Source organism: Erythrolamprus reginae, chromosome 10 (assembly GCF_031021105.1).
Source record: "Erythrolamprus reginae isolate rEryReg1 chromosome 10, rEryReg1.hap1, whole genome shotgun sequence".
Taxonomy (NCBI): Eukaryota; Metazoa; Chordata; class Lepidosauria; order Squamata; family Dipsadidae; genus Erythrolamprus; species Erythrolamprus reginae.
The window spans coordinates 26,338,808-26,410,896 of NC_091959.1; the positions used below are offsets into that span (position 1 = coordinate 26,338,808).

The 72,089-nt window shown below is 42.1% G+C and overlaps 1 pseudogene; it reads right to left on the reverse strand.

The window, feature by feature from the left end:
* Positions 1–5,013: 5,013 nt before the first annotated feature.
* On the reverse strand, positions 5,014–35,020 carry LOC139173213 (uncharacterized; annotated as a pseudogene).
* Between the last annotated feature and the right edge of the window lie 37,069 nt (positions 35,021–72,089).

Below are 72,089 nucleotides of genomic sequence, written 5' to 3' on the forward strand. Positions count from 1 at the left end.
TAAGATAGTAATATGAATATACCTAGAAAAATCTAAGTATAAATATGGATATAGAAAAAATATAAACTTAAGAATAGCACAGTTAATTAAGTGAAGTTAATAATAATAATAATAACAGAGTTTGAAGGGACCTTGGAGGTCTTCTAGTCCAACCCCCTGCTTAGGCAGGAAACCTTACACTGCTTTAGACAGATGGTTATCCAACATCTTCTTAAAAACTTCTAGTGTTGGAGCATTTACAACTTCTGGAGGCAAGCTGTTCCACTGATTAATTGTTCTAACTGTCAGGAAATTTCCCCTTAGTTCTAAGTTACTTTGCTCCTTGTTTAGTTTCCAACCATTGCTATTTGTTCTACCCTCAAGTGCTTTAGAGAATAGCCTGACTCCCTCTTCTTTGTGGCAGCCCCTGAGATATTGGAATTCTGCTACCATGTCTCCCCTAGTCCTTCTTTTCAATAAACCAGACATACCCAGTTCCTGCAATTATTCTTCATATGTTTTAGCCTCCAGTCCCCTAATCATCATTGTTGCTCTTCTCTGTACTCCTTCTAGAGTCTCAACATCCTTTTTGCATCATGGCAACCAAAACCGAATGCAGTATTCCAAGTGTGGCCGTACCAAGGCCTTATAAAATGGTATTAACACTTCACGTGGTCTTGATTCTATCCCTCTGTTAATGCAGCCTAGAATTGTGTTAGGGAGATGAGTTACCTGTCTGTTAACCAAAAGATGGATTATGAATAGATTCACTCAAGGGAGAGATAAGAGAGAGAAAGAGGAAGTGGAGAAGACAAAGAGAAAAGGAACATTGTAGATAGAAGAAGAGGGGGAGGTTATAAGGATGGAAAGGGGAGAAGAAGAGGAGGGAAGTAGGAAAGAGGGAAAGGAGAAAGAAGGTAGAGGGAAGAAAGGGAGACAGAGGGAGGGGAGTGACATGAAATATTAGGGGAGAACAGAATGGCAACAAAAGCATAAAAGGCGCAAGGTTAAGATGTTTGTTTCTTGCTTATTGGATTATAATGTATAACTATATAATTTTTGATATGATTTATGGTATAAGTATTAATGTGTATTTGGAGAATATTAAAAAAATTAAAAACTTTTAAAAAAAGATATTACAGAATTAACAATCCATTATAAGGGTATTCCCGAACGTTACAAGCAATTTCTAAAGGAGGGAGAAATAAGGATGGCCAGACGCCTCTGGAATTCATTCTCAGACACCAAACACCACTGAGTGGATTTTATATGATCTTCGTAACACTGTCAATTTAGATTGATATTGTTTCTGGCCAGCTTCTCAGTATAGTACAGTTTATCTATCTTAACTGCCTTGAAATTCATTAACCTGTGGCCAAAAATATAAGAAAGACAGAGGGAGAGAGGAGAAGGAATAATGTGAGTTATAAGTTCTATTCTTTTTCACTTTTTATCAGTAATCAGGGTTTTTCCTATCTTCAGATAAAATGTGCCATGTTTACCTTTGACTAAGTTGCTCTTGTCACTTGGCTGAAAAGACAGAATAATGATTACTATGAAAAGGAGCCGAACTTCTGAAGGCAAACTGTTCCATTGGTTAATTGTCCTCACCACCAGAAAGGTCTCATTAGTTCTAGGTTTCTTCTTTCCTTGACTGTTTTCTACCCTTTGCTTCCAGTCCTACTCTCAGGTGCTTTGGAGAATAGATTGCCCTCCTCTTCTTTGTGGCAACCCCTGAGATACTGAAGACTGCTATCATCTCACCCCTAGTCCTTCTTTTCACTAGATTAGATTTATCCAGTTTTGATAAAGGAAATGGAGCCCCTCCCTTATGATACCAGGTTGCAATGCTTTGGTCTCTTCAGCCTTGAAAGACGGTGTTGAAGGGGTGACTTGATCGAAGTGTATAAAATCATGCATGGGATAGAAAAGGTGGATAGAGAAAAATTCTTTTCTCTATCACACAGGTAAGAAAGCGAGGACAAATCAAGGGAAATATTTCTTCACCCAGAGGGACCTTGGTTTATGGAATTCACTTCCAGAAGAGGCCGTGACGGCTGTCAGCCTTGATAGCTTCAAGGCAGGATTAGACAGATTCATGGATGCCAAGTGTATCGGTGGTTATTGAAACGGATGTCCATGTGCCGCCTCTATGTTGGTTGAGGCAGGTAGTGTTCGCTTGGGTCCCATTTGTTGGGGGTCAGGGGAAAGGGAGGGTCTTGCCTTCTCTTTCTGCTCAAGATCCCCATGGACAATTGGTGGGCCACTGTGTGACACAGAATGCTGGACTCAATGGGCTTTGGCCTGATTCAGCAGGGCTCTTCTGATGGTCTTATGTGCATTACTGGAGGTTTTCAAGAAGAGATCAGACTGCCATCTGTCAGAAATGGTGCAGGGACTCCTGCTTGAGCAAGGTGGGGTTTGGTCCCTTCCAACTCTATTAATCTGTATCCATTTGGGCTCAATGGTGGTCATAAGTTGAGGACTACTTGGCTTTCACACAGCTGGAAGACAGAGATACGGATGAAGCTATTGGATAACAGATACAGATGGAGATGGAACATGTAAATATATTCCTAAACCACCAAGGAAGCACTAAAATGACTAAGGAATCCCTTAACAGGAAACTTCAACCAGAATCAAAACAAATAACAGGTGCTGAAGAGATTACAATGACATTTCATGAGAACATTTGAATGGCATTGATGCTTATTTCCAAAGCCAGGCTTGCAGCATCCAAGTGAGTGGATAGATTTGTTCCTCCTGCCATCAAAATCATCCATTCTTTTCTATTTTTAAAAATCTTTTCAAAATGGCACAGAGACACCAAAAGCAACCAAACAACAACAACAACAAAAGAATACAAAAATGAATCAGACCAACGGAGAAAAGAAGAAATGCATTAAATCTGTTCATGGATGTTGTAGGGCCAAATAATTTTTTCATTTTCCAAACATTAAGGGTGCTCAAAAGTTGTGACATGCCCTGTGGTTTGTAAAGGTATTTTGGTTACTTTAATATAATGTAGACGTGCTTGTTAAGTAACTACATAAATATCGTATTTTTTTAACACTTTGTTTTTGTTTCATTTATTATGCAACCTCTCTGCACTTTAAAAATATAACATTAAGCCATGATTTCACGTAATAATACTATCTTGGTCAGTTTTTCTATTAGATCAGAAGTGGGGCAGATCATAAGCCGAGAACAAAGTTATCAAACTGTTGTGGTTAGCTCTGGCCCAGCTCCTGCCCCAAGGAATGTGCAGGTGAATGTGGGGGAGACATCCACATGCTGCAGGCCTGTTTTGCTCCCAGTGGAATCTGTCGACGAAGCCTCCTCTGACCAAGCAGGCATGAGTGACAGGGAGGAGGAGAGTTTGGCAGACAGCCCAGGAGGAGATCATTCATCTGTATCATCTCTGGATTCTGAACAAGAATTAATGACACATCCACGCATGCTTAGGAAGCAACAACTAAAGGATTATTACAAGAGAAAATGAGGCCACCTGTGGTTGAGTGGGACTGCTGTAATTAGTGCTGCTGCTATAAATAGTAGCATGTGGGTTTGGCCTTTGTAGAGAATTATCTGATCATTGTGTTTCATGAATGTCTTGCTGACTCCGGCATTTGTTTGTTGACTTTTCACCACTTTGAAACCAAAGCAGAGCAAAGTGTGTTTCACTTCGTGAAAGAAGAAGGGCTGTGACTTTCTTTACAGCTGCAAGCTAAGTACTTACGAACTAATAAGGGACTTATACAAACTACCAGGTTGTTTTGGGATGAGTGCTCTTTGCAATACAAAAAGAGTGCTTAGTTTATTTTGAATGTTGTGATAAAGAACATTGTTTTGAATTTTCAAACGTGTGTGTGTCTGAAATTTGTACCTTTGAATTTTTGGGAGGTTCCTACCAGAGAGTCCGGCAGAACCTGAAATTTGTACCTTTGAATTTTTGGGAGGTTCCTACCAGAGAGTCCGGCAGAACACAAACCATGAACATAAGACTAAAATGATGCCATCCTTCCAAAATAATCTATTGGTTTGGGGACAAGTGGATTTGGCTTCCTGGTCCTCCTGGTAGAAGTTGCCTCGGCTAGCTATACTTTCCTTAGTCCCCTTGGTAAGAGTTTTCTCCGGGTTAACTAATAAAGCAGAATCTGCTTTATTTCAGGTACACTTCTATTCAAAGTCCAGGAAAGAAAAACCCCAACTCCAGGTTGATAGAAATGAATATTTTTACTATACAAGAACTGATAGTGACAAAAGGAAAGCAAGTTCTGAAGCAAAAGGTGCGCAATTGCACATACAAGGAATCCCACAACATTCCCTCCTGGGCAATTCACCCAATCCCAATAATAATAATAATAATAATAATAATAATAATAATAATAATAATAATAATAATAATAATAATAATAATTATTATTATTATTATTATTATTATTATTATTATTATTATTATTATTATTATTTAGATTTGTATGCGGCCCTTCTCCAGAGACTCGGGGTGGCTCAAACAATAATAATAACAATGTGCAATGTAACAAATCTAATATTTAAAAGAAAGTATCTAAAAATCCATCATTTAAAACCATACAACACAAGCATACCATACATAAAACTATATAAGCCTGGGGGAGATGTCTCAATTCCCCCATGCCTGGCGATACAGGTGGGTCTTAAGTAATTTGCGAAAGACAAGGAGGGTGGGGGCAGTTCTGATCTCTGGGGGGGAGTTGATTCCAGAGGGCCGGGGCCGCCATAGAGAAGGCTCTTCCCCTGTGGCCTGCCAGACGACATTGTTTAGTTGATGGGACCTGGAGAAGGCCAGCTCTGTGGGACCTAACCGGTCGCTGGGATTCGTGCGGCAGAAGATGGTTCCGGAGGTATTCTGGTCCGATGCCACATAAGGCTTTAAAGGTCATGACCAACATTTTGAATTGCAAACAGAAACTGATCGGCAGCCAGTGCAAGCCACGGAATGTTGGAGAGAGGTGGGTGAATCTAGGTAACCCTATGATAGCTCTCGCAGTCTCATGATGATGTCAGGTAGGTGCACCACATCTGGGCTTCCAAATCTGCTCTGTCACAGCCATTGACCTTGAGCAGGCTGTAAACATGTCCATGTAGTGTGACAATGTGATGAGAACTTTCCTCCATAATCTCCCAATCAAAGACAAGAAGAGACATCTATTTATATCTCTGTCATCTGCACCTCTATAAATGCCTGGTTCAATTCTGCAACCCAACAAGACCGACACAGACTTCAGAGGAGAATCAGAACTGCAAAAAAAAAAAAAATTGCTGCCAACCTGCCTTCCATTGAGGACCTATATACTGCACAAGTCAAAAAGAGGGGGGTGAAAATATCTACTGACCCCTCGCATCCTGGACACAAACTGTTTCAACTCCTACCCTCAAAAAGTCACTACAGAGCACTGCACACCAAGACAACTAGACACAAGAACAGTTTTGTTCCTGAATGCCCTCTGCTAAGCAAATAATTCCCTCAACACTGTCAGACTTTTTTTTTTTTTACTAAATCTGCACTTCTATTTCTACTAGTTTTTTTTCTCATCATTCCTATCATCCTTTTCCTCCCACTTAGGACTGTATGACTGTATCTTGTTGCTTGTATCCTTAAATTTTTTATTAATATTGATTGTTTCTTCATTGCTTATTTGACCCCTATGACAATCATTAACTGTTGTACCTCATGATTCTTGACAAATGTGTCTTTACTTTTACGTACACTGAGAGTATTTGCACCAATGACAAATTCCTTGTGTGTCCAATCACACTTAGCCAATAAAGAAATATGCTCTGCTCTACTCTACTCTATTCTATCTCCAGCACACTTCCCCCCTCCCCCCTCCCAAGTACCTAACCATCCCCCCCACCTCCTGTTTCTATGGCAGCAGAAGCAAGCAAGCATTGTGGAGGCTGACACTCACATTTAATTTTTTTATGATAAATCTGTATGATTTTAATATTACCCCCTATAGAGATAAAGTCTTGGGAGACTTCAACTGTGTAAGGAGTTGTATTAAAATCATGGAACAACCCATTAATACTTGAATGAATGGGATTCAAAATTTGTTGGCAAATAGCCCATGGGGTTGTCCCTACACCATCTTAGGTTGGAAATGGATCATCTCTTGATAACCCCACCATGTTAAGGGTGACATCATTGTTTCTAGATGAAGACGGTTGATTATTTTGGATTGAAGATGCCAATCAGGGGTGGGTTTCTCCCAGTTCAGACCAGATCACCCAAACCATTAGCGACCTGCTGGTGACAATTTGGGCATCATGGATCGGGTTCTGTTTATGCCAGTCTGTGCGTGCCACCATTTTTTTGGAATTTTCGGTTGATTTTTTTTTCATTGTTTGTATGGTTTCTCCTCATACTCTGCTCACCCCCAGGTTAATACTGACCTTTGTTTCTTCATCCAAAGCACAGGTGAACCGCTCCTTAGCTGTGCTTCGGCCTGAAACCATCTTCTGAGCTTGCACAGAAGTAAAATTACAGGAAGGGATGTGCGCAAGAGAGAGTGGAGAGAGCATGTAGATGCAAAATGTGTAAGTGGAACCTACCCCTGGTGCTCATAATTGCATCCTGTTGATATTTGCAAATGAAACCAGAGAGCCAGGTGGTAGGCTAGGAGTAAAGAGACCAAGCTCTACTCCAACTTCAGCCACAGAAGCTCATGGAGAATTTTGAGCTCATTATTATTCTCTCAGTCCAAGAACTTCAGCTGGATTTTGTGGAGAAAAATAAAAGTAGACTTATGGAGAGCAAGCTGTTTTGAACTCCTGAAGGGAAAGCTCTATTTCATTATATGCTCTATTTTCTCCCATGTTTACAATATACTGTATTTTTAAAATTAAGATGAGCAACTACATGAAAATAGCATTCATCTTCTGCAAGGCTGCAACCTGAACTCTCAGCCGCTCATCCTATGTCGCTGTCAGACTCGGTGCCAGGGATGCAGGCCTTGGGTACCAGGCCACCACTGTCTCTTGATCCTCGGGATCCATGACCAGCTGCGTGAGACAGGCCACAACGCATTCATTCTAGAAATGTAATAATAAGGTCAAGAGTTTGCTCATTCTACTTGCAATTGGCTTTTACTCCAAGAGCTACATGGCTAGGTACTTCTTTTCTCCTTGCAAGATCCTCATGAACTAGATCAGTGATGGTGAACCTTTTTCTCCTTGGGTGCTGAAAGAGCCTGGGCGTGCGCTATGGCACAAGCATGAGTGCTTACACCCATTATTCAATGCCTGGGGAGGGCGAAAACAGCTTCCCTAGCCCCCACAGAGGTCCTCTGGAGGCCGGAAAAGGCCTGTTTCCCAACTTCTGGTGGGCCCAGCAGGTTTGTATTTTGACCTCCCAAGGCTCCAAAGGCTTCCCTGGATCCGGGGAAGGGTAAAAATGTCCTCCCCCATCCCACCAGGGACTCTCTAGAAGCAAAAAAATCCCCTCTCAGAGCTTCTGTCCGAGCCAAAAATCAGCTGGCCAACACACACATGCAGGTTGGAGCTAAGCTAGGGCAATAGATTGTGTGCCAGCAGATATGGCTCCACCTGTGGCCCCTGTGCCATAGATTCACCATCACTGAACTAGATGAACTAGAGAGACAGCCTAACCATCAAGTAAGGATCACATATTTGCTCTTCCTAGCATAGTTCCCTCTAAGCTGAGCAGTGAGCAATCGCTCACTTAAAAATCATCATCAACTCAGAGTTTTCCAAACCTGCCCAGAAGCCGAGAGGGAAAGAGTGAGAGAGAGGAAGAGAGGAAGAGAGAGAAACAGATAGAAAAAAGAGAGGAAGGAAAAGAGAAAGAAAAAGAATGGGAGTAAGGAAGAGAGAAAGAAAATCAAAATCTAGTTTGAAACTAGCTCAACTATTTAAGTGGCATTTTGATATTGATAGAGTTGCCCTATTATGAGCTCACTGTTATAGACACACAGTACAGTATTTTATTTTGAAATTCTCTGAGGCAAAACAGGGTGGGTTTTTTATTTATTTATTTATTTGTTTGTTTGTTTGTTTATTTAATATTTCTGTGCCGCCCAGTCCCAAAGGGACTGCCGCTCAGACACTATACTTTTCTGCCCACCCCCCAAAAAAATTAGAGGGAACACTGCTTCCTAGTCCCAGCTTTACAGTTCAAGATTAAACATGCAAGTATCCAGGTTGAGAAGATTATTTCTGATGGATGAAATGGGCCAAAGCAACATTAACCTAATTGGCCCAAACTTAACCTTTAAGATTGTATGAAGAAGCTGTAAACAGGATTTGTTGTTACTTGTTTGTTTTCATTTTATATGTTTTTTAAAAAAAAATTAATATGTCGTTTTTAAAGGAAAAAAGCTTAATAAAGATTAATTTTAAAAAAGATTGCGTGGTTCTTAGCATCAAACCGAACCTGTTCTACCTTTTGGAGTGGGAACATATCTGTATTTTAAATCTGAAATGACTGGTCCAGTTTTTAGCTAAGGGCACCAGGCAAGAGCAAAAATTTCATCCCTCGGCAAACATAAGAATTTCATTAACTGAAACGTGTATTTGGCTGAGATGCTTTTGCAAAATTGCTAAGAACATCAGAGAGAAGGCAGAGAGGTTGAACGAAGAACTTGATTGACAATAAGGTAGATTTTTAAAAAAAATCTTTCTCTGAGGTTGCTAATGTGCTTCTCTATTTTTTTTTTTAAGTAAGTGAAAGTCTATTATCAAAGGAACAGATGAGAACAGAGTGCTCAGAAATCTGGGGGAGATCCAAACAAATTTTCATCATGGGAAGCTAGAAGAAAACTAAGTAATGTTATGTCGGGCCCTTCACTAATAGTCCCCAGTGAGTTTGTAATGCAATTCAAACACACACATACCATCACAGAAGAAATGAAAGTAATTTATCAAAACAGATTTGTGAGCACACACACTAAAAAAAGAGCCAAATTTCTCTCACCCAGATAACAGTCCTGGAATGGGGCAAAAGACAAAATAAATGAGCAATTAAGGCAGCTGTGAATCTTCACCGCCACCCCCTTCAATGAGTCCATAAGAGTTAGTTAACTGTGAAGTGTCCAAAAGTCCGTAGAAGTCCTGGAACAATCCAAACAGTAGTAATTGTCTTTCTCCAAGGAATAAACACCCCCACACACATTCCCCAGCGCCGGTAATTTATCCCCAAACACATTAACATAATTGCCTCTGACACAGGTGTTTTCCCTTATCTGCGTAGACACCTGCGCAGCTGTTCCCTTCTTGTCACAAGCCTGCGCATATGGGCATCCACAAGCAGATCCTCCTCTGACTCTGACGTCTCACTAATGAGAGCATTAACTGATGGGCTGGCTGCACCCATCTCTCAGTCTGATTCCTCTCCCCCATTGTCTGTCCTTGGCTGTGAATCTTCACTATCAGAATCTGCTGGCAATAACACAAGCCTCTGTGAGCCTGAGAATTCCCCTGAAGTAATGTCCAAATTCCCCATTGCAGGAGCTGGTCCAGAGACAACCACAACAAGTAGGTTCTGAAGGATCTCCAGAATAAAGTTTCTATGGTCTTAGTTTAGGGAGCTAAAGCAGGGGTGGCTTCAAAAATTTAGGCGTGGCCAAGGTGGGTGTGGGCTAGTCAGCCTCCTGCACTACATCGGGGGTGGGTGGGAGGTTGTCTTCTCAGGGCTCTGGAGGCTTTCTTTCAGCCTCTTGGAGGGCAAAAAGGGCCCCCACAGGCTCCAGAGGCTCTCTGGGGGCCAAAAACAGGCCCATTTCTGGCCTTCCCAAACTTCCGGTAGGGTCGTTTTTCACCCTCCACGAGCCTTCCCATGTGTCCTGCACTTACCTGCATCCTGTGAGGGGCAGGGCAGGATAGGATGGGTGGGGCCAGCCAGGAGTGGGATTTGGGGGTTCTCTGAACTGCACAGAATCTTAGCTAGAGGTTCTCCCGAACCCCTGCAGACCACAAGCAGCCCACCACTGAAGGCTTGAACCTATGAAGGACAGTTGCAGGAATTGGCTATGTCTCTAATCTAAAGAAAAGAAGGAGTAGGAATGACATTATAGCACTCTTCCAGCATTTGAGGGGCTGCCAGAAAGAAGAGGGGGGGGGGCAGTGGTCAACCTATTCTACATAGCACCAGAAGGCCAGAGGAGGTTTTTTAATTAGGTTAAATCAGCACCTTCATTGTGACCACTATCACAAATGTTATATTGAAATATGATCTAAAGAGATCAGTGCTGCCAACTCTTTCTTGCTGGCTAGCTGTTCAGAAACTTTGGAGAATTTAGAATACAATATCTACTCTAAGATAGACATGATGCCAAGAAGGGGACTCCATTTAGATTAGGGGTCTCCAAAATTGGCAGTTTTAAGACTTAAGAACTTCAACTCCCAGAGTTCCCCAACTAGCCATCCTGGCTGGGGAATTCTGGGAGTTGAAATCCACAAGTCTTAAAACTGCCAATTTTGGAGACCCCTGATCTAGATGGAGTCTAGACATAGAATTATTTATTCTTTATTGGCCAAGTGTGATTGGACACACAAGGAATTTGTCTTTGGTGCATATGCTCTTGGTATACATAAAAGAAAAGATACATTTGTCAAGAATCATGAGGCATATCACTTTATGATTGTCATAGGGGTCAAATATTAATGAAGAAATAATCAATATTAATAAAAATCTTAAGGATACAAGCAACAAGTTACTGTCATACAGTCATAAGTGGAAGGAAATGGGTGATAGGAAGGATAAGAAAAAACTAGTAGTAATAGTAATAAATAGTTTGACAGTGTTGAGGGAATTATTTGTTTAGCAGAGTGATAATGTTCAGGAAAAACTGTTCTTGTGTCCAGTTGTCTTGGTGTACAGTACTCTATAGTGATGTTTTGAGAGTAGGAATTGAAACACTCCTATCCTCAAGCACAGTTGAAACCACTCGATTACCACCAATTATATCTGTAGAAGAAGAAAGAGGCCAATGGCCTCTACTCGTACAGATATAGTTGGAGGTATGGAATGGTCTGAATGGAGTCCCCTTTTTAAATTGTTAAAAAGACTTGAAGGGAAAACAGATAAAGAACGATGAGTTTCTCTCACCTCCATTCTGCTCTATTGAAGCAAAACCAGAGATGAAGAATTTGGTAAAGAGTTTTCCTGGAGGTTGGGTCCTGTGTCTATGTTTGAACTTGGAAAACAAAAACCACGAGGCCTTATACTAATGACCTTTCATTATTTCAGTAGGAGTTTTGATCAGAGCTGATGGAAGGCTATTTTCACAATGGGGCTAAGCAGCTTTTGACTGGATCTTACAATCATCAATATTGTCAACAGTATCACAGCTCTTTTTCTCCCTTTGAAATTTACTCTGATAAATGTAGCAACAGAAAAGCACATGGAAAAGACAGACTTCTGCTTTGGTGAGACCTTGTTTCTTTGACGGAGTGACTGATGTCATGGAACGTATCAAAATTTAAAACCCACTATTCTGTGATTCATGCAAAGGATTATCAACGTGTATATTCATTGCATACCTGCTAAATCCACACAACATTCTTCTCTAGACATTTTAGATGAAAGGTTGGTTAGCAATAAATGCATTAGCTGTCCTTTATTTGTTTTTTAAATTTGTTTCAATGTTTTTATTGTGCTTTTCAGTTTCACTTGCTAGAGGTCACATCTTGCAACATTCAACAATAGTCAATTCCTTCTTATGTAGCATTCAGAAATGGTTTCTTTAAACTTGGTTCACAAGTGGCTCACAATTTAAGGCATAATCCATGGCATATAAATTCTATTAAGTCCATTTTATTTATACAACACCTTAAACTGTATTATTATTATTATTATTATTATTATTATTATTATTATTATTATTATTATATTTGTCAAACATGTACAAGATGGGTAGCATGGGTATAAACATAAACAAAGTAACTACAGATAAATGAGGACAATAGGACAGGGATGGTAGGCATGCTGATGTGTTTATGCACACCCCATACAGAGCTCTTAGGAATGGGGTGAGGTCACCAGTGGACAGTCTAAGGTTAAAGTTTTGGGGGTTTGGGAAAGAAACCACAGAGTCAGGTAGTGCATTTCAGGCACTGATCACTCTGTTGCTGAAGTCGAATTTTCTGCAGTCAAGTTTGCAGTGGTTTACATTAAGTTTGTATCTATTGTGTGCTCATGTATTGTCTTCGGAGAGGGGCGGCATACAAATCCAAATAATAAATAATAAATAAATAAATAAATTGTTGTGGTTGAAGCTGAAGTAGTCATTGACAAGTAGGACATTGTAGCAGATAATTTTATGAACTACATTTAGATTGGCTCTAAGGTGACGTAGTTCTAAGTTGTCTAAGGGCAAGATTCTGTTGTGAGAGGAGGAGTGGATGACTCTTTTCGTGAAATATTTCCGGACTGTATTAATGTCTGATATGCAACTCAGGTGTCTAAACAATTGTGTTGAAATGAGGACACCTAAAAAAACAACAACAACATGAATAGACTACAATTCTGAAGTCAGACTGGGAAAAGTAAATAGGAAGGATTTTTACTATATTAGTAATTGTCAGCTATAGTGGGTTATGTTCCTTTCTGTTTATGCATTGTCCAAAGACACCTGCATGATCATGTGGCCAGCATGAAGTCACAGAGTGCTGTTTCCTTCACATTGAAGTGATAGCTATTAATCTACTCGCATTTTCATGCCTTTTTATTGCTTGGTTGGTGGGAGCTGAGGCAAGGATGGGAGCTCACACTGTCATGTGGCACTCGGGTATCCAACTTGGGCTGTTGGCTTTCTGGGATGTGCACACATGCAAACTAACCGAAGCTGCGGTGTGCAGCACACCAGTAGCAGTGGTAATAGGAATCAGCCCCTGGGTGGTGGGGCTGGGGAGGGAACCTCCTATAGCCCTCAGAGAGTAAAAATGGAGCCCGTGAGGAACACGTGCAGCTTTCCCAGCTTGGTTTTTGCCAGCACTGGTGCTGTGAGGCTCTCCTTCACTATTTCAAGACCAGATTTAAGTACCCCATGGGCTGGATCTGGCCCGCAGGCCTTGAGTTTGACACCCCTGTTCTATAAAGTTGGGAACTTCAAGGGCAGTTGCAAATCTTTGCTCGTGAAACATTGCTGATGGTAATTTATTGAAGTGCTTAATCTCTCTAGGACCACAGACACGCTGATCTCAAATTCTGAACGCTCAGGAGAGCTCAGGCTGAAAAGCAAATGTTGGACCACAGAATGAAATCCCCCTTTCCAAAGCCCCATTAGTTTTCCTCTGGGCTTATTACCTGACATGGCACCTGATCCTTCAATCATCTCTAGTGCCTCCCGAGTAACTCTAGCTTCCCAATTCAAAGAGCTCCTTGAATACACCCCCTTGATCTTGCAAAAGTGTTTTCTCCCCCCCCCACACACAACAAGCAGTTCCAATTCAGCTCCGTTTTAATAACACTTCACATCTATGCAGGCAAATTTCCTCTTCAAAAAGGCTGTATATAAATGCTGATTAATGTTTCAGAATACACACCGTTACAGGAAAAAATGGGACCTGTTGTTTGTGTGATAAGGGCACTTCACAGCACCACCAAAGGATGGAGAAGTGCTGGGTTCACAACTCTTCAGCCTCTCCCTTCAAGCTTCCATGGGTCCATCAGGCACTGCAGAACAATTCTCGGTCGCCCAGAGAGTCACTGACTTTCTGCGCCTGTTAACTAATCACCATCTAAGGAGAGAGAACAGATTGACAACATGCCATTATAATTTCATAAGAAAACTGTAAAGCTTTTTATTGCTCTTCAACAAGGGGATAAAGTTATTAGCCAGAATTGGATCTCCTTCTGATACGCCATATGTTGAAGAGCTGTGCTTCTAAAGAGTATGTAGAATAATCTCTTTTTCCGACAGCCACACACAGCCTCGCTTGCAACTAACGTCTTCCAAGCCAACGGAATTCTCAGCACAGTGGAAAAGCTGAAGGAATCTGAGAGGAGATCCTGCTGGCTGGAGGCGAAAGGAAGCTTTAGGATTGTCAATGATCCTGTTCTGGATAATGTTGGACTCCATCCTGAAAAAACCAACAACACAAGCCCATAATCCTTGACTCCTGGTTGCCCCTTGTTTGCCTGATGGCAACAACCACAAGGAAACACACTGACACACTGTTATGTTTTGCAGCTGCAGTTGTTCCTCAGTCGGTCATGCCTGATGAGAATTGTAGCAATAGCGCTTAGACTTATATACTGCTTTACAGCCCTCTCTAAGCGGTTTACAGAGTCAGCCCTATTTTCCCCAACAATCTGGGTCCTCATTTTACCCACCTCGGAAGGATGGAAGGCTGAGTCAACCTTGAGCTGGTGGTGAGATTTGAACTGCCGAACTGCAGCTAGCTGTCAGCTTCGGTGGCCTGCAGTGCTGCACTCTAATTTGGCTCTTCCTTTTTATATTAATGTCGCCATAACCAGGGGTGGGCAGCAGGCAGGATGAGGTGGAACGCAGTTTCATCGACAGAAATTAAGATGTGTGCGCAGCTCCAGCTGATGGGCGGCTGTCACTTCCCGGATTACTGGTCTTGGCTCGGCTCTCCTTTTTTTCCGTGCTGCTGCTGCTGCATGTGCACTCCTTGCTTTTTCATTCTTTCCTCCTTCCTGGCCTCGGACTAGCTACCCTCTCTCCTGCCCGGCTGTGCTCCAGCTTCACGCGGCCACCTCCCGCCTGAGGTGCAAGCAGAAGGCGTGGGTGGAAGCAGTGCTGGCAGCATTTATGCTTCTAGCAGCACCCGTTCACCTAGCTACCCAGCCTGAGGTGGGAGGAGACCCAGGAAGGAGAGTGCGGGAAACGCGAAGCAAATTGTCACCCCAGCAAGTGACACTGGTGGGGTTGTAAGTCAAGGACTTAACAGTTCCCTTGAACGATGATGATTGTTCAAGCCACTGCTACCCAGTCACACCCACAAAAGCCACACCCACAAAATAAGCCACACCCCACAGTGTGGCAGAAATTTTTTTGGCTGCCCATTACTGGCCATAACCCAACTGGACTGGAGGGTTGAACATAGAACATAGAAACATGCTGCTGGAAAGGATTCCTGTTGTGGCCTGTGGCAGGAGCGGATTGCTCCCACCGTTGCTACTAGTGTGCACAACTTCAGGTGTCTTCATTAATGTGCATGTGTCACAGCATGTTTTTGTTTCTGCACAGGTGCCGGAAGCAAAATCTTGCGAAGGGTGTGTGATTTCAGCTATTTTTTTTGCTTCCGCGCATGCAGAGAAACAAAAAATTGCCAAAATCTCATGTGCACGCACATTCCTTCACAAGATTTTACTTCCTGCACATGTGCAGAAGCAAAAACATGCTGGGATGCATGTGTGCACATGCACGCAAGACACCCGAAGCTGCTTGCGCGGCTCAACCTTTGCTACCGGTGCAGCATCCTTTACCATTCTGGCTCTTCTAAGAAGACATTGGACAGCAGCCACTTGCTCGTATTGGTTTAGGGCAGTGTTTCTCAACCTTGGCTGTTTGAAGATATGTGGACTTCAACTCCCAGAATTCCCCAGCTTGCGTTGCGGGCTGGGGAATTCTGGGAACTGAAGTCCGCACATCTTCAAACAGCCAAGGTTGAGAAACACTGGTTTAGTGTCTCCTGCTCAGGGGTTGGACTAGAACTGGAGTCCCCAACCTTTGTTCTGTGGACTGGCACCAGTTCTCAGCATGCCAGAAACTGAAGCTCCATGCATGGGATGGAGGCGACTCATGAAACTACACCCCCTCCAGTCTCTCTCCATAGAACTGGTCCCTGGTTGGGACCACTGGACTAGAAGATCTCCCTTCCAACTCTATTATTCTATATTCTGTATAAAATGCTTCAGTAAGATAATAATAATAATAATAATAATAATAATAATAATAATAATAATAATAATAATAATAATAACAACAATAACAACAACAACAACAACAACAACAATAATAATAATAATAATAATAATAATTTATTAGACTTGTATGCCGCCCCTCTCCGAAGACTCGGGGCGGCTCACAACAGCAATAAAACAATAATACAATACAAATCTAATGGTTAAAACTATAACTAAAAACCTGCTATCTTAAAAAACAATAAATACTGTACAGTCATAACCACACATAACTCTTAATGGACAGAGAAGGGGATACATTTGTTACCTCATCCCTGGCGACATAGATAGGTCTTCAGGGTCTTGTGGAAGGGGAGGGGGGCAATTTGAATCTCCGGGGGAGTTGCTTCCAGAGGGCCGGGGCCGCCACAGAGAAAGCTCTTCCCCTAGGCCCCGCCAGACAACATTGTTTAGTCGACGGGATGCAGAGAAGGCCAACTCCATCTTGTTTTGTGTTTCTGCACATGTGCAGAAGCTTCTTTTCATGGTACTGTGTATATGCATGTGCCTGTCCGCGCACTGCATCCCTGACCAAACCAGTAGTAGCAGAAACTGGAAACCACCCCTGAATCAGAGTAGCAGAAGTTGGGTTTTTTTTTAAAAAAAACTCTATTACACTATACCCTCTAATTATATTCCATCCCTCTTCCTCAACCAGACCTCTGACATGCTGGACATGTCTATTCTCTATCCTTTTCAGGCTTTTGTTCAACCATCTTGGAAAGATTGCCTATTTTTTTTAAAAAAAATGAGGCATCCAACAATTGGAGATGTCTTCATTCACCTTGAGCGAAATATGGCAATGGCCATCCCATCTTGGGAGCTGAACAGTATGTCTTTGTTGGATGTTTTTTTCTGGGCTGTCGTGTTCAATTTACACATGACTTTGTAAGCCCAAAATCAGGGCAGAAGTGGTGGAATAAGGGACTGAAAGCTCCTATGATTGCTTTGACAGCTTCAGTCATCTAGAAGTAATGCAGAATGCAATTTATATTTATACTCTTTGACCTTTTGCTCGGAGAGGAAAATTATCTAATGATGGGCCACGGTAGCAAGAAATGAAAGAGGTCTCAGGCATCTGGAATTTGTCTTCTTTCATTCTTGTCCTACTAGCAACACCTTCCTTTTCAACCATTCAAATAACAGTCAAAACCAAAAGAAACATGAAGAGCCGTCGGGTTAGGAGTATTATTTATTTATTTATTTTATTAGATTTGTATGCCGTCCCTTTCCGTAGATTCGGGGCGGCTCACAACACAATAAAACAGTTCATAACAAATCTAATAATTTACAATTTAAAATATTAAAAACCCCATTATTTAAGCAAACATACATACAAGCATACCATACATAAACTGAATTGAATAGGTCCGGGGGAAATGTCTCAGTTCCCCCATGCCTGACGACAAAGGTGGGTTTTAAGGAGTTTATGAAAGGCAAGGAGGGTAGGGGCAGTTCTAATCTCTGGGGGAAGCTGGTTCCAGAGTCGGGGCTGCCACAGAGAAGGCTCTTCCCCTGGGGCCCGCCAACCGACATTGTTTAGTAACAATTGTTTTATCATCAGCAGGCATGGGCTTTGAGCTTAAGATTTCCTCCCCTTTATTTCCCCCAAATAATCAATTTCTTCTTCTTAATAATAATAATAATAATTGCTCTCCCTCAAAGTCTAAAAGATTTGTTTCTTCAAACTAGACAATGGAATCCTGTGATCCCAAACTGGAAATAATGGACAAGGAGAAACTGAACATATCACCACAGTAGTTGTATGATGCTTGTTTTCAAGATATCCTCATCCTTAGCTCAAATTCTGGTGACTGAGGCCATAGCAATAGCAATAGCGCTTAGACTTATAAACCTCTTTACAGTGCTTTTACAGCCCTCTCTATGCAGTTTACAGAATCAGCCTCTTGCCTCTTACAATCTGGGTCCTCATTTTACCCACCTTGGAAGGATGGAGGGCTGAGTCAATCTTAAGTTGAGTGAGATTTGAACTGCCAAATTTCAGGCAGCCAGCAGTCAGCAGAAATAGTCTGCACTACTGCACTCTATTTTTTTTAAAAAAAATATATTTTATTGGATTATTTATATTTTTAAAAACACAAAAAATACAAAACAAAATACAGAAAAATACAGGAAAAAACATTAAACAAACACACTAACAACTATACAGTATAACCTTTAGGGTTGTCTTACAGCAAAGCATATCGATGATTTACATTTATGCATTTTGTATATCTTACATATTTCTCTAGTATTCTTTTTATTCAATAGTATCTTTTTGTTACAACTTAGTCACAACAAATATAGTCTCCTTAACATTGCTATATATTTCATTTATTTCTTATTGTTGTTGTGGTTGGCTCTGGTCCAGGCAGCTCTTGCCCCAAGGAATGTGGAGGTGGAGGTGGGGGAAACATCCACATGCCACAGGCCTGTTTTGCTCCTGATAGAATCTCCCGACTAAGGCTCCTCTGACGAAGGAAGCGTGAGTAGCAGGGAAGAGGGGAGTTTGGCAGACAGCCCAGGAGGAGATCAATCATCCTTATCATCCCTGGATTCTGAACAAGAACGTATGATGGACCCACGCATGCGTAGAGTGATGCATAGGAGAGAACAACTGAAGGATTACAAGAGATAAGTGAGTTCACCTGTGGTTGGGTGGGGCTGCTGTAATTAGTGCTACAGATAAAAAGAGCAGCATGCTGGTTTAGCCTTGTGGAAGTTTATCTGATTCATAGTTTCATCAAGATCGTGGTTTTGCTGCTTCCCTGTTCAAGACTGTGTGTGGCCTTTCTGGACTTTGGAATTGGACTCAATTTCCCAGTTACTGGGTGAGAAATTGGATTGCATTTAACGTGTGCCTTGTATGTACCAAAAAATCCCTTTGACATTTAAAAAGGGAGTTTTTTCCTGCTTTTCTGTTGATAAAGACTTTTGGTTTTCCTTCTATCATGTGGTGTGTGTCTTTTTGGACTAATTACCCTGTAATTATGGGCAGTTGGGACATACTGGCAGAATAATTGTTATATTATATTTTTTTCCTCCTTTCCAACCAATCGTAAAACAAGTTACAAATTTCGTAATAGTCCGAGTACTACACTCTAACCACTATGCCACCGTGGCTCATGTAACAAAGCACTGAGGAAAGGGATGGTTACAGTGTCCCTTTGTGACCCTTTGATAAGGAAAATCAATGGGGGAGCCATATTTACTTAACCACCTGGTTACTAACTTATCAATTGCATTGATTCACTTAACAACTGTGACAAGAAAGGTTGTAAAGTGAGGTAAACTTCATTTAATGAATGTCTTCCAACAGAAATTTCGAGCTCAGTTGAGATTCTAAGACAAGGACTATCTGTGGTATAATATTCCTGCCTATTTTTTTTTCTCAGCAAACATCCCACTCCTATTATTAGCTTTTCAGAGCAGAAGAGAAAACATACCTGCAAAATAGTACGATGTCTCTGGAGGTGGAGAAGTCATTCTTTAACCAGGCTTCAGCATGTTGTTCAGCAAAGTTTGTCAGTGCTGGATAAAATGGGGGAGTTATTTCACGTAGCTGGTTTCACGGAGTATTGCTGATTTGGAGAGAGAGAGAGAAAGAGGGGGAGGGAGGGAGAGTAACAGAGAGGGAGGGGGAGGGAGGGGGAGGGAGGGGGAGGGAGGGGGAGGGAGGGGGAGAGAGAAAAGGGGAGAGAGGGAGGGGAAGAGAGAGAGAGGGAGGGAGAGATGGAGGGGGAGAGGGGGAGGGAGAGGGAGGGAGAGGGGGAGAGAGAGAGATGAGTGAGTGAGAAAGGGAGAGGAGAGAGGGGGAAGGAAGGAAGGGGAGAGAGGGAGGGAGGGAGAGAAGGGGAGAGAAAGGGGGGGAGAGAGGGGAGGGAGGGAGGGAGAGAAGAGACAGAGACGAAACACAGGCAGAGACTCTATCTGTGTCTGTCTAAAGCAGGGGAGAAATTCAGCTTTTCTGTTTCTGACAGGTTCTGGAGAACCGGTAGTGGAAATTTTGAGTCGTTTGGAGAACTGGCAAATACCACCTCTGGCTGGCCCCAGAGTGCAGAGGGAATGGGGATTTTGTAGTATCCTTCCCCCATCCATGCCCAAAGAACCGGTACGGAAGAAAATCTGAATTTCACCAACTAGAATGTTGCTTTTCTCCTTAATCCAGTATTTAAACCACAAACTCACATCCATTCTTTTTCTTCACTTGTGTTATATAGGCAAGAAACTATTTGGAAGCGATGGACAGGGACCCTACGACACAAGAATCAAAATGTAAATGGTTGATAAAATTAAACATATTTTCACGTGTCAGTATTAATTTTAAAAAATGTGGCAAAATGTGATAAATACCCTGCTGTATTTATAGGCCTCAAGGTGCCTGTCAGATTAGTAGGGTCTCCCTATGCAGGTGGGGCCCATCAGGCCCACGTGTTAAGACAGCCTTGCCGACAGACTTCCTGTAGGAAACTAAGTTGGTTGTAACATTAAAGGAAAATATATGTAGCTGGGAGCTGAATGGAGGGGGTGCTCGCTGCTCCCTGAGGTTGGCGGGTTTTCCTTGCAGAAGTTTCATTATCCAAACGAGATAGCGTCATTAATATTTGTAACGTTGGGCTCCTGTCCAAGGAAAGTAGATTTCTGAAGGCAAGTATTGTTCAATTATGCATGCTTACTTGGAGGTAAGTTGTGCTGAATGCAATGGCAGATAATATCAACAGCCGAGATAAGCCATTTTAGGGGCCTCGGAGGGCTTATTCAGTTTGTGGCTTATTATTAGAAACAGCGAAGGGAAGATACAAGATTATGGACAGTCATCATGTTTATTTGCTAATATTTGCTAATAATGCCGATGGAATACAGAGTCATGGCTTAAATTAAACATGAGGCAGGTGCCATGCTTTGTAGCTTCATTATTATTATTGTGGTGGTGGTTAGGCGTGTAGTCAGCCAGATTTTCCCCACTGGCATTTTTATCCCCCTTTGGAGTCCTTCCTAAGAACCAGGGAGAGGTAGATGTTGCTTGATTAAAGTTCTCCTCATGGGATGTAAGCTGTTTCAAGCAAAGCTGCCTTTTGCAATTGACCAATAGTTATTTTGTCAATGTTGATAACAATAGCTTAGATTTTTATACTGCTTCGTACTATTTTATGGCTCGTCTCTAAGAAGTTTACACAGTCAGTATATTATCCCCAAACAACCTGGGTGCTATCTTTCTTTTCTTGTGCCATTGTCTATTTCTATTACTATTGTTGTGGTGATTATTTAATACAAAACTTTAAAAAAAAATAAAACTAGATGGGGAAGAAACATTTAGAGGAATGCTCCTCCTTTGATTGCTTCCCTGATCTAAATGTAAAAGAACACTATATAAAAGTTAAAACAACTAAAACTTAGAACATTTGAACTGACAGTTAGAACAGTTAACCAGTGGAACAACTTGCCTCCAGAAGTTGTGAATGCTCCAATACTGGAAGTTTTTAAGAAGACGTTGGATAACCATCTGTCTGAAGTGGTGTAGGGCAGTGATGGCGAATCATTTTTTTTTTTGCTCCAGTGCCAAAAGGGTGCATGCCCACACCCATAATGCAATGCCCTGCCCCACGCATGCGTTCACAACCCCTCCATGCTGCTCCCCCATGCATGCGTGCAGACTCACTGAAGCCTCTGGACTTCTGGGAGGCCCGTTGAGCATTGGGGGGGGGGCTTTTTGCCCTCCCTAAGGTTCAGGGATGCCTCCAGAGCCTGTGGATGGCAAAAAACGGACCCAACGGGCCGACCAGAAGTTCAGAAACAAACTTCTGGTTGGGCCATTGGGCCATTTTTTGCCCAACCCACAGGTTCTGGAGGCTTTCCTGAAGCTTGGGGAGGGCAAAAATGGTCTCCAGCACCTCGTAGTGGGGCGCTCCTAGAATGATCGGCATTGCTGTTCTGGCAGCAGAAATGCCGATGCACACGCACCCCATGTGAGATTGGACCTCTGTGCATATGCAGAAGCAAAATCTCATGCAAGGAGATTTTGTGCACATGTGCAGAAGCAAAGAAATTGTGAAAATCGGCAAAATCTCGCTTGTGTGATTTTGTTTCTGGGTGCACGCACAGAACCCAAATCTTGTTACCCCCACCCTCCCAGAATGCCCAAAGTAATCTGGTCAGTGAGCACAAGCGCACTGGAGCTGACATGGGGCAATGCTGACCTCACATATAGCTTGGCGTGCCACCTGTGGCTCATGTACCACTGGTTTCCCATCCCGGGTATAGGGATTCCTGCCTAGGCTGGGGGTTGGATTAGAAGACCTCCACCATCTCCCTTCCAACTCTGTTACTCTAAATTCTAACACACACACACACATCAGTGTGTGATACACGCTGTCACACAAAGAGAAGAATAATCAAATGAAAAACCCTTCATGAAATAGCAGTCAACAATAGGTCGATGGGCCAATTTCTTTCCTCCCCCTTTGCACACATAGTGGTTTCCTGCTGATGGACGTTATGATAATAACGATGATGATTACAGTCACTGCCTTTATTATCACCATGATGCCCCTTTGATGCCCCCTCCTCCCATCTCCCTCCTGTCTCTCAACGCGTTTTAGGGCACTCTTCTTCACTTTTACATTCATAGGCGAGACTAAATAGCTGTTCCATGGGTGTGCCTGCCTGGCCAAGCTAAGCAATGAATTGGAATTTCACCGGGATTAATCTACCCCTTTCCCACTGCCAGCTGCCCTGAAAATCTTTGGCCACATGCTTGCAACATCATCTAAAGCAGTGTTTCCCAACCTTGGCAACTTGAAGATATCTGAACTTCAACTCCCAGAATTCCCCAGCCAGTGAATGCTGGCTGGGGACTTCTGGGAGTTGAAGTCCAGATATCTTCAAGTTGCCAAGGTTGGGAAACACTGATCTAACGCACGCTGAGTTCCGAGTTCCTGCTAGCCATAAACTGTCATTAAAGTGCTGCCAGGGGGAATTAAAAATGACAGAGGAACTCCGGTGGCTCCCACCACTGACCCAAGGTATTATTAGACTGCCCTCCCCCTTTTTTGGTATGACCGTCGGAAGGGAGGGGAGAAAAAGGCCTCGTTTGGTAGCATTGCTGTGCAAAGGCTGAGACTGAATTGGAGGCAAAGGCGGCTGGGAGAAAGAAACAATCAGGAAAGCAGAGCAGAATTTATGCAAAACCAAACGGGTTTCTAATATTTAAGGAGGAGGTAGGACCTTTGGGGTTCAGCCTTTGAAAAGGGAAGGGAAAAAAATAATAATGTGGGACATGGAGATGCATTGAGCAATGACAAATATATTTTTAAAATTTATTATTTTATTTATTTATTATTTATTATTCAGGGAGGCTTCCAGCATGAAAAGAATACAAAAATAGACAGTTATAAAATCCTACCTTCAAAACTACATTTGAAATCCAAATATTTAAAACCTAATCTTAAAAAAAACCCAAATCTTTAAAGCCATTCAGCCGACATTCATCTCATCCCAGTCATAGTATGAGGATAAATGATTCCTTTCTCCTGAGCCATGGAGAAGAGCAGGGCCTACAGTTTGGAAGCAACCCCCAGGCTTTCACTCTGATATGAAAATGTCGCCTCGCTTCTCCCCCCCCCCAAAAAAAATCCACATCGCTGTGTTTTGTGGCACAGAACTGATAAAAGGCACAACAGATGGGATTCTGCAGCTAATACGGCTGGCACAGAGGTGCCACACTGAACCGACATAGGTTGAAGCCAACACTAAAATCTGCATTTCACTAAAAACCATGTATTTCTAAAGTTTTTGAGTGGGTTTTTTTTTTTTTGCATTTAGAATGGAGAGTTTCCTGTAATCCTGGACACCGTTGACATAAAAATTCTTAACTAAAAGTTGATTCCATGTATTTTCCACCTGTTGGTTCTGGACATATTCCTTAGATTAAAGGAGACATTAAATAGCTCAATCAGATATCCATTTGGAATGGAGAGTTTCCTGCAATCCTGGACTCCGTTGACATAAAAATTGTTGTTGTTGTTTTTACAAAAACTCAGTTTAATTTAAAAAAGGAGGTCACAAATTTCATGTTAAGTGGGGTAAAAGCATAAAGTGGAATATTTAATTTGAATTGTTTAAAAGCAGTCAGGGTGGTTCCTTACTTTTATTGTTGTTGCTGTTTTAATTTATTACAACAGTTTGGTTTTTGGCTTATTATAGTGTTTTAAAAAGTTGTCTAGAAAAGTTATCAATTGATCGATGGATAGATGGCTGACTGGATAGAAGGACAGATGGATAGATGGATGGATGGATGGATGGATGGATAGATAGATAGATAGATAGATAGATAGATAGATAGATAGATAGATAGATATGGAGATGGATGGATGGATCTATGAATTGATCGATGGGTAGATGGCTGACTGGACAGATGGACAGATGGATAGATAGATAGATAGATAGATAGATAGATAGATAGATAGATAGATAGATAGACAGACAGACAGACAGACAGACAGACAGACAGACAGTCAGACAGACAGACAGACAGACAGGTAGGTAGGTAGGCAGGCAGGCAGGTAGGTAGATAGATAGATTAGATAGATAGATATGGAGATGGATGGATGGATCTTTGATGGCTGACTGGATAGATGGACAGATGGACAGATGGACAGATGGACAGATGGACAGATGGACAGATGGACAGATGGACAGATGGACAGATGGACAGATGGACAGATGGACAGATGGACAGATGGACAGATGGACAGATGGACAGATGGACAGATGGACAGATGGACAGATGGACAGATGGACAGATGGACAGATGGACAGATAGACAGATATGGAGATGGATGGATGGATCAATCAATTGATCGATGAATAGATGGCTGACTGGATAGATGGACAGATGGATAGATAGATGATAGATAGATAGATAGATAGATAGATAGATAGATAGATAGATAGATACCATGTTTTTCAAAAACTAAGACCCTGCCTTATATTTTTTGAACCCTGAAATAAGCGCTTGGCCTTATTGCCATGCATGCAAAAGCCCAATTGGGCTTATTTTTAAGGGATGTCTTATTTTTGCGGAAACATGATAGAAGATAAATGGATGGATGATAGATAGATAGATAGATAGATAGATAGATAGATAGATAGATAGATAGATATGGAGATGGATGGATCGATGAATTGAGCGATGGATAGATGGCTGACTGGATAGATGGACAGATGGCTAGCTAGCTAGATAGATAGACAGACAGACAGATAGACAGACAGATAGACAGATATGGAGATGGATGGATGGTTCGATGGATGGATGGTTCGATGGATGGGTGGTTCAATGGATAGATGGCTGACTGGCTGACTAATAGATAGATAGATAGATAGATAGATAGATAGATAGATAGATAGATAGATAGATAGATAGATAGATAGACAGACAGACAGACAGACAGACAGACAGACAGACAGACAGACAGATAGACAGATATGGAGATGGATGGATGGTTCGATGGATGGATGGTTCGATGGATGGGTGGTTCAATGGATAGATGGCTGACTGGCTGACTGATAGATAGATAGATAGACAGACAGACAGACAGACAGACAGACAGACAGACAGACAGACAGACAGACAGATATGGAGATGGATGGATGGTTCGATGGATGGATGGTTTAATGGATAGATGGCTGACTGGCTGACTGATAGATAGATAGATAGATAGATAGATAGATAGATAGATAGATAGATAGATAGATAGATAGATAGATAGATGATAGATAGATAGATACCATGTTTTTCAAAAAATAAGACCTGCCTTATATTTTTTGAACCCTGAAATAAGCTCTTGGCCTTATTGCCATGCACGCAAAAGCCCAATTGCGCTTATTATTAAGGGATGTCTTATTTTGGGGAAAACAGGGTAGTAAAGCACATACATACATATTCAATAATATATATCTGAAATATCCATATTTCAGAGCAGATAATATATGTCTTAAGTCTCTGATTCCTGATTGAGCTATTTAATGTATAATATTCTAAGGAATATGTCCAGAACCAACAAGTGGAAAATACATGGAATCAACTTTTAGTTAACTGTGTGTGAAAACCTCTTCTTCAATAGTGTAACAGGACTTCTTGCCACCTATTAAAATTTCCCCAAAATAAACAGAAGTCTCCAAATTCAAGATCTTCCCAGCTCTTAACTTGCAGGCTCTTTCATTGTTACTGTCTGCAAAGAATGTTTTCCAAGCCCAAAGTCTGTGCAGGCTTTTTTTCATTGCTCTACTTTCTCCAAATGTTTCTTTCCAGCCCTAGCGAGGTGCTAATGATGTTCCCAGCTCTTACCGGCCTGCAAGCTCTTTCATTGTTGCTCTCTCCAAATAAGGTTTTTTTCAACCTTTACCAGGGGATAAAATAATGTGCTGAAGCTGACCAGACTAAGGATGCTAGCCAGATGAATACCTGGCTGATCCCTCGCCATCCTCCCCCCAAAAAAGTTAAGATGTGTCTTGTACTCTGGTGCATCTTATACTCTGAAAAATACTCTATTCTATTCTATTCTATTCTATTCTATGGAAGGAGAATGCCAAGGACACCCTTCAGATAATAAAGTCATTAATTGTTTTGCAAAGAAATGGGCATAAGAATATATTTTTAAAAAATAAATGCAATTTATTTATTTATTTATCTCTTAGTTTTTTTATCCCGCCTTTATTACTTTTTAAGTAGTGCAAGGCTGCTGACATACTTACTATTACTTCCTCTTACTACTTTTTGTGCATTAATTCTGTTGCAGAACTAACTTGTTTTGTTTTTGGTCAGCTTTGGTCAGCTTTGTTACTACAGGACACGAGGATCAACTATTATTATTTATTATATTTGTATTCTGCCCCTCTCCGCAGACTCGGGATGGCTATGGATCTGTTATCTTAACCTGGAAATAAGGAAGAACTTCCTGATGGTCATAACGATCAACCAGTGGAACAGCCTGCCAGAGGCTGTTCCATCCCAGATTGGACTGCTATCTGGCTGGGGAGGTGCAGGATTTCCTGCTTAGGCAGGGGGTTGGACTTGATGCCCTGCAGGGTCCCTTTCAACACTAATAAAATGAATGAATGAACGAATGAACAAACAAACAAACAAGCAAACAAAGTGTTTGTGCTATTAGTGAAGACACAATAATCTGAAGATTACAGTCTAGGAAGAACCTTAGTAAGTCTTATTGCAAAGGTAGTCGTTGCTTATTTATTTTTATTTATTTATTTATTTATTTATTTTGTCCAATGCACAATACATATTGAAGAGGATAGACATGAGTTATTATATATAAAGAAAGGATATAAAAGTCCAATACACAATGAGGGTTTTAGTGGGTATATATCAATATACACATAGTAAAATACATGATGAAGGTTATAGAGGAGATACTCATAGTAAAATATATCTAAGAAATAATAGAAAAGAAGATATAGGAATAGAATATATCAATGAAAGAATAGAAGAAGAGATATAGGAATAGAGGAAAGGTATATAGGAGATATAGGAGAGCAATAGGACAGGGGACGGAAGGCACTCTAGTGCACTTGTACTCGCCCCTTACTGACCTCTTAGGAATCTGGATAGGTCAACCGTAGATAATCTAAGGGTAAAGTGTTGGGGGTTTGGGGATGACACTATGGAGTCCGGTAATGAGTTCCACGCTTCGACAACTCGGTTACTGAAGTCATATTTTTTACTGTCAAGTTTGGAGCGGTTAATATTAAGTTTAAATCTGTTGTGTGCTCTTGTGTTGTTGTGGTTGCAGCATATGATCTTGTGGGCAATACTTAGATCTTGTTTAAGGCGTCTTAGTTCTAAACTTTCTAGGCCCAGGATTGAAAGTCTAGTCTCATAGGGTATTCTATTTCGAGTGGAGGGGAAAAAAAAAAAAGTTGCAGATATATTTTGAGCAAACCTGCTTCAAACAAAACCGGACAGACACTTATAAGTGCAATGAGCAAACAAAAGAAATGCAAAGGTTCCAAAATGAAACTCATCAATAAGAACAACTGCAGCTTAACCAACAAGCAAAAAACTGGCTACAGATGGAATTAAAGGCATGGTAAATAAAGATAAGGATATTTCAAGTAAGCAGAACAATTTATGTCTTTCTTCTATGCAAAAGATGAAGGATAGACAAAGGGGCCATAATTGTCATTCTTGGGAGGCAAATCTGAAGAACTAAGTCAAGTCTTAATGAGAAGAAATGAAATGTATTGAAGGAAATCACTAGTTTTCATGTTCTCCATTCAACAGTCTTAAAGAACTCCAGGATAAAATTATAATTGTGTATCATAAATATTAAACATGCCGTTCACCTTGGCTTCTTTACTAGGAGGCTACAAAATCAATTGGAATGGTCAAACCTAATTGGATTCCTTTAAACTGATTTGATGATTTGGAAGGGTTTCATTTTATTTATTTTTAGTTATAAAAAGCCTATTTTCTGAGCCAATTCGGGAAATTGAATAGATCCCAAATGAAGCACCCAATAGAAAGGTTGGACTGAATTGCCTTCGTTTTCTAAAATGATTTTAATCAAATTGATTATTTGAATCTGACTAACAATTCAGTCTGATCAGAACACATCCCAGGTTTTCAAAAGGGTTTGGTGGGGGGGGGTTTCAGGAAGTCTTTGAGCAAAACCTTTTGAGGCAGCACCGGAAAAGTTGAAGATTAGATGAAGTCCTGGTCTCAGTTTGTATACTCTAGTTTAAGATATAAGTCATGTGAAGGACACTTTTTTCTCCCCAGGTGTTCTATCCCGGGCCTAAGCAGATTGAAAACAAAGGAGGAATCCACAGGCTGACATTTCAAATCAATCTTTTCTTATAGAAAGCATTATTTATACAAGCCAAATTCATGCATGTGAGATACCTAAGTGTCTATAAAATCCCGAGGCACCCCTTCCTCCCTGGTGATGTATAATTATATTATAATATACTTATATAATAAGTAATATAATTCTTACTATTCAAAAAGTAAATTCCTACTTGTGCAGAGGAAGCCTAAAAGGACATTAACTTGGTTTAAACAAGGTTCCAATTGCACCCATAAAAAACCAAATTGTCCCCCTGTGGGGCGTGGACCCAGGGTGAGCTACTGCCAGTTCGGACCGGTTCTCCTGAGCCAGTGGTGAAAATTTGCCCCTACTCGCCGAACCATCCGCAATGGGTGACTGGCCACGTCCCCGGATGGGCCCTCTCATCACTGCTCCTTGAAATTGGCCGGCAAAGAGTGCTCTGTGCATGCAGGCTTCTGCACATGCGCAGAGGGTCATTTCCAGTAATGGGTTGCAGCTGGTATGGCTGGGATCGAGGCTCTGGAAGCGGAAATGGAGATTCAGCTTCTGCACATGCGCAGCAAGCGAAATCGCACACGAGGATGCTCTCGTGCGGGAGATTTCGCCCATTTTTGGTGGGGTTTTTTGCTTCTGCACATGCGCGGAAGTTTCATTTTGACTCTCTTTAATGTTCTTCCATCCATCACTTCTTTTTCCTGCCCTCGTGAGCATTTGGGAAATATGTTGGCCCCTCCTTCTTGGTGGAAGCCGCTCAAGTATTGGAAGACGGCTGTCATGTCACCTCTCAGCTTTCTCTTGACTAGACCAAAGGAAGCTGGTTTCCCCAGCCATTCATCGTAAAGGTGGTCTTATCTTTCTCGCTCTTCTCCTCGCTTTTTCAAGGGTCTCAACATCATTTTGTTTTGTATGAAGCAACTTATTCTCAGGGTCCTTAATAGGGGTGACGGACACGTTGAAACCCTTGAAAGAGGCACTTTCAAACTGAGATTTCACTTGATGCAAAATTGATTAGTGACATTTCTTCTTCTTTTTTGTCTGCCACTGTTGGTCCCTTTGCCAAGATGTGAAATTCTATTATTATGGTTTTTTTAAAAAAGAGAACAAATCTTGAAACGCAGCCTCCCTACTAGCTCCTTGGTTGAAAGCATTGATCTGATACTCTTTGGGCTAAACTCCCAGCCTGAAAAAAGAAGCATTTTATTATGAGCTATGACAAACCGCAGAGAAACAGGGAGGAAAAACCCCCAATAAGGCGGCTGCTTAAAGTGTAGCATGGAGAGCGAGAGGCCAGGGTTGGGAGGAGGAGGGAGAAGGGGGAAAAAACTGCTCTTGATGGCTTTGAAGGCAGAGTGTAGATGACTTGAAATGATAGGTGTTAGTGGAAAGCTTGATATAATCAACAGGAGGGTAGATTTCAAACATGGCAGAGCCTTCTGGGAGCCGGAGATAGAATATAGCTTGCCAGTTGGAGATGTCCTCTCCTCCCCTCTCCAATCAGATCCCATTGCCTGAACATGCTTCGGTGTTAATGTGCGGTCCCCTCTCCATAAGGGAGTGAATGGTATGATTACAGAAGAGCACTAGAGCTCTTTCTTGCTCTCTTCTTGAAAGTGGAGATATTAGTCAGGAAGGGGATTTTCCCTGCGGAGGCCAGCATCTCTCCCTGGGTGCAGCCACAACCCGCACAAACGCGGAAACCAGCCTTTCCCTCCACAGATCGCAGTCTTCTCCCGGCGAACGGATCAGTTCGGAGGCCTGGGCAGCCTGCCAAGATCTGAGAATCATTCTGGTATTTGTGAAGGGACTCCAATACCTGCTGATCACGCTCTGCTTGATACCCTTCTCACTTGCAAATTACATTCTCTTTCTCAAGGTAGACCCTTTTCTGAGTACCAACAGTGGGAGAAATAAGGAGGAAAGAGGAGGAGGGCTGATCTATTCTCCTAAGCACCAAAGGGCACAACAAGAAGTAACAGGTGGAAACTTCATTAAAGAGAGATCTATCTATCTATCTATCTATCTATCTATCTATCTATCTATCTATCTATCTATCTATCTATCTATATCTATCTATCTATCTATCTATCTATCACCTGTATCTATCTATCTATCTATCTATCTATCTATCTATCTATCTATCTATCATCATCTGTCTGATCTATCTATCTATCCATCCATCCATCCATCCATCCATCCATCCATCTATCTATCACCTGCATCTATGTATCTATCTATCATTGTCTGTCTGTCTGTCTGTCTGTCTGTCTGTCTGTCTGTCTGTCTGTCTGTCTGTCTGTCTGTCTGTCTGTCTGTCTGTCTGTCTATCTATCTATCTATCTATCTATCTATCTATCTATCTATCTATCTATCTATCAGACCTCTATGCCGCCCAATCCCAATGGGACTCAGGGCAGCTTATAACAATATAAAAATACAAATAACAATAATAAAAGAAGTCAAATATAAATGAAACCTCAATTTTAAAACCCCTGCACACATGCACGCCACTCAACATAATTTGGCCGTGGCAGATGTAAATATTTATGCCCCCCACCCCCCACCCCGGCCTGCTGGCAAAGCCAGATCTTCAGAACCTTTCAGAAGGCCAGAAGGGTGGGAGCAGTACAGACATTGGGAGTGGGGGGAGTTGGTTCCATAGAGCTGGGGCAACCACAGAGAAGGCCCTCCCTTGCATATCCACCAACCTAGGTCCAATCTAGAAGGAAGGAAAAATTTCCCGAGGGTGGGAACAATTAATGGGTGTGACAGCTTGCCTTTCTGACTTAGGAGTGCTCCGTCAGTGGAGACTTTCAAGAAGAAACTGGACAGCTATTCATCCCGGGATGGTATAAGGCAGGGGTGGGCTGCTGGCATTCCCAGGGGTTCTGGAGAACTCATAGCTAAAGTTCTGTGCATTTCAGAGAACCCCCAAATCCTACTCCTGGCTGGCCCCACCCACCTCACCTGCCCCTCGCTCGAGTCCCCTCGCAGCCTCTTGTGGATGCAGGTAAGTGCAGAAGCTCAGGAAGGTGAGAAACAGGCCACTGAAAGTTTGGAAGGGGCCCATTTCTGGCCTCCAGTGGGCCTCCGGAGGCTGGGGAGGCTCTTTTCATTCTCCCGGAGGCTCGAGAAAATCCTCCGGAGCCCTGAGAGGACAAAAATGCCCCCCCCCCATATTGCAGGAGGCCAACTAGGCCATGCCCCCCATGGCCACACCCACCCCAAAATCAGGCAGAGAACCCCTTGCTAAAATTTTTGAAGCCCATTCTTGGTATAAGGTCTCCTGCTTGAACAAGGGGTTGGACTGGAAGACCTCCAGGGTCCCTTCCAACCATATTATTCTATGTTCAATAGTATGTCTAGTTGTGTAAGAGAAATCCTTCTTGGTGAATGAAATCAGGACTGATAGGATGGGTACCAAGACCTCTTTCTCACTGGTGCTTTATAGTGACCACTGTCTTTTTCTCTCCCCAACATTTTAATTTATTTCTGATTGTTTTTTTGTTAAGTGGCTGCTTCATTTTTTTTTCAGTTAAAAAAACCCACCCTTTTTTCTTGTTATTGGTAAGTGTATTGCACAGATAAACTAGGCATTTTCCTTTAAACAAGATGGAACATGCTTTTAATCACAGCCAGCTATGATCTTCATAATAAAGGATTTCGCCCCTGAATTCTGAAGAGATTGTAGAAGTTATGACCGCTGAATGTGCAATGAACTTGGGAGATTGCTTCGAGTCTACGGAGAGGGGCGGTATACAAATTGAATAAATAAATAAATAAATAAATAAATGATGGGTGGATGGATGGATGGATGGATGGATAGATAAATAGATAAATAAATAAATAAATAAATAAATAAATAAATAAATAAATAAATAAAAAAGATTGGGATCCTTGATTAGAGAATGGTCTAATGGCAGGGAAATCAGAAAGTTCAGATTGAGATAAAGATTTATTGTAAGTAGTGTTGGGCGAACCGAACTTGCAAAGTTTGGGTTCGTGCCAAACTTTGCAAAGTTCGGCATGCCAAACCCGAACCCGAATATTTTTTAAAGTTTGGGTTCAGCGTTCGGTGTTTGCTCAAACACCGCAAAGTGCCACCGCCCAGGAGGAGAGTGGGGAATCCCACAATGGGATTCCGGGGGCAGGGCTTTGACATCACGGAGACTCCTTCCTGGTTGGCCAAAACAGGGAGGAAGGAGTCTCCGTGACGTCAAAGCCCTGCCCCCGGAATCCCATTGTGGGATTCCCCACTTCCTTTTGCTTGCAGCGCTGCTGCGGTATCCTTTCCCATAAAAATAAAAGGAAGCGAAAGGAGGTGAGGAATTCCCTACCTCCTTGTTTATTTTTACAGAAAAAGACACCGCAGCAGAGCTGTTTGAGTTCGGGTTTGGGTTTGGGTTTGGTGAACTCACCCAAACTTCATGGCAAAGTTCGGGTGAGTTCGCCGAACCCGAGCTTCATTGGATTCACCCAACACTAATTGTAAGATTAAGCTCTCTACAAGAATCTGAAGTACTAACAGTCCAAGGCAAATTGGCAGTAGATAAGAGTCAGTGGGAATTCAAGGGGAGCTGGACTTGGATCTCTTGTGAGTGTGGAGGGATTCAAGGCTGATGACCCATTTGACCCCTCCCTCAGGCTCAGCCAAGCCATCTCCTACAGGAATGGTCAGATAAGAGGCAGCACAGCCCTCAGCTGGAGAATGGGTGAGGCAAGAGTCTCAGTAGAGAAATTAACTAATGTCAGGCTCAGGAAATCAGAAACCAGGGTTGTCCAAAAGAGCATACATTTATTGTATGTTTTCTCTCTACAAGAATCTGAACGACTAACTGTCAAGGCAAATTGGTGGTAGATAAGAGTTAATGGACATGGATCTCTTGTGGGTATGAAGGGACTTGAGACTGATGGCATGCTTGACACCTCCATTGGGCTAAGCCCAGGGGTAGGCAGCATGCAGGAAGGGGTGGAACGCAGTTCCACCGGCGAAAATGAAGCTGTGTGCCCAGCTCCAGCTGACCATCCCCCCTCCCATTTATTTATTTATTTTATTGGATTTGTATGCCGCCCCTCTCTGAGGACTTGGGGTGGCTCACAGCATATATATATATAAATCCTCCTCCTCCTTGGAAAGCAGCAGGGAGACCAGCACCAGCAGGAGTTTCAGGGGGCCCATTTCCTCTCCCCTCCTTTCTCAAAAGCTGGTCAGCACCTGTTCGCCTAGCTACCCAGCCTGAGGTGGGGGGGGGCGGTGACCCAGGAAGGAGAGGGCGGGAAACGCGAAGCAAATTGTCACCACAGAGAGCGACACTGGTGAGGTTGTAAGTCGAGGACTTAACAGTTCACTTGAATGATGATGATTGTTCAAACCACTCCCATCTGGTCACATGGCTAGCAAGCTACTCCTACCCAGTCACATGACCATCAAGTCACACCCACAAAATAAGCCACACCCACTGTGTGGCAGTAAAATTTTTGGCTGCCCATTACTGGTTAAGCCTGGTCATTTCTCAGGGTATAAAGGATACAGGGAGAGAATTGGATTTTCAGACTGGCAAAAATGTATTAATGCAACCTTACAATAATATAGAATTAGGTGCAGGGTTAAATCTAGCAGGTTCTAACAGGTTCTGGAGAACTAGTAGCAGACAGTTTGAGTAGTTTGGAAGATTGGTAGCAGAAATTTTGAGTAGGTGAGAGAAATGGCATTTACCACCTCTAACTGGTCCCAGAGTGGGGTGAGAATGGGGATTTTGTAAATCCTTCCCCCAGGAGTGGGAGGGAGTGGGTATTTTTCAAAATTCTTCCCCCAGGAGTGGGAGGGAGTGGATATTTTTCAAAATCCTTCCCCCAGGAGTGGGGTGGGAATTGGGATTTTGCAGTATCCTTCCCCTGACATGCCCACTAAAGTACACCACGCCCACAGAACTGGCAGTAAAAGAAATTGGTTTTCACAACTGAGTAGGTGATCTGGTTATGCTTCTTGTCTGGTCCAGCTAGTAAAGCTGACTGAGCGATCTTGTAAGTCAAGGTATTTTCAGGGCCCTGAAAAGAGACATTTTTGGGTCTGAGATCAAATTTTGGCTCAGGTCACCGATGAATGTATATGTGATTTTATGTACATCTTCTTGCATGCAGGAGCAATTCATGCCACACCTGCTTGGGCAGCACTTCTTGAGAAAAGGGTTACTTTTGCGTCTGTCAAGAAGCATAGTTTCTTCATAAAACTGCTAATTCTCCCAAGGATACATACACGTTCCTCCATCGTTCCGAATTCTGGCCACTTGGAAAGAGTGGGAGGAATGTCAACTGAATGTATGTGTTGACGCTTCTGAAGACTGAATAGAGACAAGATCTCTGGCAACTGTACCACCCTGGAACAATCCTTGCTTTATGTGCCCAGGGAAATGGCGTCCTGCACATTCTTCAATAGAGACTCAAGGCATTCTTCTTGGACTCCAGGAATGCCTTCGTAAAGTCATGAACTCTGTCAGCCACTGGTGCCAAAAGGGAGACTTCAAATCGGCGTCCTGATGGAAACCACTCAGCGTTGAATATTCTTAATGGTATACTCACAACGGTGTCCAGAATATGGGTACTTTAATTAGATTCGCTGATACACTGACATTGCAGTGTTCATGTCTAATTCTTGGCCGGTCTACTGAGGAGAAGGACCAGGGGAAACATGATAGCACTCTTCCCGTATTTGACAGGCTGTCACAGAGAGGAGGGGGTCAAGTGGTTTTTCAAAGCACTCAAAGGCCAGACAAGGAACAACAGATGGAAGCTGACCAAGGAGAGGTTCAACCTGGAAATAAGGAGGAATTTTCCAATCAGCCAGTGGAACAGAAGTTGCCTGCAGAGGTTGTGAGTGCTGCAACACTCAGGACTTTCTTTTTTTAAAAAAATATACTTTATTAGATTATTAAAAAAAGAAAACATGGTAAAGGGGGATGGGAATACAAAAAAGAGAAGTGGGAGGGGGTTGGGGTAAACAGTATTTTTATACAGCGATTTATATATATTATTGTATATACATTCCAAATATTTGTCTATATGTAAATATTTTGTATTCAATATTCTTATTTGGATAATCTTATAGCTGTAGTATTTAATAGTCCAAGAATAACATGGAAAGAAAAGGTGGTTGGAGGTGGGATAGAAAAGGAAAGAGAATGGAAAGAAAAGAAGAAGAAAGAGAGGAGAAAGAAGAAAAAGAGGAGGGGTGGTACCTGCAAACTAGCAGGCATTTGGATTGTGATGACTTAGTTTGATTATATTTATTATTTTTGTTAGTGAGAAGTAGTTGTAGGTTGCGATATTAGTAAATTTCTGATAATTATCAAATGGATTGAACTCAGAGAGGGGTTGTATTGATTTTGATCCGAATTTCTATTGTGTATATCTTTATTTTGATTTATATTAAGAGATTTTAATTGGTTTTTGTTTTATTGTCCTTAAAGTTGGATAGCCATCTGAACCATTTCTCCCAGGCCTTGTAGAACTCTGAATCATTTTTGTTTTGAATTTCCATTGTTAATTTTGATAGTTCGGCGCATTCCATAATTTTGCTAATGATGGTTAAATTTGTCGGAGTGTCTTCTTTTTTCCAGTGCTGTGTCACTCAGGACTTTCAAAGGGAGATTGGACGGTCATTTGTCTGAAATGTTATAGGGCAGTGATGGTGAAACCTTTTTGGTTCACATGCCAAAAGGAGGGAGTGTGAGTGTGCTAGCATGCGCACAGGCCTTTCTAAAGCCTGGTTTGCCCATTATGCTGTTTTTTGCACTCTGGGGCTTTAGAAACATAGAGACATAGAAGATTGACGGCAGAAAAAGACCTCCTGGTCCATCTAGTCTGCCCTTCTACTATTTCCTGTATTTTATCTTAGGATGGATATACGTTTCTCCCAGGCATGTTTAAATTCAGTGACTGTGGATTTACCAACCACGTCTGCTGGAAGTTTGTTCCAAGCATCTACTCCTCTTTCAGTCAAATAATATTTTCTCACGTTGCTTCTGATCTTTCCCCCAACTGACCTCAGATTGTGCTCCCTTGTTCTTATGTTCACTTTCCTATTAAAAACACTTCCCTCCTGAACCTTATTTAAGCCTTTAACGTATTTAAATGTTTCGATCATGTCCCCCCTTTCCGTTCTGTCCTCCAGACTATACAGATTGAGTTCATTAAGTCTTTCCTGATACGTTTTATGCTTAAGACCTTCCACCATTCTTGTAGTCCGTCTTTGGACTCGTTCAATTTGATCAATATCTTTTTGTAGGTATTTGTAAATATCTTTGTAAATATCTTTAGGAAGCTTCCTTGAACCCTCTGGAGTGCAAAAAACAGCATAAGGGACAAACCAGAATTGTGTTTTTCCAAACTTCCAGTTTGTCCATTGGTGATTTTTTTTTTTTTGCCTCTGAGGCTTCCGGGAAGCTTCTCTGAGGCATCTGGAGGACGAGACGGCCTTTCTCAAGGCTGAAAATCACCTGGCCAGTGCGTGCATGCCTGCTGGAGCTGAAACATGGCTAAATCTCATGTGCCCTCTGATATGGCTCCATGTGCCACCTGTGGCACTCATGCCATTGGTTTGCCATCATGGGTGTAGGGACTCCTTACTTGAGTCGTGGTTGGACTAGATGACCTACAAGGTCCCTTCCAACAGAATGTTAATTGGGCTTTTAAGATTAGATAATTATTAACCTAATCTTAAAAGTTCTATTAACATTCTTCTTTTCCCATTATATGTCTCCTTCCTCTCCTAACCCTTAGTGTTGGTTGTGACCTATAAAGCCCTGCATGGCATCGGACCAGACTACCTCCGAGACCGCCTTCTGCTGCACGAATCACAGTGACCAGTGAGGTCCCACAGAGTTAGTCTCCTTACCTTAGGGTCCCATCGACCAAACAATGTCAGCTGGTTAGATCCAGGGAAAGAGTCTTCTTTGTGGGGGGGGCGACCCTCTGGAATCAGCTCCACCCAGAAATTTGTACTGCTCCCACCCTCCTTGCCTTCTGAAAGAGCTTAAAAACTCATCTTTGCTGCCAGGCCTGGGGGTTTTAGATCTTCCCCCTGACCAATGAATGTTTTTCAGTATGATTGATGAATGAATTGTGAATGATAGTCTTTTTTAAATCAGAACTTTTAAGGATTGTTTTAATGTATTATTAATTGGATTGTTTATTACTGTTTTCTGTATATGCTGTGAGCCGCCCTGAGTCCTCGGAGAGGGGCAGCATACAAATCCAATTAAATCTTAAATCTTAGAAATAAACATCCTTGAACAAAGAAAGAAATCGCATATGAGTTTCTGTTCCTTGTTTTTCTCTCTTGATCTACCTTTACTTGGGTGTAAACTACAAGGAAGAGGCAGACAAAGTGAAGAGTCAGGAGGGCCAGAGCCAAAATTTGGGTGGACATTCTCAAATTCTCTGCTGTCGGGTTGTTGGGGTTTTTTTGGTCCTTTCTTTTTTTTTCTCCCGAGCGACAGGAACAGGTTCCTTTCTTACTCAATCTCTTCCAGGCAAGGTTTGAATTGGTTTGAACGTTGCATGAAATTAATCTCAGAACTGCATGTTCTCCTCAATCTCTGGGTTGCCACCTTTGCCCCAAAAGCAGATGGACCAAGTCCGTTTCCATCAGACAAGTATGAAAGGTCCAAATAACTTGGGGAGAAAGAAAGAAAAAGGTTAGCTAGAAGAAGAATGATAGAATTTTCCCTTTTTTCACTTTCTTCTTACTACGAGCTGTGAGGGTTTCTTTGTTTATCACTGTTTTCAATATTGAATGATGAATATTTACTTATTCATTAGCCAAATAACATAAAGACCATAAAAATATGTATAGATTCCTTCCTTCCTTCCTTCCTTCCTTCCTTCCTTCCTTCCTTCCTTCCTCCTTCCCTCCCCTTCTCCCATCTTTTCTTTTTCTTTCTTTCTTTCTCTCTCTCTTTTTCTTTCTTTCCTTCCTTCCTTCATCCCCCCTCCCCCCTCTTCTTTTTCCTTTCTTCTTTCCTTGGTGTTATGTCCAAGGCAGTCCATTCTAAAAGAAAACATCTTGCAAGTTCAATCAAACTTCTTGATGGGACGCAATTTGTGGTGGCAGGTCGGGCGGGGTGGGCTGCAATACAGTCTCAGAAGAGACATGGGGCGCTGGGGAAAGATTTACTTCTTCCCAGGGGGAGGGCATAGTAGAAAAGAATTGAGAAGAACTTGCCTATGACACCCAGTCCCAGAGAAAAGAATGGAGGGGAAAGATTGCCTTGATCAGAGGTGGTGTTCTGTCGGTTTCAACCAGTTTGGGCGAACTAGTAGCAGGGATTGCGGGTGGGTCTGCCCACCTGCCCAGTCATAATGCCGACCTATTTAGCCATGTTTCTGAGACTGGGTGCCTGCACAGATGGCACATGTGAGATTAAAGTGCATGCAAGGGAGGGGGTGCATTTGTGTGGAGGTGGCATGTGCGAACAAAGTGGGCACTCACATTTGCAAACCATAGGGAAGGTAAATGAATGCCACCCCTGGCCCTGCTGAAGGAAATTGTCATATACATGCATCAGTTTTTATGCCATAAATCTTCATATCAGCTAAGTTGTCCACAGCAAAACCAAAAAGTCAGGAACATTTACAAGCTTGTGTATCTGAAATCTACTTTTTTTTTTTGTTGGCTCAAATCCAATCATTTCTCATTCCAAAGAATCTGTTTCTTTTTTAAAAGACTTTTTATTAACATATAAAACAGCAATACAATTTAGAAAATGAGACATATAAAAATAAAAAAGGATTGACAAATGAAACAAACACAGAAATAAAAAAGAAAGAAGAGAAAGAGAAGAGAAAGAAAGAAAGAAAGAGAAAAGAGAAATGGTTAGATAGCACACCATTATCTTCTTTGTTTACATTTCTAATAATTCGGAAAGCAAACTATATATATATATATATAATTGTTACTCAATTTAACAGCTATATTGTCAACTATTCATATTCAATATATTATTTACAGTTATCAATTCTTTCTTTTTTTTGTTTATTTGGTTGTTTCTTCTGGTTTCTAGCCACTTGTAAAAATTTTCCTATACCATGTAACAATCTCTCTCTTGTTTATTTTGTAATTTGAAGGTGAGTCTGGACATTTCAGCACAATCTGTAAGTTTACTGATGACCATATTATCTGTTTCTTAAGTCTAAGAATCTCTTCTAAGATTTAGGCCTGCGATCTGTTCTGGACTTCATAAATGGTGTGTAAAATACAATAACGGTTGTCTTTGGTGAACTCGTAGCTAGAATAGTTGTTGAGTGTAGCCATTGATTCCATCATACTATTTGCACACTTTGTGCACTAATGAATAGGAGGGAATTCCAAAAGGTCCAGGTGCTCACAGGTTTTATGCGAAGCATTAGCCACTCTTCATTTTTATAAGTAAGGTGAAGGAAACTTGATTCATTGATTTCCATACCTCCTATTAAAAGAAAACACACGAGTAAAATTCCCTTCCAGGTAAGAAAACCCAAGACTTGCAAGGGGTCCAATTTATCCCAAAGTAAGTGTGTGTTGTTATGTGTGTTTGAGTTAGGCATACTTGCCAAATAAACAGCTCTTAAGTCCTCCCATCTTCCTTTCCGTCCTCTGCACTAGAATGGAAGCTCAAAGGGACGTGGTGTCACTTTTATGGAGAGAAAAGCTTGCCAATTCAGCCCCATGCGGTGTATCCAAATTGGGTGTGTTCTTATTTTGATCTCAATCATACAATACCCAGAGAAATGTGCATGTTTTAATAATTAATCTAATTGTTAGCATTGGGTAGCTCATTAGGCACAAGTGCATAAAAATTGCAAACACACCGCACACCACAAACAGACAGAGCCTAAGTCTTTGACAGCTCTTTCCTGAAGGCCTTTTTATTCTCTCCCTTGTATCATCCTTTAAATTCCCCCAATTGACGGGGCTGGACCCTCAGTTCCAGGCTCTGCTTCTGACTTTAATAAGGCAGGAAGATTGTGGGTGGGTGTCCTGAGCACTTCATGTGCTTTGCAAAGACAAAGTCAACAGAGGAACTCTTTCAAATGTCCCGTAAGTCTAGAGACCTTCCATTCAAACTTTGGATTTGCTGTGCTGAAACAAGCACATCGCCGCACTCCTATTTGGGGGCATGCAATATTTTTTTTTACAACCTGGAAACTGTTGTGGTTGGCTTTGGCCCAGCTCCTGCCCCAGGAAATGGGCAGGTGGATGCAGGGGAAAATTCAACATGTCACAGGCCTGTGTTATTGCCAACAGAATCAGTTCAGAGTTTAGTTTCCTCAGACGAAGAAGAAGGTGGGAGTGACTCGGCAGAGGAGGGCTTGGCACACAGCCCAGGCAGTCAATCTCCCTTATCTTCCCTTGATTCAGATGATGACGTTTTGGACCCATGCAAGTGCAGAATTATGCATAGAAGAGACCAAGTAAAAACATATTACAGGAAATAAGTGAGGCCACCTGTGTTTGGGTGGGGCTCCAGTAATTAGGGCTGCTGCTATAAATAGCAGCATGTGGGTTTGGCTGTTGTGGAAGAATATCTGATCCGAGTTCATCAGGAAACTTGTGTTGCTGGACTTTGTTGCTTTTTCACGCCTTTGAAACCAAAGCAGAGCAACGTGTGTGTGTGTGTGTGTGTGTGTGTGTGTGTGTCTCACTTCGTTGGAAGAAGAAGGGGTGTGAAGTTTCTTCACAGCTGCTAGCTAAGTACTTAATGACTGCTTAAGGGAAATTGTACAGACTACCCGATTGTTTTGGGAAGAGTGCTCTTTGCAATACAAAAAGAGTGCTTTGTTTATTTTGAATTTTGTGATAATGAACATTGTTTTGAATTTTCAAATGTGTGTGTGTCTGAAATTTGTACCCTTGAATTTTCGGGAGGCTCCTATCAGAGAGCCCGACAGAACAGAAACCATACAGATTGACCAAATAACTGCTCACAGTAACATTATAGGGAAGATGGAGTGGCATAACTTCCTCCCTCCTTCCCTCCCTCCTTCCCTCCCTCCTTCCCTCCCTCCTTCCCTCTCTTTCTTTCTTTCTTTCTTTCTTTCTTTCTTTCTTTCTTTCTTCCTTCTTTCTTTCTTTCTTTTTCCTTCCTTCCTTCCTTCCTTCCTTCCTTCTTTCTTTCTTTTTCTCTCCCCCTCCCTCCTTCCTTCCCTCTGTCTTCCTCCCTCCCTCCCTCTGTCTTTCTTTCTTTCTTTCCTTCTTTCTTTTCTCTCTCTCTCTTTCTCTCTCTTTCTTTTTTCTTTCCCCTCCTCCTCCTCTCTTCCCACCTCTCCTCTCCTTCCCATTCCCTTCCATCACCTCTTTTCTCTTTCCTCTTTCCTTTTTTATTTTCCCACAGGATGCTGCACACCCCAACCCAAAGGGCCCACATAGTCTATATGGCTCTTCAGGTGGCAGCGTTGGACTGGTCTTATCTAAGAAGAGTTTGTCCTACTTAGTGTTTGGATGGGAGACCACTGGGAAATTTTTAGAGCTTTACATCAGATGGTGAAGTTGAAGGGGAAAAAAGATTTCACTGTTGCTGTAAAGACATTCACCAGGAGTCAAAGCATCAAGTGCAAGGCCTTCATTTTTTCCAACCTAGCCATGGACTAAGGATGATTAAAAACCTTGGCTGTTTGCAAAGAACTTGGGCTCTTCACTTTTTCTTTTCCGGGCTCTTTCACAGGCTGAGTGATGGCTGATTTAATCATGGTTGGTTGAGTAACACCAAAGCAAGGGACTCACAAGATGGCTTACCAATGAAAATAGCTGGATTTTCCAACAATGTGCTAAACCAAGTCCAAATAAAAATCAGTTCACTGTATGGGATCTCCATGCTGAACCAGCTACGTGACTGCATGGCAGCCACATTTAGAAACGATGTGAAGCATGGTTAATTTTAACCTTGATTTCCATTGTATGGAACTAAGCTGCCTGCTGTTTAGGTTTCTAAAACTCACGTTTTTACAGTCTGGCGATTGGATGAAACCATCTTTAAAAATAATGCGTGGGAACTACCCAAATAAAATGCAAGGACACAACCCCTCCCAAAATAATTACGGTTTAACACTAACCAAGTTCAGGGTGTGATGGGAATGTCAGTTAACTGACCAGGTTAAACTGTTGTGCAGCAGCATGAATCACTGCGTTGGCAGAGAGGGGCAAAGATGGGGCTAGTTGGGGTGTCCAGCCACTCGTGGGAATTTCACCCTCACATTTTTCCATAGGGCTAGAGGCCCCACCCGAATCACCCATGGCCTCATTTGGGGGGTGAGACAGCATGTTCTGCGAAGAAGAGATTAAGCCTTTCCCCTGCAGGGTGAAGCCAGCCGCCAAGGAAGGAGTCTTCACCGACACCTCTTCAAACTGGCCTAAATGCTTGGGTCAGCCAAATGCTCTGATAATGGGAGGGTGTGTGTGTGTTCCCCCCTCCCTTCCTGGGATCCTTTTATTCTCTCTCTAATTGGGGCCGGAGCAGAGGAGGGAGTGGGGATGGGGGGGGAGAGAAGCTGGGTGTCAGAAAAGCAGCTGACCGGTGGGGTTGACAAGGACGGGCTGGGTGGGTGACATCTGAAAAGAGAAAGAAGGCTGCGGCTGGGGGGGGCGGAGAGACGGAGGGGGGGTTGGAGTCCAATGGAAGGCAGGCCCAAGGGCGCAGGGCTGTTGCTAGGAGACGGGATGCTGGCGAAGTTCTCTCGGCGGTGTTACCCTGACCTTATGCAAATGGGGGGCTGCCAGCGCTTTGTAGAGGGGGCGAAGTTTCCACCCGCCACATCGCCCATACCTGGCACCCAGCCTTTTCTTCTGGGCTCCTCTGAAACATGCGCAGCGGGAGGAGGGTGACAATTCCTGATGGAGGGAAGGCTGGGTGGGAGAGAAAGGAGCCGGAGTTAGGGGTCGACCTCTCTGTTTTCTTCCCCCTTCTCCTTTTCTCCATCCTTCTTTCTTTCTTTCCTTCCTTCCTTCCTTCCTTCTTTCCTTCTTTCCTTCCTTCCCTCGCTCACACTCACTCACTCATTCACTCACTTTTGTTTTTTCTCTCCCTATACCATCTCTCTATCTCTTTCTTTCCTTTTTTCCTCTTTCCTTCCTTCCTCACTCACTCATTCATTCACTCTTACTTTTTCTCTCCCTCTCCTATACGCCATCTCTCAATCTCCTTCTTTCTTTCCTCCCTTCTTCCCTTCCTTTTTTCCTCACTCACCCATTCACTCACTCTTACTTTCTGTCTCCATCTCTGATACACCATCTCTCAATGTCCTTCCTTCCTTCTTTCCTTTCCTTCTTTCCTTCCTCACTCTTTTACTTTCTCTCTCCCTATTTTATACACCCTCTCAATCTCATTCACTCATTTACCATATTTATTGTATTTATATGCTGCTCAATCCAAATGGACTCAGCTAACAATAGGAATAAATACAACAACAATAAAAACATTTAAAATCTAATAATAAAAGTCAGTAATAACATAAAAAACATACATATTTGCAATCAGACTAATTCCAGGCTTGCTGGAAAAGCCGGGTCTTAATCACTTCCCGGAAGAGTGGTAGGGTGGAGATAATGCAGATCTCTGGAGGTTCAGAGTTGGTTGGAGCCACCGCAGAGAAGGCTCTTCCCCAAGATCCTGGAGCCAGCTGACATTGTTTGGTGGACAGGACCTGGAGAAGGCCAACTCTGTGGGCCCTTACTGGCCGCAGCGAGGTATGAGGTCGGAGGTGGTCCCGTAAATAGTCTGGCCCTGAGCCATTTAGGGCTTTAAAGGTAATAACCAACACCTTGAATTTCGTTCAGAGACCGACTGGCAACCAACGCAGTGGGTGTAAAGTCGGAGTAATATGGGCATGCCTTGGTACACCCGTTATTCCATGCGCTGCTGCATTCTGCACCAGCTGAAGTCTCCGAAAGGTCTTCAAGGGTAGCCCCATGTAGAGTGCATTGCAAGAGGCTGGCTTTAAAGTGAGTAAGACGGTTGACTGGTTGGATGGAAGAGAACCTAAGCTTAACCTGTTGGCTGGGTGAAGTTCTTAAGCTTGCAGTGGGATGATGCAGGCATACCAATGAACGGAGACCCTTGGCTTGGGACCCCCTGCTCTCCCAAGCGGAGGAGAGAGGACCAAAAAGTCTCTTCTATCCCTGGGTTCATTGAAAGGCTCGCCTCGCTCTGACACCCATCTCTTTATGGAGTTCAAAGCCAGACCTAGGTTGGCCAACCCTCCCATCAACTTGGAGAGGTAGTGGTGGGCCCTTGCGGTCCATGACCCACACGTGGGTCACAATGGAGATCTCAAACCACAAGATCATCTAATCTCATCTGACCTCAGCACTTGACTCTCCCCCTTTAACCCCGAAAGTTGAGAGGAGGAGGATTAAAACTAAATGAAAGGAGCCAGGATCTTCTCAGAAAGTCACGCAGGCTCAGGAGGGAAGGTTATTTTGCACATGCTCAGAAGCAACCCTGAACTGATGGGTTGTTCTGCTTCAGAGTGTAGGGTTCTTCTGCTCTCCCAAGGATGGGGCAGGATCTGTCAAGACTATTGACCTAGATTGAGCCCCATGCCAAGTTCTTACTCAGCTCAGAACTGAATCCTCCCAGAGTTGGTTAAGGAAATAAGCAAGTACTGAAGGGTAAAAGAGGGCCTTGTGAACTCAGCTGATAAAGTTTAAAAAGCAGCTGAAAGAGAAACCTGAAGAGCAAGAACCATTTTCCCAACCAGAGTTAATTTCCACACAATTAGAGAAAAAGGAAAGGCAATGTTCTTTGGAGCCTTACAACAGTAAACATCGAACTATTTGAAAAATTGGCACTTCCTTCTTTGATCATTTTTTTCATTTGGAGTTTATAGCACTTTAGATTCCATCCGACCCCTTTCCTCCCATGAAGGATCAGTTACACAGGATGCTAATAAAGACTTTAGCAGGGATCAGATGAGATTCTTCTCCCCTCACGAACCTGGCAATATGTTTGAAGATCAGACGATGGAATGATGACAAGCAGATTCCAGCCTTGCATTTGAAGAGCAGAGATAATTTGTGGCAACCCCTCAACCCCCCAGCCTCAGATGGTCCAGGTGGCTTTGGGTTATAAAGGAAGAGCCAGCTATGCAGGCCCTGACTGGCTATAAGTGTGTGTTTGTGTGTGTGGAGTTAGTGAAATCTCACTTTTGCACCATTATTCTGTCTTTTCAGCCCAGCCCTGGTTGGCTGCTGCTATTACTTGCTAATAAGGAAATTGGTTGCATTGTCCTTGTTGTGTGGCTGGAAAGCTCACTGGACTTCTATCACTGCCCCCAGGCCCCAGCCCAGAACCCAACAAGCCAACTTGGACAGCACACTGGCCTCTGGAACGTCATTGGATGCTAAACTCTGCCTGTATCACTTGGAGTCCAATCCAGGCTTGCTTGCTCTTTTAAGAAAAAACTTCACAGCGGTTGTCTAAAGTAGGGGTTCCCGACCTTGGCAACTTGAAGATATTTGGACCTCATATCTTCAAGTTGCCAAGGTCGGGAAACACTGGTCTAAAGTTAGAGGGTCAATCTCTTTCTCTTGCCCTTAAGGCGCTCACCTTTGCCCACTCCACCCATTCCAGGGCTGGTTGAGCAGATGTAAGAGCCACGCATTGACCAAGGGGGCGACTTGAAGCCCCCCCCCCATGCTGCGAAAGGAAGCTGCGATTCCTCCCACCCCGTCGCCCTTGGAGGCGGTGGGAATCAAGTGGCGGGGAGTGAAAGGGCTCCTCCACCGTCACAAGGGGCTCCCGCGCCATCGGCTGCGGGGTCGGAGGCGCTGGGCGGGACCAGGCTCGAGGCCAGGCGAGAGCAAAACTTCAAACACCCGCCAATATGCATACAGGCGGCGGTTTGAATTTCGCCCGGCCAAGTTTCATCAGCCCAAACTGGAAAGCGCCTCCCGCGAAAGATTTCATCGCCGGAGAGGCACGCGGGTTCCGGAGAGGCCGAGATGGAGGACCGAGCCCCAGTTAATACATACCGTCCAACCCGTGGCGTAACCCACCCCGCAACTTCTCCTCTTTCTACAACGGGCCGTTCTCGTCTTCTTCCCCCTGCCCGGCTCAGCTGAGGGCTTTGGGTTTTGTTTGGGGGAGGGTTGGGCTTTTTCTCGTTTACTATCTTGCTGGGTCGTTCGAATTCGAAAGAAAGAAAGAAAGAAAGAAAGAAAGAGAAACAAAGAAAGAAAGAAAGAAAGAAGGAAGGAAGGAAGGAAGGAGGGAAGGGAAGGAAAGGAAAGGAAAGGAAAGGAAAGGAAAGAAAGAGAGTGTATGTGTGAGAGAGAGAGAGAAAGAAAGAAAGAAAGAAAGGAGGGAAGAAAGAAAGAAAGAAAGAAAGAGAAAGAAAGAAAGAGAGTGTATGTGTGTGAGAGAGAGAGAAAGAGAAAGAGAGAAAGAAAAAAGGAGGGAGGGAGTAAAGAAAAAAGAGGAAGGAAGGAGAGAGAGAAAGAAAAAGAAAGAAAGGAATAAACAAACAAATAATAAATAAATAAACACACACACACACACACACACACACACACAAAATACATAAACAAATTACTTTTAGGTTTTTGAACCGTCCGGTTTGTCAGCAATCGAGGGCTCGGAGCACGTGGGGTCGGGAGAGCGAAGCGGACCTCTCGCTGGCTCAACCGAGGGGGGCTGATCCCGCGAGCCTCCCGGCGGCCAGGGGTTCAAAGCGAACCGCCAAGCGCCCTTGGAGCCAACTTGGGTCGGTCGGCGAGTCGGGGAACAGTTGGCGTAACGTCTGCGGAGTGCAGTACAGGCTGAACGGTGGGCTCAGCTGCTCCGCTTCGGATGTCCAATTTGAGGTTTTGCTGAGAGTTTCTGAGCCTGAGACAAATTCCTTGTGTGTCCAGCCACACTTGGCCAATCAAGAATTCTATTCTATTCTATTCTATTCTATTCTATTCTATTCTTCTAACGAACTTCCACATTGCCGGCATAATATTTTACTTCCTAGGATACTTTCCGTTCCCCCACCCAACCAAAAAATCAGATCCCATTATTCATTATTTTCTTTCTTTCTTTCTTTCTTTCTTTCTTTCTTTCTTTCTTTCTTTCTTTCTTTCTTTCTTTCTTTCTTTCTTTCTTTCTTTCTTTCTTTCCTCTTAGAATTGCAGTCCTGGGGACTCTCCAGCTCTTACCCCATTTTCCCACAGTGGTACAGATCAGTCCTGGCAACTGGGGATTCACCTTTACTCCAAGGCCGCAGATTCAGATCCTGAAACATCAACTCACTCTCCCACCCCAAAAATCCCAGCCGCTCAGACAAACCCTGATTCCACGCACTTATATCATTTAGCATTTAGACTTATATACCGCTTCACAGTGCTTTTACAGCCCTCTCTAAGAGGTTTACAGAATGAGTCTCTTGCTCCCCACTTTACCCACCTCGGAAGGAGGGAACCTTATTTCTAACGTGTGAGGTCGGGGGAAAATCATCGAAGAGATATTCATATATCCACTTTATTAAATCTTTGGACGTAATTGGAATTCGGTTTATAGTGGCTTTGCGGGGATTCGACCCACCTTGGAAGGAGGGAGCTTGCTCTTAAGTCCGATCCTCTGCCGAGTGGTTGGCGGCAATTGAAAAGAGTTTCTGATTTACTTGGGGAATAAGGCGGATTGAGCTTGATAGAATTCGGAGTCGACAGGTTTAGGGGCGCAGGAAGGCGCTGTCCCATTGCCCTGCGTTGGCCTTCCACCCCCAACCCCCCCAGTAGAGGAAGGGGGTTGTCTCAGGAGCCTTCGGGGAAAAGAAAATACCTTTGGGGTCGGTGGGTTTGCGTTCAACCAAGTTAGCCCAGTTCTCAGAGACGGCGATGTTCTTGGGATCGAGTCTCTGCGTTGGGGACACTTCGCAATTCACAGGGCGGCGTCTCTTCGGAAGCCCAAATTTCGCCCGCACGAAAGAATCGAAGAATCGTGAACATTTTAAAAATATATATACGTGTCACTGGACATTTTTTTGGATCTCCTCCCTGCTTGACAAACATTCCTTCCTTCCTTCTTTCCTTCTTTCTTTCTTTCCTTCCTCCCCCCCCATAAACTAATAATGGCATTGATTTACACATAGATTCAGCAATTTACACATTCAAATATCGCGTAGCCCACCAGGTATTAGCTTTAACACGTCGGGTGGTAAAATTGTTAATATTATTATTGTTGTTGTTGTTATTATTATTATCCTTACAATAAGGATAAAAGAAAACCTCCAAACCCGAACGGTTTAAGAGATGGTTCGGGGATATGCTTTATTTCAGTCTTCCAAACTTTTTTCTGTTCGGTTCTCCCGGTTTTTCTGTCCCCGACATGGAACAGAAACCCATTCAGGTGCTGAAATATTTTCGGGGGTTTATTTAAAACTCCACTTTATGAAATCGTACATTTTTCCCCTACGCAATTTCTACCCAGGTTTCAGTCACACAATCGTAGCGAGAAAAAAACGAAATGAAACGGATTTGCAACGTTATGCTCTACTGCATAAGAATTAAGGGAATTTTTTAAAAGAGATTTTGAAAGGAAGCAATAAAAATCACTGAGCGAGGTCCCTGGCTGCGGGAAACAAGGAGCACGGAATTGGCGCTTTATCCAAACTGGATTCCGCGCACCTGTGTGTAAGGGTTCGTGTGCACAGGCAAACACGCGTCTGGCTCCACCGAGATTTGCTCCCACGCAATCATGTGTTTAGAACTGCCAGAAAGAAAGAAAGAAAGAAAGAAAGAAAGAAAGAAAGAAAGAAAGAAAGAAAGAAAGAAAGAAAGAAAGAAAGATGACATACAGATAGATAGATAGATAGATAGATAGATAGATAGATAGATAGATAGATAGATAGATAGATAGATAGATAGATAGATAGATCGATCTGACATTCCTTCTCCATTTTCCATTTCGGCCAGCCCGTCCCGACCTCGTATCTTCTTTCCACCACAACTTCTCTCATCTTTACTCAAGTCTTCGGCGTGGCAGACCGAGAATTCGCAATGCGGTTTTTATGTGTATGTGTGTGTGTTTGTGGGTGTGATGTTTTCAGTGCCACTTCTTCACCTTTAAAACACGCAAGCGTCTCCCCGAACCGGTTCACTTGCCGCAGGTGGTGGGCGCCGGGAATCTTTATTAACCTTTCCTAATTTCAGTGAAAGGTTTTTATGCCTCGATAGAATTCTGCCTTTGATATTTGCAGGGTTTAAATAGAACAGTCGAAGCCTCACAATCTATCAAGTTTATTTGCAGAAACCTCTGCAAATGAGTTTTGCGGAGATAAGAGTTTCGTTACTCTATCGCTCTGAGAATCCCGTTCCTTCCCCCAGCATTTTCCAGTTCTCTTTCAGATGCAATTTTGGGGTGATTCCCCCTAGAATTCAGTGGGGTGTATTCCAGAGAAAACGGACTTGAATTCTCTCCGGCTTGCCTTCAAGTCGTCAGCGAAGTTTCAATATTTCCGGAAGCTGGTGTTGCTTTCATCTTTTCCAAAATCTGTTTTAAAAAGGATTTTCAACCCACAAAATTAGCTACCGTAATCTGAATTCAAACCAGCTCTCCAATGAATCAATTAATCCTAATCCCCTGCTTTGCCCACATTGGGGAGGAGGTAAATATAATTTATTATCATTTAATTATGATAAACCGCTCCCTCCCCGGCTTTGGTGTGGATAGATTTAGTTTATTTCGATTAAGCATCCACTAAAGGACGAGACTTCCTTGTTCCTTTCAGATCCAATATTATGGTGCATATTTACAGTTCAGATCTGGTTCGAAGAGAACCAAACTTTTTGAATGAGAGAAAGAGAGAGGGGGAGGGGAGAGGGAGGGAGGGAACGATGGTTATAACTGGAGCAGCTTTTATGTTAAACATTCGAAACTGGTTCAAAATTCTCCTACTGAAATATGGGGACTGGTCTATGCTGATGTTTTCTGGATAAAATGAGGTTATTTGGAGCAGAGTATACTTTTTATGTCTTCTGCTTTCCAAGCACCAGTTCTGATATTTCAACATTTAGTTTTGAAAGCTGCTCTGGACTTTTGAAGCAGAAAATATTCTGTTGAAATTAAAGAAAAAGTCTTCCTTCCTTCCTTCCTTCCTTCCTTCCTTCCTTCCTTCCTTCCTTCCTTCCTTCCTTCCTAACGAACTAACTAACTAACTAACTAACTAACTAACTAACTAACTAACTAACTAACTAACTAACTAACTAACTAACTAACTAACTAACTAACTAACTATAATAATAGCAATAATATCTGCATCTCCCAGGTTCTTGGGACAGACTTGATAAGGGGGTGGTGGTACCAAATCCAGTCTAAAATGTCTGGTAGGTTATGCAACCAACAATAATATCAGCTGAGTAAGAATGTGGTCACAATCTCTCTCTCTCTCTCTCTCCTTCTTTCTCTTTCTTTCTCTCTTTCTCTCTCTGTCTTTGTCTCTCTCTCTCCCCCCACCCCGTCTATGTGTGTGTCTCTGTAATGTTGAATTTATGGTGGTTTTCTGCCTTGTGTTGAGCTCCAGATTTCAAAATCTGGCAAGATAACGTGAGGAACCAGGTGCCCTCTCCTCCTTTGGAAGCCCAGTTCTCAGTATCTTAGAGATAACCTGGCAAATGGGCAGAGGAGGTGGGCACTAATATGGGTAGAAGTGGAGAATTAGATGTGCCTCTGGGTACATTGACTTGGAAAACTTTCAGTCCAGCACATTTGAAATAAAGTCCTTCTGGCTGTTTCGTTTTAGAGAGGACAACATTCCACAAAGCCCCATCCCACCAAAATTAAACCTCTAAAACCCTGGTTTAGAAGAATAAGAAGAATTAGAAGAATGATTCCAGACTGCTAAAAAGAAAAAGAAAATATCTCTGCAGAACCCCTGGCCCTTCTTTGAATATACCAATCCTATATCTTTGGAGGTTAACATTCTCTGCAGCTCAAACTGAACATGCTCCTGGGCAGTGATGCAATGAATTATCATTTATTAATACCCAGTATGGTATGTTATCTTTCTGGAATAAATTATCTCCTCCGGGCAGTTCAAGCTAATGAGCAAAACTATCAAAAGAAATGTTGCAACCACCACAGCACATAAAACTATTCAAATGCCTGCAACCAAAAGACCACCTGCAGAAAAGCTAGTAAATTTAAAGTGGAAAACAGCAATTCCGTCCCATAAATAGTTTGGGAATAGTATGCTTTACCATCTCATGCAAAGCTGCAATAAATGGGAGGTGTTAATGGAGGGTTCTCCTTTTTTTCCCCCTACAAAGCCAATTTTGCAATATTGTTTAGTACCTGGTATCTACACTCCGATTTAAGCCACAAACTTGGCTCAAAAATATTCAGGGTGTATATTATAGAAGGACGCAAATTGTGGGAGGTTGTCAAGAAAAAATTGGAAAACAATTTCTCTGAGTTGGTATAAGGATTTTTTTTTTAGGCATGGCATTGCTAGAAGACTTCCAAAGTCCCTTCCAATCCATGAAATCCTGAAGCATTACAATTATATTTGTTATTCAATATATGAACTCAAGTCATACAGAACTTATTACATATGTGAGATAGGCTACCTACTGTAAAGACCATATCCTCCTGCTTTTAGGTCAATTTCTTCACATGTGTGGCGGAATACAATTTCTAAACCATTGTTCCTCCACTTCCACAACTCTAAGATGTAGACTTCAATTCTCAGAATTCATGAGAGGTTTTACCCTCAACCGTGGTTAAACAAATCATGGTTTTGTTTGATGAATCACTCAGCTGATTTCCAACCAGTATACACAGGGTGGGATTGATGCAGAGGTGCCTACCCACCTAGGATGGTGGTAATCATAAATGATGATGATGATGATGATGATGATGATATGATAATAATGATAATGGTGATGATAATGATAATATAATGATAATAATAATGACAATAATAATAATGACAATAATATATGATGATACCAATAGTGGTAATAATAATGATAATATGATGATGGTGGTGATAATAATAAGATAATATGATAATAATGATAGTGATGATAATGATAATATAATGATAATAACAATAATGGTGATGATGTAGTGATAGTGATAATAATAATGTGATAATGGTGATGATAATAATAATAATGATGATTATTATGATAATCATAATGATAATGATAGTGATAATAATATACTATAATAATAATAATAATAATATTATAATAATAACAATAATATGATGATGATGATGATGACAATAACAATAATAATATTGGACTCTGGGCAGCTGAGAAAAGTTGGCTTCTCTTGCCCCATCTGGCCATAGCATTGCTGATTGGACACTGGCTTAGCTAAGCAAACAGTCTGCTGCTCCCATGAACCCCCAGCTAACTATCTCAGCAGACTTTGGAGCCTCCCTCTTCTTGGGAAAATTCATGCATGGCTAAACTTTGGGCCTTTTCAAACAAATACTTTCTCCTTTCTTTAAGACTCTTGAGAATTCTTTCTTTCTCTCTCTCTCTTTCTATCTTTCTCTCTCTTCCTCCCTCCCCCCTCTTTCTTTCTCTCTCCCTCTTTTATATCATCTCTCAATCTTCTTTTTTCTTTCTTCCCTTCTTTCCTTTCTTCCCTCTTCCTTGCTCTTCCTTTCTCTCCCTCTCTTTTACATCATCTTTCAATCTCTTTCAATCTCTTTCCTTCCTTCCTTCCTTCCTTTCTTCTTTCCTTTTGCCTTTTTTGTTGTCTACGTTTGTCTTTTTATTTTTATATTTCGCACTTATTTTATTATATTTTTCTTTCTTTGAATGTATTTCTTATCTATGTAAAATCTAATCATAAAAATTACAAAAGCAGATATTAATAGTGTTCATTAACTTGGGGGTCCCTCCCTCCCTCCCTTCCTTCCTTCGTCCCTTCCTTCCTTCCTCAGGTCAGCACTAAATAAATTTCCCAGCATGTATTAAAGGGAGATTTTATTTTATCAACCGCTGACCCAGGTTGCCATCTGATCCTTTATCTTTGCTCTTAAGTATCATATTTATTTAACCTACTGGGGGGCCCACGATGGGAAGCTGTTTCTCCTGCTGGTGGGAGCTGATGCGTTACACACTGCCCCAGGTATCCCCATTGATTTGTTCCCACCCCAAAGTCTTTGGATCATAATTTAACACAGCGGCAGTTCTTATAAGGGTTGTAGAGTGTGCATGTGCGCGCGCATGAAAATAGGTTGAGGGTCTGAAGCCGGGAGGAATTCCAAACATTGGAAGGGCCCATCTGCAGGTTGGCAAGCTGTCTTTTTACTGCTTAAAACCTAATTTGCTTTATTGGGTTTTTAAGCACGTGTTAAGACACAAATCATACTTATACCACACACACAGAAAGTGGCTTTGTTCCTAGGAGGTACAATTAGCATTACATTTGATGAGGCTTTAAAAAAACACAATGGAGAACTTTGCTAATAGAAGGCCTGTCAGCGTGTGGGAACACAATAGAGAAAACTGAGAAGAGGCACAAAATAAGGTTATCACTGACCTACCCATCTTTAAATTTAATAACAAAAAATCTTCGTTGAGTCTTCCTTTCACAGAGGCGACCCTTCTCGAACCCTGTTAAGAAATGAGGAAAGGAGTGAAATAAAACCTGCATTTTGACTCCAGCAATTCATGTTTGGTGATATTCTGCCTTGAGATATGAAAGAAATTTTGCTCATTGTGACTGACCCAAAGGCTGGAATTATACCTCACTTACTAGGTTGGTTGAATTGGCCACAAACATCAAGCTACAAAACCATGAACCATAGTTAAAGCTTATGAATTCTAGGGTACAAGGACAGCTGATTTTAATGAGTGTGTGAATCTGACCATTACTTTTTAATTTAGAATAGAATAGAATTCTTTATTGGCCAAGTGTGATTGGACACCCAAGGAATTTGTCTTTGGTCCATATACTCTCAGTGTACATAAAAGAAAATATCCATTTGTCAAGAATCAGGAGGTACAACACTTGATGATTGTCATGGGGGGGGTGTCAAATAAGCAACGAGGAAACAATCAATATTAATAAAAATCTTAAGGATACAAACAAGGATACAATTTGGAAGTTTTGATGGTCTGCTAAACCGATTAAAATTGGAGACAGAAACTTTGAGCTAGGAGCTGTTCAGCAAATGCTTACAGGATAAATTATTCTACTCAAAGTCTCATAATTGAGAACAGAATCCTATGGACAGCGGGACATTTGGCGGATGTCCTACTGATTCTATGATATACTGTATTTTTTGGAGTATAAGATGCACTTTTTCCCCTCCTAAAAGAGGCTGAAAATTGGGTGCCTCTTAAACTCCTAATGTAGCTCCACCTGTCCACCCACCGGCCTCCCTACTCTTTGGCCTCTGAGCATCCTCTTCCTGGCTGCAGAGATTGCCATGGATAATGACTTGTGTTTTGGGGCTCTGCATGTTGCATTTTCAGTCTCCAAATCCTCGCATGCAGTCACGGGCTCCTCCTCCCATGTTGGGGGGAGGGCACCATCCGGCCAGTGGAAATGTCCCAGGAATGGCACGATTGATGGCAAAAATCACCATTGTTTTACTTCTGTGCACACACGGAAGCAAAAATACCGGCAAAAATAGCCAAAATCTCACAAGATGTGGCTTGCTGTGTGTGTGCAGAAGCCAAATCTCACACAGGGTGTGCGCACACATGTGTCGGGTATGCGCACACCTGCGCTGACCACCGAGGACCATCCGATTAGTGCGGTAGGTGGCTGCCCAAAATGGCTCAGAAGAGCTGCTGCCTTCTCTCCGTGCTTTGCCTGCTTTAGTCACTGGGATCAGTTATGCTTTGGAAGCTGTTTTTCAGCCCAAACAGGAGCTAAGTGATCTTCTGTGCTTTGCCTGCTTTTCTAATTGCTGCTCCCTCCGGCAATCAGCTGTGCTCTAGAAGGATCGCCCCGACCATCCCCAACCTCAAAACCAGCAAGCAAACAAATGTGCTGAAGCTGACCGGGCTAAGAACTAGCCAGATGAATACCTGGTAGGCAGATTTCCAGAGTTTCAACATCTTTTTTTTTCTTTTTAATATTGTGGCAACCGAAACTGGATGCAGCGCTTTAAGTGTGGCCTTACTAAGGCTTTATAAAGTGGTACTAATACTTCACGAGATCTTGATTCTACCAACATCACACAAAGTGTTAATACCAATAGCAATAGCATTTAGACTTATATACTACTTCATAGTGCTTTCACAGCCTTACAGAACCAGCCTCTTGCCCCCAACAATCTGGGTCCTCATTTGACCCACCTGGGAAGGAGGGAAGGCTGAGTCAACCTTGAGCCGGTGATGAGATTTGAACTGCTAAACTACAGCTAGCAGTTAACTGAAGTAGCCTGCAGTGCTGCACTCTAACCACTGCGCCACCCCAGCTCTATGATAAGATGAAATGATATGTATCCAAAATCAGAAAATATAAAGAGAAAATGCAACAAGATAAATATAAAAAAGGAAAAAACACAGGAAAGAAAAGAAAAGAAAAAGACTGCAGAAAAATTAGCATCAATCAAGAATTGGATTCTGATCTGTCTCTCTCGCCATTAGACATAAGTGGTCATCAAAGAACACTCCAATTTCACCCTATTTCCCTGCCTCATTTCTATCACCCTATTCTTTCTCAGTGTCAAACCCACAAATCGCAAAATAATTTTCCTTCTCCCACAAATAGTCCATGTAAGGGTTTTTCTGTCATTGATGGCATTTCTATTTACTGACTGGATTCCAAATTAAGATTGATTTGTCATTTGGTTGTTTTCTTTTATACGGCACCATTTAAAGTAACACTTTGTTGTTGTTGCTGCTGTTTGCTTCTCTTGTTCTGGTTCTTGACAATCCCAGTTATATGGTTTGAAATGGGATGCTGCTCACTCTGATACCATTAATACAATGGTGGCTCTTCAGATTTCTTGACAAGTTCTGTTTGTTTTTACATGAAGAACTATTCTGCTCCCAAAAGGACCTAAAAGTTGGTAGCTATGTGTTAGAAAGTATTAGCCTGGATGGAGCAATGGTTTGAGAGTCTCTTTTGAAGAGGTTGGACCCATTAGAGATTCTTCTGTCTGATTTGCTGGACAAGTTCTCCTTTTGCATCTCCTTTGCTTTGAAAATTGGAAATTGTGCTTCTCCCCTGGTTCAGTCTTTCATCCCTGAAATCTGTTATTTATTCCTTTTGTTAATTAATATCCTCTTTACTTGCAGGAGGTTTTTTGGATGTTATATGTTAGTAAGCAGCTGACTTGAAGTGATGCATACATCGGGAAAGAATTCTTCAATTAATAAATGACAAAAGAGAGTTCATTCAATCTGAGGAGACTAGAGAGAGTCCTCTACTTACAAAATTTTCAGCTCCAAATTCCTGTTGTTAAGGGAGACATTTAAGTGAGCTTTGCCCCATTTTACAACAGTAATTGTTAAGCGAATCACTGTGATTGTTACGTTAGTAGCAAGGTTGTTAAATAGAATAGAACAGAACGGAACGGAACAGAGCAGAATAGAATAAAATAGAATTTTTTATTGGCCAAGTGTGATTGAACATACAAGGAATTTGTCTTTGGTGCTCTCAGTGTATTTTTTAAAAAGATGCATTTGTCAAGAATCATAAGGTACGACACTTAATGCTTGCCATAGGGTTCAAATAAGCTATCAGGAAACAATATTAATATAAACTGTAAGGATACAAACAACAAGTTACAGTCATACAGTCATAAGTGGGAGGAGATGGGTGATAGGAATGATGAGAAGACTAATAGTAATAGTAATGCAGCCTTAGTGAATAGTTTGATAGTGGTGAGGGAATTATTTGTTTAGCAGAGTAACGGTGTTCGGGGAAAAAACTTTTCTTGTGTCTAGTTGTCTTGGTGTTCAGTGCTCTATAGCATCGTTTTGAGGGTAGAAATTGAAACACTGTGTACTGGATGTGAGGGGTCTGTAAATATTCTCACTGCCCTCTTTTTGACTCATGCAGTATAGAGGTCCTCAATGGAAGTTTTGTAGCAATTGTTTTTCTGCAGTTCTGATTATCCTCTGAAGTCTGTGTCAGGTCTTGTTGGGTTGCAACACCAAACCAGACAGTTATAGAGGTGCAGATGACAGACTCAAAGATTCCTCTGTAGAACTGGATCAGCAGCTCATTGGGCAGTTTGAGCTTCCTGAGCTGGCGCAGAAAGAACATTCTTTGTTGTGCTTTTTTGATAACCTTTTTGACGTTAGGTGACCATTTTCGGTCGTGAGGTATGATAGAACCTAGAAATTTGACTTCCTCATTGATTTTGCTTGTCAGAAGATCGCAGGAAGGGATGATGATGTTCGTCCATCGTGTTTGAAAAGGACCTTGTGGGCTGTCCACAATGTATTTGCAGATGGCTGGTCAGGCCTATACAGGCACCAAATGTTCTGGCACACGATGGGCAGACAGGGGTGGGTACAATTGTCGCAGAATTTGCAGCTCTGGCTTTGCAGAGTTCTCGCTTCTCTTGTCCTGTGGTTGTTCTTCTGTCCTCAGAAATCTGGCAGCCTTGTTGGATCAGCGTGGATCTTGTGGATCGATTCTATGCCAGGATTTCCAGGAGGGAGCATCAATGTCAGGGGGCTTGAAGGAGGCTTCCAACATGTCTTTGTATCACTTTCCTTTGCAGAATAGGAAGGCACAACCTCAAGGGTTCCTACTGGTAAGCTAGGGGTCACCGTTCTAGTAGCAGTCTGCAGATTGCGCATGACTACTCTTCGCTCTCTTCACTGGTCCATCGGGTGGTGCCATCTTTTTTTCAAAATTTTTGGCCCTTCTTTGGCCCTTCCTGTGCATGCGCAGAAGCAAAATCTCATGAGGGGACGCTTGCGTGAGATTTTGGTGGGTTTGGGCTTCTGAGCATGCACAGAAGCAAAATATGGCCGAAGTTGAGCACGCACGAGCATTCCCTTGTGAGATTTCATGACTTTTTTGCTTCCTGCACATGCATGGAAGCAAAATGGTGTGCGCGCGCACGAGCACCCAAATCACCCGGATGTGCACGCCTGATCTCAAGACACTGCAACCGTCAAAAATATGAGTCAGGGACCAAGCATCTGAATTTTGATCACATGATTTTGGGTTATAAGTGTGAAGGGTCTTGAATTATTTTTTTTCAGTGCCGTTGTTACTTTGAATGTTACCAGACCAACCATTAGAAAGCCAGTTTGGTGTAGTGGTTAGGGCTAGAAACCAGAAGACCTTCAGTTCTATTCCTTCCTTAGGGACAAGGTTACATGAGTGATTTTGGGTGCATCACATCCTCTTACCCCCTCCCCCCAAGAAGGAGGCAAGGGCAAGCACTCCCCAAAACCTTGCATGAAAATCATCCAAGAAGTTGCTAAGAGCCAGAAAGCACTTGAAGGCAAAAGAAAAAAAGAAAGAGAGAGAGAGAAAGAAAGAAAGAAAGAAAAAGAAGAAGAAAAAGAGTGGTATTGGTTCATGATTTTTTCCAAATTGACATTTACAATTGTTTTCTGTCTTTATTGTCTTTCTTTATTTTACATTTCTTTTGCTATATTTTTTCTTTCTTCAAATATATTTCTTATCTTAATAAGGGTTTTTTAGTTGTTTTAGTATTGGATTTACATGCTGTTTTTTATTATTGTTGTTAGCCGCCCTGAGTCTATGGAGAGGGGCGGCATACAAATCCAATAAATAAATAAATAAATAAATTTTCTATATAAAACCTATTCATAAAAATGACTTGAAACGGATATTAATAACATTTATGTTCTTAGGGTTTCCTTCCTTCCTTCTTCCCTTCCCCATCCTCCTCTTCTCCCTCCCTCCTTCCTTCCTTCCTTCCCCCTCCTCCTCCTCTTCTTTCTCTCTCACTCTCTCCCTTCATCCCGCCTTCCTTCCCTCCCTCCCTCCTTCAATCCTCCCTCCCTCCCTTCCTTCCTTCCTCTGCTCTATTTTCTTTAAAGGTGTGGAAATGATGTTCTGTAAATTGTACCATAATCTTTCACCTGCTCAAACAGATGGAGTAAAGACACCCTTGTTTGAAAACCATTTTCCGGTGTTTTATTTATTTGCTTGTTTGGTGTAGGTGAGATTGATGGGAGAAGTTCTGGAGGGTGGAGGGGAAGGAGCTTTTAAAACTGACCGGCAAAGTTAAGCTGCATCAACAAAGACAGACAATAGTCTGTGGTTTTCTAACATATGCTGCCTTTTCACCTTGCCACATCAAACCCTTTCCTCCTTATCACTAGGCCACCAAACTTTCCTACCCTTTGCTAATCTTTGTTGTTTTCTTTTTGCAGAACCTGGGAGTGTGTGTGGAACAAGCAAGCAAGAATATGCTGAAGGAAATGAGGAGGGAAGGATCAAAGCACCAGGGCCTCCGATAGCCTGCCACGAAATCAATCGGAATTTGTGACGGCCATGGCAGGGAAAGATAACTGCCTTCATTTCCTTTCCTCTCCAGCAAGAACGATTCCTGGTTCTACTTGAGGCTTTCAAAGAAGGATCTAATTCTCTCTCCCCCCCCCCCATCCCTGGTGCCTACTTGGAAAACACAAAGCGCCATGCTCTCTTTAGATTTGATGCGTTTCATCTTTCCTGGAGAAAGTGCCTTTGTTCTGTCATCCCTATTGCAATCGTACCAACTTCAGAGTGCAGCGTGGGCACAGGAAGTCCCAGAAGAGCCTGAAAACTTCTCCTGGCAAGGGGAAATAAAATAAAAAATAAAGATCAAGCAGAATTTTTTTAAATTTTCATTTAATTTTTGTAAAGAACATTCTCTGGTGGAAAGTCAAAACTCGTTTTCGTGGAGCCTGGTTCTCCAATGTCATCCCCAAGTTTGGCTCTTCAAGTTAAAACACTCAGAGCCACACACACACAGAGAAGGACACACACAGATACACACACACAACTTTCCCCATACCTTCACAGTCTCATTTCTAAAGCACAAGTTTTGACCAACCTTCTTATTAGGCTGCCTTTTAAAAAAGAATTGACAGATTACTTTTCCATTGTGTAACCAGAAAAATCAGATAACGATCCCCAGAGATTGCATTCTAATGGACGTTTCTTTCTTTTTGTGTTTTTTCTCTTTTTTTAAAGAGTTAGAAGTGATTAGACGCTAAATATGGTGATGTTTGCTGGCTGACTTGCAAAGTTTGTTCAACCATATTATGATGGTGAGAGTAATGGATTTATTTAGATAAGGCAGAGTGCAACTTGCTTCCCCCCAACCCCAAAGCAAGGTCAAACTTGTGATAAGGCTTGACACTTTCTTCCTATTTTTCACACACTTGAAAGCCAGCACCACAACACAAGAGTCAGGGAAGTCAACAGGGAAATACATCCATGCTGACGGAAAGAATAATAAGTCTTTTGGCATTAATAGCACTTCATGCTTTCTTAGCGAAGACGTAAAGTAAGAAACCACCATGGAGTATTTCTTATGAGTTAATTAAAAACACACAGTTATCATTTTTAGGAATTGTTTTAGCCTTTATGATTAAATCTGGTTTAAATCATTTTCCCAGAAATGGTTGACATAAAGTTAAATAAATAAATTGTATTCATCCTTATATTGAAGAATAGCACTTATTTATTACTCACTCAGGCATTTCTTTAACACATCCATCGATTCATCCATTGATTCATCAGTCCATCTGTCCATTTGTCCACCCACCCATGCATCCACCCATCCATGCATCCACCCATCCATGCACCCACGCACCCACGCATGCATCCATGCATCCATGCATCCATCCACTTACCCATCTATGCATCCACTCACCTATCAGGATTAGCAATCCTGGGTGATATTTCATTGTATTACCACATAAGGTAAAAGGCAGAATGTAAGCACGTTAATGCTGAATCATTGGGTGTGAACTGCAATTTGATTCAGCCAGAGCATTATAAGATGCAAATCAACTTCACCATGATTATCTTCTTTCGGTCTGCTGTTGTTTGCTGTTCATGGTGATGGTTGTTAGTTGGCTGGCTGGAGTGTGGAGTGTGAGTTAAATATTGAGTAGAGTAGTGATAGTGATATGAAGAAGTGTGGATTGGTTTAGTATCTACTAGAAAATTGGATTGGTTTAGTATCTACATATAAGTAAGCTGAATATAGTTAATTTCTGTATATAGAATACTGAAATAGAAGATATTTTGCACTGAAGAGTAAACTATTGTTTTACACAAATGTGCCTTCGTCATTTAACTGGTTCCTTAATTGCCACATTATATTCTGATATCTTATCTAGTCTTCCTGCACAACTCTGCGTATATCTGGACATCATCCACCCACCCATCTATCCACCCATCTATCCATCCAAACAGTGATCCATTGATCTATCTATCTATCTATCTATCTATCTATCTATCTATCTATCTATCTATCTATCTATCTATCTATCTATCTATCCATCCCTCCATCCCTCCATCCATCCATCCATCTATTCACCCACCCACCCACCCACGCATCCGTCCCTCCATCCATTGATCCATCCATCAATTCACCCAATCACCTTCCCAGGTGGGTCAAATGAAGACCCAGATTGCTGGGGGCAAGAGGCTGACTCTGTAAACGACTTAGAGGGGGCTGTAAAAGCACTGTAAGGTCTAAATGCTATTGCTATGCTATTGCTATTTCATTCCCAGAAGAAACCAAACCGATCTGTATATCTTAGAGATTTCAAATGATGGGAATATGTAGTTGGATAATATGTTTGTATTTCTTCCCATATGGTTAGTGTTCACTTTCTCTTCACTCCCCGTCTCCTTAGGTTTAGGTTTAGGTTTAGGTTTATTGGATTTATATGCCGCCCCTCTCCGCAAACTCGGGGCGGCTCACAACAATAATAAAAAACAGTACAGTACACAATACCAAATCCAATGCCCACCCATCCAGTTCCAATTGAAATTAATAATCTCATAAAAAGCAGTATATATAAAAAACAGGCACACAGTCAATCAAGCAACAAAACAACATGGGCAAGGGGGAGGTGTTTTAGTTCCCCCATGCCTGACGGCAAAGGTGGGTCTTAAGGAGTTTACGAAAGGCAGGGAGGGTGGGGGCAATCCTAATCTCAGGGGGGAGCTGGTTCCTTCAACTTTCATTCCTTCCATTTTAATAATCTCTATCAATATTGGGTTTTTTAAAAATCAGATGTTAATGTCAACTAGGGATTAATGTGCATTAATTGAATTTACTGTATTTCTTTTAATGAGCACACAAGGATTTGATATTAATACAGACAATCCTAATAAGACTGCTCGGTATTACCTGAATTTTCTCAACATCTTGCAATATTTTATTAGAAAAGTGAATTAATTTCATTACTGTTGCCTGATTATTACTATTTTTTTTAAAAAGAATAACAACGCAGGCAAGGCTAATTGCAAATTGAATTTCTTTTATGAGTTGTTGCAAAATGAAATTCGACTTGGTTGCTGAAATAGTTACAATGATATGTTCAACTCGACATCTTGTCTCACACTTTCCATTTGTTTCTCAATATATTGATCTTATTTGGAAAAACAAATTCAGAGGTACTAGCTATTTTAATTGCATAGCAATAACATTTAGCCTTATACACCACCCCATAATTTCTGGTCTAATCTGATAAAAAGAAGGACTGGGGGTAACATGATAGCAGTATTCCAATATCTCAGGGGTTTGTTTGTTTGTTTGTTTGTTCATTCATTCTTTCATTCATTTATTTATTTGATTTGTATGCCGCCCCTCTCCAAGGACTCAGAACGGTTTCCAACAAACAATACAGTCTACAAATCCAATATTAAAAACCAAAGCACATTAAAACCCTGCTGTTCTGTTCGGGTCTGTGAGACCCGAAATCAAAGTTTGAGACCCTGTAAAAAAATTTCCCTGCATATCTGAAACTTGAAATTTCATGACTTTTCATCATTTCAGGGGTTCTCTCTATGAGAATTGTTTTGGGAGAGTGGGAGGTTTCTTTCTTGCTGGAAAAAAAAAACTCCCTAATGTTATGTTCCCGGGTCTATTTGACCCGGAATGCAAATTGATCATTTTAGGTACTTATATTTGGTCTTTTTGAAAGCTTTTTTCACCTGGAAACATGTTTGAACATTTCTGCACACAATGGAATGAAAATTGAACTGAAAAAATTAATCCTTATTGGTTTATTTTGCACATAAATGTGCCTCCCCCCCGTTTTTGTGAAAGTTTTTTTCAATTTATGGATAGTTTTGCTTGCAAAATGCAGTCTATTTTACTGGAGTTGGTGTGGGAATGGTACCTTGAACATTTCTGAATATAAGAAAAATATAAAGGAACTGAAAAAAATGATTCTTACTGGTTTTTTAACATCAGAAATAAGCCCCCCCCCCCTCGGCTGCTTGCAACCATTTTCACTTTTTTTTTTTAATGCTCCAAATCCGAAATATTCTTTAAAATCTTAGGCATCCATTTACTCAATTTAACAATGCTGATCATCAAAAAATATTTTTGGGGTGGTGGCTAATTGTTTTCTGGGCAAAAAAAAATCATAACTTCGAATCTGTTTCTGTTCGTATATGACCGGACCAAAAATATTTTTTTAGGTACTTGAATTTGATCTTTTTGAAAACTTTTTCAACTGGAAAACTAGTTTGAACATTTATGAACATAATGATATGAAAATTGAACTGGAAAAATTGAGACTTATATTTTTATTTTGATCAAAAAGCCCCTCCCCCCATCCTTTCTGAATTTCGTGTCAATTTCTATTTTTTAAGGCTACAAATCCCTAAGGAATTTTCCCCCAAAAGGTTTGATATACTAAATTGAACATTTCTGAATATAAGAAAAATATAAATGAACTGAAAAAAATGGTTCTTATTGGTTTATTTTTGCCACAAAAGGGACCCCCCCCCCGGCCTTGCTCTGTGCCATTATTGTCACTGTTTATACATATTTGTCTAGAAATATTTGGAATATCCTTTTGAAAATCAACCACATTGTAGCCAGATAACTAATTTTATGAAAGAAATCCATTTTACTAAAAAAAGTATGTAAGTTTGAAATTAACAGCATAATTTTTATATAAATTGAAATAACTTTATATGCAAAATAAACCAATATGCATCAATTTTTCCACTTCAATTTTCATATCATTATGTTCAGAAATGTTCAAGCTACAAATCCCACACCAACTTTAGCAAAATTGAATGTATTCTGCTAGCAAAACTATCCATAAAGTGAAGACTATGTCACAGAAATGGGGGGGGGAGGCACATTTATGTGCAAAATAAACCAATAAGGATTAATTTTCTCAGTTCAATTTTCATATCATTGTGTGCAGAAATGTTCAAGCTACCAATCCCACACCAACTTTAGTAAAATAGAATGGATTTTGCAAGCAAAACTATCCATAAATTGAAAAAAACTTTCACAAAAACGGGGGGGAGGCACATTTATGTGCAAAATAAACCAATAAGGATTAATTGTTTCAGTTCAATTTTCATTCCATTGTGTGCAGAAATGTTCAAACATGTTTCCAGGTGAAAAAAGCTTTCAAAAAGACCAAATATAAGTACCTAAAATGATCAATTTGCAGTCCGGGTCAAATAGACCCGGGAACATAATATTAGGAAGTTTTTTCGAACAGAACAGCATTAAGAAACCCTTATTAAAAACAATCACACAACTCAACATACCATACATAAAGTGGGACAACTGGGGGAATCAATTTCCCCATGCCTGGTGACATAGGTGGGTTTTCAGGAGTTTGTGGAAGGCAAGGATGGTGGGGGCAGTCCTAATCTCGGGGGGGGGGAGCTGTGTTGCCACAAAGAAGAGGGATTCAAACTATTCTCCAAAATATCTGAAGGCAGGAGAAGAAGCAACGGATGGAAACCAATCAAGTAGAGAACTAATCTAGAGCTAAGGAGTAATTTCCTAATAGTGAGAAAAATTAACCAATGGAACAGCTTGCCTCCAGACATTGTAAGCACTCCAGAACTGGAAGTTTTAAAGAAGAGATTGGAGAATCATTTGTCTGAAACACTTTAGAGTTTCCTGCCTAAGCAGGGGGTTGGATGAATACCTCCAAGATACCTTCCAACTCTTCTCTTCTCTTCTCTTCTCTTCTATTCTCTCCTCTTCTCTTCTCTCCTCTTCCCTTCCCTTCTCTTCCCTTCTCTTCTCTTCTGCTTTAAATCATTCTCGAGGTGGTTTACAATGTACTAACTATTTGCATATCACCCACAACAATCTGAGTCCTCATTTTACTGGCCTTGGAGGATGGAAGGTTGAATCAATCTTGACGCTTGTCAGGATCAAACTCCAGATGGTGGGCAGAGTTTGCCTGTAATACTGCACTTTGACTACTATGTCACCAAGGCTCCTATCTTAAGTATTTGCATCTGGGTTATTAGTTTAAGCCTAGTCTTCACAGGCAAAATCTGACTCTGGGAAATAAATGGACAGTGTGCATGATATGAGAATATTAAAGGAAGGTCCAGTTTCGGTCCTTCATTGAAAATTAATTTGCAATGTCTATGGAGATTCTCAGACATCCAGGTCATGGATGTCCCAAAGGTGCTTTTTCAGAAGACAACTAGACTTCCAAGTTTTTCTTGAAGGCATTTCACTTTTCATCCCAGAAGCTTCTTCAGTTCTGACTGAATGGGGGAAGAGGGAAGGATAATGGGAAGCAGGATTAGGTGGCTACCTGGCATGTGCCACCCTGGGCATCTTTGTGTGCACATCCCAGGGAGATTTTGCTTCTGTGCATGCATGGAAGCAAAAAAACCCACACTGAAATCGTGCATGCAGGTCAGTGTTCTCTCTAAATTATTTTTGGGGTGGGCGGAAAAGTATAGTGTCTGAGCGGCAGTCCCTTCGGGACTGGGCGACACAGAAATAATAATAACATTTCCCTCTCGGCTTCTGGGCAGATTTGGAAAACTCTGAGTTGATGATGATTTTTAAGTGAGCGATTGCTCACCTGCTCAGCTTAGAGGGAACTATGATGCAGGTGTGTCCTCTTGCAGGATCAAAATCTCACTGGGACAGCCACATGTGCATTCCAGCGACCCGAAGCTGCGTGTGCATTGCACTGCTAATGGCAGTAAGTAGCAAACCCCGCCTGCCCCGAAGGCACAGCTGAATCTCCAGGTGGTCTCAACGACTTTCCGGAAAGAGTGTTAATGACCAGATGACTGCAAGGAATATAAGTCCATGCGTCCTCCAACATTTGAGCAACTTTGGGGGAATTCTATTTACACTCCAGCAGACCCTGGAATGTGGAGTAGGAGAAATGAGAACAATCAACCAGTGGAACGGCCTGCCTTCAGAAGTTATGGGTGGTCCAACACTGGAGGTTTTTGAGAAGAGACTGGACAGCATCTGAAATGGTGAACTTATGGCTGCTGGCATGTGAGCCATAACCCTAGCTCAGCTCCAACATGCATGTGTGTGCCAGCCAGCTGATTTTTGGCTCGCACAGAGGCCCTAGGAGGGCATTTTTGGCTTCCAGAGAGCCTTCAGAGGGATGGGGGAGGGCGTTTTTACCCTCCCTTTGTTCCAGGGAAGCCTTTGGAGCCTGGGGACGGAAAAACATGAGCCTACTGGGCCCACCAGAAGTTGGGAAACATACTGTTTTCAGCCTCCAGAGAGCCTTTGGGGGGCACAGGAAGCTGTTTTTGCCCTCTCCAGGCATTTAATTATGGGTGAGGGCACTTGCATAGGCGTGATAGTGCATGCCCATGCTCTTTTGGCACCCGAGGAAAAAAAGGTTTGCCATCACTGGTATAGGGCAGTCGCAGTCGTGTGCCAAAAGTGGGTGGAGTGTGTGTGGGGTCACCTGTGTGCCCACACCCAAAATTCGATGTGCCCCACCCCTTGCGCCTAGGTATGTGATCTTCCACATTTCTCCTGCTTTTTGGGTGTGACGGCAGGATGACCCCGTTTTTCATGCACTGCAGGCTCCAGAAGTAGCCCAGGGAGGGCAAAAAGAGTCAACTTCCGGTGGCAACAGAAGGCCCAGTTTTCACTCTCCTCCTGCTCCAGAGGCAGCAGTGGGTTGCTACCGGTACGGTAAATGATGGCACATTGGTAGCAATCGCTATGCTGTGCACGCACCTTCAGGTCTCGGCATTCAAGTGCGAAAGGAAGAAAAATCTTGCAAGGGGTGGGCAGCAGGCAGGATTGGGTGGAATGCAGTTCCACTGGTGGAAATGAAGCTGTGTGCCCAGTTCCAGCTGACCATTCCCCCTCCCATCCTCATCCTCGGAAAGCAGCACCGGCAGGAGTTGCAGGGGCCCCATTTCCTCCCCCTTCTTTTCTCAACAGCTGATTTGCCTAGCTACCCAGCCTGAGGCGCGGGGGGGGGGACCCAGGAAGGAGACCGCGGGAAACACAAAGCAAATTGTCCCCCCAGAGAGCAACACTGATGAGCTTGTAAGTTGAGGACTTAACAGATGATGATCGTTCAAGCCACTCCTACCTGATCACATGGCTGCCAAGCCACTCCTACCCAGTCACATGACCATCAAGCCACACCCACAGTGGGGCAGTAAAATGTTTGGCTGCCCATTACTGGACACACGTTTTTGAGAGATTTTAATGATTTTTTTTTCTGTGCTTACACAAAATAAAAAAAATAGCCAAAGTCTCACACACGCAGTGTCCCCTCACAGGATTATGCTTCCTGCGATGCACAGAAGCAAAACCATGCTGGGACTTCTGAACACACATGCAAGAGACCCACAAGTGTGCGTGGGGCACTGGTAGCAGTGGTAATGGGAATCCACCTCTGTCAAGAGGCTTCCTGGGCTCCTGGAGAGGGCAAAAGCAGCCTTCCCCATCCCCACAGAGGCCCTCCGGAGGCCTTTTCCTGACTTCCAGTAGGACCAGAAGGCCTGTTTTCTGCTCTCCTCAGGCCCCAGAGACTTTCTATGAGCCTGGGGAGGGTGAAAATGGCCTTCTCCTCCCGGAGGCCATTCAGCAGCCAGAAACAGTCTGTTTCCAAACTTCCAGTGGACCTGAAACCCTCCAGTTTTCACCCTCCTCAGTCTCGAGAGGCTTGGGGGGAGGGGGGGGGGCTGCTGAGGGCAAAAATGGGCCAGAGGCCCTCAGAGGCCAGAAACACCCTCCCAGGGCCTCCATGCAAGCCCTTAGTTGGGGGAAAGTTCAGAAGCCACGTGAGAAAATAATATTTTACTGAAATAGTAGTAGGTGCTTGGAACAAACTTCCAGCTGACGTGGTTGGTCAATCCACAGCAACTGAATTGAAACATGCTTGGGATAAACATATATCCATCCTAAGATAAAATACAGGAAATAGTATAAGGGCAGACTAGATGGTCCAGGAGGTCTTTTTCTGCCTTCAATCTTCTATGTTTCTTTTCTTACCTCAAAATAGGCCACTGGAGACTCACGGGAGGGGAGGAGGGTGTGGCCAGCTGAAAATTGACCGGCCAGCATGTACATGTGTGCTGGAGCAGATCTATGACAATGGCCCGTGTTGGCAGATATGGCTCCGTGTGCCACCTGGGGCACACGTGCCATAGGTTCACCATCATGGGTATAGAGTTTCCTGCTTGAGCAGGGGGTTGGGCTAGAAGACCTCCAAGGTCCCTTCCCACTGTGTCCTAGGTCCCTTGCTTCAAATTCAGCATCCCAGCAAGAGTTAACCCTGAGATATTCCACCTTGAAGCCTGCTCTCTTTATCTAGCACACCATAGTAAAAGATCAGGGGTTCCTGCTTATTATCTTATTCTTCTCCCTCCTCCCACAGCCCCCTCTTGTTTTACTAGGCATGGGACAGACTAGCTATGGATTAACACTGTGATCAATAGGAGGTTTGCTGTTTCTCTCCCTCTCCCTCTCTCTGCAGGAGAAAATGAACTGAAAATGCAGTCAAACTCTTATTGATCAAAGATATAGGTCTCACTTTCATTACCTCTGTCTCTTGATAACCCACAAATAATGCGATGAGTTGCTAATCTCTCTGATTTTCAATGGCCCCTTCACCTTCACCAGGCTGTGGCTGACAGTCTTGATTTTCCCCTGGTACGTTCCGTTGTGTAACAGACGTAGCATCAACTTCCCATCTATTCCCATTTGGCCTGGTCAACGGAGTCGCTTAAAATCATTCAGACGTAGAGATAGGCTGTCAGGAATAAGCAATTATAGCCAGCTTTATCAAAATTGAGGAATTATGTTCTAATAAGGGCTATATTGGTTAGAGGGAAAGATGGGCGTGACTTACTAGCGGCGTTTGTGAGTCTCTGTGTATGATTGCAAGTTGTCCACAAACACATATGTAATCCGTGGATAATTTCAATCATATCAGAAACACCCTTACCTAAATATAGCACTTAGCCAAGACATAGATAGAGAAGGAGTTAAATAAAAACTATGTATGTATTTATTAGATGGTCACATCTCTATGATTTTATATGTTTGTCTCTGCTACAACTAATTTGAGCCAACATTAAAATCTTAGCAAAACGTCTTCTGAAGCATCAGTTAAGCTCTTTCCTCCCTTTTAATAACATATTGCCTAACATGACGTTTCAAAACTCTTCAAACCTTCAAAACTGACAGTGAAGAAAGAAAGAAAGAAAGAAAGAAAGAGAAGAGGAAGGGAGAAAGATGGAGGGAAAGGAGGAAAACAAAGTAAGAAGGAAAGAAGGAAGGAAGGATGGGAGGGAGGAAGAGAGGGTAGGAGGAAAGAAAGAAGAAAAGAGAGAAAGAAAGAAAGAAAGAAAGAAAGAAAGAAAGAAAGGGAGAGACAGGAGAAAAAAGAACAAAGGAAAGGAAAGGAAGGAAGGAACAGAAGAAAGAAAGAAAAAGAAAGAAAGAAAGAAAGAAAGAAAGAAAGAAAGAAAGAAAACCACCCCTGTCCAGTTTTCCTAGACCAAGATATTCTCCTTAATCACATTACGGGCAGCCGATTGTATCCATAATTAATGGCAGTTGGTGGTCTAATCAGTGTGAGCTTGACAAGGAAGACCTTCTAAACGTGTCGACATTTGGTTCTTGCTGCCATGGCTAGCAAAGGCCCGCGGTTCATCCAGCCTGGATAGAAAGCCACCCATGTGGCTAATCTTAGCTTCTTCTTGCCGCTACCTTCTCGTGCTCCCGCCTGTTTGGCAGACAAACTGAATATGAATAAGTCCTTTTATGTCATTCTTCTCCCTTCCATTTCCACCCCCCTCTCTCGCCCCTTTCCCCAAATCTAACGCTTTTATTTTTGTCAATAAACGGTGTCATTTATTCCAAGGAAGAAAACTTGTGTTGTTTGAGGTCTTTATCAGAGTTCCTACAAATCAGGTTAATTGGTGATCAACAGAGCTGTTCTGCTTTTAATGAGGCCTGATAGCCTAAGGCAAGGCCTTGCTTTTGATAAGGAACTTTTCTGCTGGATTTCTTTGATCACTTTCCCTTTTTTTTAAAAAAAAAAAAAACAACAACAACAGGGAAAGAAAGGAGGGGGGAAAATGAGAGGGACAACCACCGGGAATGGTCATTGTTTTTTAATTGCCTGATTACCAAATGCTGGAGATAAAAGATAGATCTTCTCAATTAATAACATTTACATAGATTAGCATCACTAACAAGCCTCATTAGGAGCTAGTGACTTTTTATTTAGATGGTCCCCCCTGTCATTTGCCAGCACTGGTCTTGTGCACGAATACCCTCCTTCGTCCCACCTACGGAATCTTCTTTTCTTCCGTTATTTTCTGCCTCTTCAAAAAGATGTGAGGATCAGAAGGAGACAGAAGAATTCATATGTAAGGGCTTAAAATCTGGATGCTTGCATGGGATGGCAGGTTTTATAATTCAATAAACTGGCTCACTGTTTTTAGACTTAAATTTCCTTGCCAAGAAACTGTTTTGTTGGATGCAAGACTTCCAGATGATGCAAAAGTCTGCAACCTATGTATTTTATTTAATTTGATGTAAATAAGTTCTCCTTTTCAGTACCTTGGCTGGGCCTTAATAAAAATGGTGCAAAAGAGCCTTGGTGGTGCAGTGGTTAGAGTGCAGTACTGCAAGCTGCTTCTGCTGACTGTAGTTCACCAGTTCAAATCTCACCAGGCTCAGTAATGGGCTGCTGCCCCCATGGAAGGGGGGGACAGTGGGGGTAGTAGGTTTATGCACTATTTATTGAATACTTAATAGTTTTTTTAATTGTCCTTCCTTCTCTAGTACCTTAGTATGATCCTTAATTACTTTTAAAAAAGGAAATAATTAAATAACATGTTTTTACCTATAAACGCTTTAATCATTTTAATCATTATCTAGAACTGAACTTTTATAGAAATTAAAGAAAATTGAGCTACTTGCCTAATCTGTTATCATAC